The 71,592-nt window shown below is 45.8% G+C and overlaps 1 protein-coding gene across 5 annotated transcripts; it reads left to right on the top strand.

The window, feature by feature from the left end:
* The first annotated feature begins 16,732 nt into the window (after positions 1-16,732).
* DIRAS2 (DIRAS family GTPase 2) lies at positions 16,733-45,192 on the top strand. 5 transcript variants are annotated; one of them, XM_064482435.1, is made up of 3 exons: positions 16,733-16,771; positions 40,879-41,498; positions 41,819-45,192. In XM_064482435.1, the coding sequence occupies exons 2-3, from the start codon at positions 40,915-40,917 to the stop codon at positions 41,901-41,903; spliced, it is 669 nt and encodes a 222-aa protein (XP_064338505.1). In that variant the 5' UTR covers positions 16,733-16,771; positions 40,879-40,914; the 3' UTR covers positions 41,904-45,192. The 5 variants fall into 5 exon arrangements, with proteins under 5 accessions (XP_064338505.1, XP_064338503.1, XP_031298149.2 ...); XM_064482433.1 differs by lacking the exon at positions 16,733-16,771 and adding an exon at positions 16,935-17,027; XM_064482434.1 differs by lacking the exon at positions 16,733-16,771 and adding an exon at positions 34,258-35,258.
* Positions 45,193-71,592: the final 26,400 nt, after the last annotated feature.

Genomic DNA, 71,592 nt, shown 5'->3' with positions numbered 1-71,592 from the left:
CCAGGTACTTTGAATATTTGAACCAGGCTGTTTTGCCTGCCTGTGGTCCCAGCCGCAGCTGGCCTGGGGTCACTGTCAACACGACTGCCTTTATCCCTCCCCCGCAAGCATCACTCCCCACCATTTTATTTTCCTTTTAAAATTTTGTCAATGCTTTTGCATAAATAAGAAGTCACTGTCTCAGTAATGGCCCAGACGGAACACTTTTATCCAACAATGCTTTTGCAGAACAGGCATTTTTTTTTTTTAAAGCTGATTAACATTCAAAATCCACATGGGTGGAAATGACCTGAATGACAGAACCCAACAGCCATTTGCATGCTGTTCAGTAACACAGTGTGACAGTTGGTGGCTTCAGCGGAAGGAATGCGGCTGGTTCACAGTACCAGCCAGCAGTCCGGGGACCTGAATAATGGCCCCAAACTGGGTTTCTTTCATATTTTAATTTTTTATGTGGTTCACTTATAAGCATTTGGCAGTTCTCTACAGTTAACTTTTTATATTCTGAAGCTTTTTATGTCCCCATATGTCTCCCCCTTACAGGTGGCTTTGAGAGCCTTAGTTGACATATATGAGTGCACAAATCAGGACATGGGATGGATGCCTTCAGCAAGCATTCATCTGAGAGAGGGGACGAGGGCTCGGGAGGGAGGGAGCGGGCACCCCCACAGCCTCCCTCCTCCCCTGAACTCATCTGGCTGCCGTGTTTTTGGTCTGTCTGGTACATTGTCCTGGTCAGTAAACGAGGCACCCAGAAGGAAGACTCACACCAATTGTTTCTGCTTTAGGGAATTCTTCTTGGCAGTCATCAGGCAGAATAGAAAGAGAGACAGCCATCCTTACCAGCTCCTTCTCTGCACAGGCATTGCGAAGCATTTCTGTCACTTCATTTGAACTTCACCACAGCTCTATGAGGACACTACCATAAACAGAGAGGTTAAGGAACCTGCCCAAAGCTACCCAGCTTGTCAGATGCAGAGCTTAATCACTTCACGGTAACATCCTCAAAGCCCATTTGATCTTCCAACCAGCATTCAAAACCGTCAATTTCTCTAATCCCCTCTGTCACCTGTGAGCTTCATACCAGGTGAGCAGACCTGGGAGACGTGTGCAGTTAAAAAGATCCAGGAGCAGAATCAAGAATCTTATGGAGGCTTGAGAAGATTAGCACGAGGATCTAGAGGTATCCAGAAGACGTTTGGAATACAAGGATATAGAACCTATTTCTCTATATTGGGACCACTGTTTTATTAGGACCATGCCCCCTAGGTGTGGGGTTAAAAGGAAAGGAACTCAAAATATTATAGACCATCCACCTGTGAGCTGGTTTTATTTACGTATTGGTCTCTTTCTTTTCTCTTTACAAGAAACAGTCTCCTAGACGCACCATAAATAAAGTTAAAATGTTCACAACATTGTAAAGCCCAGACCACACTTCCCTGGTTTGTTTCCCTCTCTTTGCAGAGCAAATCAATCAGCTGGGAAACAGGACAATTTATAGTTTTGAAAATGAAAGTGTCACTTCTTGTTAAAAGCCACAGTGTGCCTTCAGCCCAAGATGGAGAGGCAACAGCGCCCTTTCCATGTCCGCACCAGCATTTCTGTGAAGCAGCTGGAACTCAGGACTGGGGACAAAAACAATCCTCTACACTGAATAGAAGTGCAAACCAAGAAGGAATGCGGAACACTTCATGGCTTTCCTGTTTTCCTAATGGCTGGAAAAGGCAAAATATATTTTTAAAAAGATAGTCATAAAAGCTTTTGACGAAGCATGAAAGACCAGTCTCACGTGTAAAACCGTTGTTAGAACAGAAATAGTTTATCCAAATCCACTGAGCTATGCATCACAACCCAGGGGCTGCTTAGACACGCCAACGGTGCCTTTCAAAGAACCTGTTCAGAGAGCCCACAGCCACGAGTCTCTAATTTTTCCAACAGAAAGAGAGCAAACCAAGGCATCAAATAAACCCTTTTTTCAAAATTTTCAGTCTTGGAAAGCTGCTCAACTTGGCCTTGTGTGAAGGTCAGGCTATGGCCCCTTCACCAGGGTCCCAGCCAGCTCCCGTGGGTCATGGGGAGTGAACCACGCAGGAGGCTCCAGGGGTCCGGGGCCGAGTCCCCGAAGAGGCTGTCCAGGTTGCACTTCTGTCGGCTCCCGGGTTGGCGGGCCGCCATCCAGGGCCGCCACGCAGCTTCAGCGCCCACGTTCTTACTTCATAGCTGCATCCCGAGCCAGGTAATGCGAAATGCGGGGCCACGAACTAATGAAAAAGGGACAAAGGGTGCCTTGGCACCGCGATCTCATGCTCACATGCAGTCAAAGCCATTCTGTGTTCAGGCAGCTCTCCGGAGAGGCTTCTCTGTGATCACAGGGCAGACACGGGGAGGAAGCTAAGCCATCAGGGGCTCCCACTGCCAGGAAGATGCCAAATCTTAACGTGTCCCCCCGCTGAGAGCAGTGGTCGGGGTTTTTTGGCTCCTGGATGGAGCGCCGCCCTGAGAGAGAGCAGAGAGGAAGGGACTGGGGCGGGGGGGGGGGGGACCCTGCCGAGGAAGTCGCCAGGCTGGGTGTCAGGGTGGGGGCTCTGTGAGGGTTTCCGGGCGTCGTGTCACCTCAAAAGCACTTACCTTCCTCTTGGTTGTCGCTGTCCCCGAAGCTGTTGCTTAAGGTGGAAAATCACCCCAATTGCCATCCCCTGTCTTAATCGCTTGCCACATTTCCCTAATCACCTGAACCTCAGAATCAGAACGCACCACACCAGGACGCTGCCCTATTCATTTATCAACCAACAAAGAGTTACTGAGGTTTTTTCCGAGCCAAGCACGCCGACGGATGCAGGAGGGACAGGTTTGAAGGATGCGGGCCCCACTCCCGAGGGGTTGGCAGCTGTGGAACCAGCTCTACTGGACCCCAACCCCCAACTTTGTTCTGGGGTCTTCAGCCTCAGGAGCCTCTGCTTTATACCCGATGACTGTCTGCTCACGGGTTTGTAAAAAGAGCAGAGAAATTTTGCCAAACATACCTTTGTCACAGAAATGAGCCCCAAGTGTAAAAGTTTCTCATCATAGAGTTGGTGGCTCATTTTCATCTGTGACAGCAGCCTTTACACCTTCTACCCAAGTCTGACATCAGATCAGTGCAATCAAAAAAAATGTATTCCATATTTAGTTGCAGAAAAGACTTAAGCTGGGTCACGTAAAAATATACAACGCAATAAAATGAAATAAAATCAAGGGAAGGAGGGAAACAGGAAAAGACGAAATGAGGGTCCTGGAGAAAGAATGAAGCCAGAGATTTCTTTTTAAAATTGGGATGAAATTTGCACAAAATGAAATTTACCGTCTTGACAGTAGTTCAGTGTACAGTTCGCGGACAGTTAAGTCCTTTCACACTATCGGGCAATGGCCACAAGGAAACATTCTGTGACGACGGATAGAGATGGATGCTAACTAGACACTGTGATTATCTCCCAAGGCGTACAAATGTGGGATTATTATGTTGCACCCCTGAGATAACGATGTCGTACGTCAATTATACCTCCATTTAAAAAATGTTCCCATAGTCATTGTTTGAAATATTATACTGTAAAAAGTAATAATAAATAGAAACAATCTAAATAGTAAGAGAGGAACATTATTCAAAAGAAAAACTGAATTATCTGAAGATAATGGTCATTATTCTTCACTTTGAATGAATCTCACAAGCACAACGGTAAGTGAAAAAAGGGGTTTGTAAAAGAAAATAAACAGTAAGAAACTGAGTCAATGTTGAAAATGGTGAGAGAATTCTATCATTTTGGAGGACTAACAGAATTCAAGCATAAAGGGAAGCAGGAGAATTTTATTATTTTTGTTATTTTTAAAATTTAAATTTTTTATTTGTTTTTTGGTTGTTTCTCAATGTATCTTTTTTTCTGATCTGCTTTCTATTGCATGGTATAAGATGGCACGCACACATATCCAGACATTTTCCCTGTCGACACCTAGTTTCATTAAATAAAACATCTCTTTCGCTCCCAAGGCCAAAAATATCACAGAATCAGACAGACTTCATTAAAAAGTAACAAGGGGGTCCGATTTTACGAGGGCACAATTATAATCTCTGTCGCTGGGTGTCAGTGAACAGAGCGATTGACTTCTATGGGATTCCGTTTCTCCCTCTCGCCTCTGAGCTAAGCCCCAAAGTGTTTTTCCATTTAATCTTCAAAAGCTGGAAAAATAGTCGTTAGTCCCTGAATGTTTCTTTTGTCATTCCCTTAAGGAAATGTAACATTCATTCTTGCCAGAAACGACCTCAGCTCTACTTAAAATGTTAGCAGCGTGAAAGCAGTTCCAAAGGCAACAATTATTTAAGCAAATTAATGAGCCCGTCAATTCTATCCCGGAAACTTTTCTAGATCACGCTCTAGTCCCTTTGATAGTTATTTCTGCTTAGTTCTATGAAGTGGGAGACTTTTAAACGGCAAACTTAGGAGCGTGGTTACCCCTGAGCACGCAGAGACGTATGAGGGCAGAGAACACGCGGGACCGACCGAGAACTGACCTTGACTGTGACCTGCCCGGTCCTGCTAACACAGAGCGCTCTCCGAGCTCCGAGCTCTGGCCTAGAGCATGGTCTTGCTGAGGGGGATGGTGTGGAAAAGACACAAATTAATCTGAGGGGGGGGGGTGCTTTGCGTGACGGAAGAAATGACACCTGAGACAGTTCAGTGCGGTGAATGGAGGCAGGGACCGCAGGAAGCCCCGGGCGCACCAGGCCTGTGTGGTCACAAATGACACCCTGGAAGCCGTGCTGTAAGGAGTGAGGACGACGTGGATCCGATGACAAGGTGAAATGGAGCAAAAAGCCTTCGGGGCAGGAGGAAATACGCTCTGCGGCAACGGGGAGGCTGGAAAGGTGGTTAAACGGAAGCAAGAACAAAAGGCGATGGCGGGTCCTGGGCCGGGTTCTCTGCTCTCCTCTCACAGCAAGTGGCAAAATGAGCAGAATGTCGCTGAAATGTAGTGGGAACCCAGCGAGTGTTTCTCTTCTCTTTGTAGCAGCGCCTGAAGCCCCCCCCCACCCCGACCCCCGGAGCCAACGAGCTGTTACAGATCCTGTCCCGGGCGGCGGTGAAGGTGTCCGCAGCCAACGCTCACCTCGCGCAGAGGCTGACGCGGCTGCACCTCACCTCGTTGGGGGATAAACAACGCAGCACCGCACCTGCCGCGTCTGGTGCCCCTGGGTTGACCGCTAGCCTTTTTCCTATGGAGACATCATTTTTATTCATGGACTCTGTGGTTTTCCTCTGCCTTCCTCAGCTTCCCCCATGGACAAGGGTGCTGAGCGTGGGCAGGGCGAGCTCACCGCCAGGCTGCGCTACACTGGGCGTCGGTGGGGACCGCAGACGCGGGCTGGGCTCCCCCCAGGTGGCGAGTCCTGGAGATGGCTCCTCTGGGGCACAGACTCTTTGATTCCGATCTTGTTTCCATCCCATCTCTTCAGTGATCACTTCTTTGCTTTCATCCTGGGGTTTCGCTCACGGTTCCACCTCAACGTGGAGGAAGCTATCCTTTTGACTCTTGTAAAGAGAGTCTTTCTTTCTTTTTAATTCATTGTTTTGGTTTAGGCTTCTCTTCTCCCTACCCCGTCTTCATGCCACCTGACCCTGGGGGTCACCGGAGAAAAAAAACTCCTTGTGCTCCAGGCTTCTCCTGTGATGTTCCACTGGCCCTAGGTCACCTGCCTCCCCATCCTGCACCCAACACTCTGTGATTGTCTGATTCTCCCCACTCTCCCTGTGTCCTTTCTTACAATCTCTTGTTCCCTTTGGTCAATGTGGAAGTTATTTTTAATTTTTACCTTGACTGGGCCCAGATACTTGGTCAAACATTAGTCCATCTGTTTCTGGGAGATTACTTTTAAATGAGATTAACATTTAAATTGGTAGACTGAGTAAAGCAGTTTGCTCTCCTCAGTGTAGGTGGGCCTCATCCAATCAGTTGAAGGCCTGAATAAAACAAAAGTGCTGGCCATCCCCTGAGTAAAAGAGAAGTCTTCCTGCTTGACCACCTTTGAACTGGGACATTGACTTTTTCCTGCCTTTAGATTCAAGCAAAAGCATTGGCTCCTCCTGGGTCTTGAGCCTTGCAAGCTTCAGACTGGATGTGTGCCACTGAGTCTCCAGCTTGCTGAATGCATGCCTTGGGACTTGCCAGCCTCCAGAGGAGCCAATTTCTTATAATAAATACACACACACACATTCTATTGGTTCAACCCCAATATGGTAAGGTTTTTGTAGGAAAAAAATGTGTAGATGTATGTATCCTATTCTGTCATGTTGAACTGAAAGAAAGCTCTGTATTTTACATCATCCTCAAATCCTAAATTTAGAACTAAAAGAGAACACAGAAATCACCGTATAACTCTTCGGGACGTTAAGACCTAGAGGAGGTAAATGGCGGGTCCAGCTGGCAGAGTAAAGTATGCTTGACATCATTTGCTTCTTAAAGTTTGACAGTGTCCTCCCTGCACCACAGGGCTTCTCCAAATCCTTAAGACGCCTTCCCCTCTGCTCCCAGCACACTCAGGAGGGTGCTCCAAGGGCGAGGATGCATCATTACCCAGTTTAATTCCAAGACCTCTCCCACCCAGCAACATTTTCCTAAGGGGAATATTCGAAAGCAAACTCGTCATCCCTCTGGAGGGATGCTTCCCTTTGCTGAATCTGTGGGGTCCACCTCTGTTTGTCTGTCCCCCAGACCTTGCTGGAACCACAGACCATCCAGCCATCAACATCCTAACAGTGGGAGAGCAGGGACCCTGCCTTGCCTGGATGCAGACTTGAGCTTAGCAGAATTCGTGGAGAATCACAGACACTCAGAGTTCCTGAATTAGCTACAGCGGGTTTCTTATTTAAGCAGGTACTTATAAATGTAGTGTGCAGCCTTCTTATTTAAACAGCTAAGGGTAAATGTGGTCTGTGAAAATGAAGCTGAAGGGGAAGCCGTCACCCTTGAATAGTTAATTATTTCATCTTCTCTTGCAAAAATTGGTTTATCATCTCAGATGGAACTCTTTCAATTCTCATTACCCGGTGCACAAGTGACATTTAAATAAATGTCTGCTGGCGTCCTGTGCCGCCTCTTTCTTCTTTGGAAGCCTCTCCTGCATGCAGGACTGAGAAACGTGTGGGGACCGTCCTTGTGAAAGAGAACAGCTCGGCAGTAACGGTCATTTATCATTCCTTTGTCCTGTGATTATGGTGTTAACGGCAGCCCCGACTTAGTTATTTCAGCAGAAATGATGGGTGAACTGAACATTTCTTCCCCTATTTTTTTGATATGTCAAGTCAGGTTAGAATTTTTCAGCTAAGTGAGAGAGTAAAACCGTAATAAACAAAGACAGAGCATCAATTCTGCACGTGCCTCTCCTGATGTGTTCCTGATGCACAGTACTTTTAATATAGCTGTGTTTTTTGTAAGCCATCTATTATATGGCATTAAAGCTCACCTGATATTATCATCAATACATATTTTCAAAGTTATGTAGAATGTTAGAATTGGAAATATACCCCCCTATAAAGTGCAGGTCTTGGGGCTAAAACATGCACAATGAACCTTAAAAAGAAAAAGGATGCTTCTGAGAAAGGACCGAAATAAAATGGGTTTACAAATAGGTCTATTTTGGAAAAAATAGAAATGAAGAAACACATTTTATATCTGATGGACAGTCACGCTGGAGAAAATAGGTGGCAATTGCCAAGGTGTGCAAAAATATACAGAGAAACCTTAACATCTCTATATTTAAGGTATTTTCTGGAAATTCTTCACCTTTCCTGCCCTCAAGACAATCCCTGCGGGTTGCCTTTTGGAATGACTTTCTGCTAAGGTGCTCTTTTAGACTGATTTGCATAAGCTTGCAGGAGTGAGATTTGTGTGCAGAACTCTCTGACTTTGGGAAATTATAATGCAAGGACACTAAGTGAGTGTCCTTCAAGTAAAGGCACCGAAACACCTCAGCTCCGGCAGGTGCCGCGGCTGATTCCTGAGACATCGGGAAAGCGGGGCTCTCCCCCCGCGGGCCCTTCTGGGGACGTACAGCGGGGGTGCCTACGCCGAGATCCAGGGGTCTGTGAGGGACTGAGGTTCCACAAACAATCACAAAGCAATAAAAGGGAGAAACTGTCACATCAGAGCCCATGAAAACTATACTCAAGGAAAAATGTGGGATCTTATATGCTTTCCTTCCTAGAAAAGAAAGGCTGAAAAATGAAGTACCTCAGTACTTGGCTAAAGAATATAAAAATGTAGAAATAAAGAATCAGAGAAAAATAAGGCAAGAGAGAGAGATTTCATACAGACAAAAGCTGAGATGAATAAATTTGAAATTTCAAATGGTACCAAAAAATCTGAAAATTAGGGTCTTTTTTTTTCCCTCCCATACAACATGCTGGTGACATTCCTTTGATTTTGGGGGGTTTTTATTGAAAGTTAGTTTTTTTTTTTAAAGATCAACAAAATAGATAAAATTCTTATAAGCCTGATGAGTGAACAAAGGGTGAGGGTATAAATGTTGCACAAGCCTAGAAAACGGAGCATTGTCATAGATGCAGGTGATCAAAGCAATTATAAGAGAATGTTACTTACAAATCCAGGGTGATGCAACTTACCATTTCCTATTAAGATGTAAATTAGGAGACAATACAATAATTTTCATAGAAAGATTGAAAATATGATTAAAGCCCAATGCTTTTTAAAAAACACACTATGGACATATAGTTTCACAACCAAATTCTACCTAACCTTTAAATAATCCATTATTTCAGTTATATTTAAAGTATTGCAAACCTTAGAAGAAAAAAGAAGTTGTAAAGTCACTCAACTTATTTGAGAAGCTACTATTATAAGTTATTTTGCAATAATATAATTAAAATAAGAAATATGTCAACCTCCATTATGAATAAAGTGTCCAAAAAGTAGAATCCAGCAGTGTCTTTAAAAGCAGCTCAAAGGAATGTCAAGAATCAATTATATAAGGATGTAGCAATAAGAGTAAGCGTGTGACGTCCAATTAGGAGAGAAAAATCATGTGATTAGATGCTAAAAGGTAAAACTGAGCGATCATTCATAATAAAAGTCATAGGTAAAACAAGAATAACAATCCAGTGGCAAATGCCAGATCTGATGAAATGTTTACCGTTTCCATTGAAAACACGGCGCTCGTCCCAGCCACCCTCACTTTCACAAGCGCTAACCCCCACGCCTGAGCAAGGGATGCGCTCTTTCTGCTTTGCCTTGACAGTCCTTTTCACATCAGCCAGGGTGATCTCCTAAAGCCGTAGGCGAGATCTCACACCTCCTCTGTTTAAAGCCCTCCAAACGATGCTCACTGGGGCTGAAGCTTAGTGATGGGGGGGGGGGGCGGGGGCGGGGGAGGTTAGAGAGACAAGCCAGCAGGACCAGGGGGCACAGAACAAACCTGGGTGACCTACTGACCCTGGAAGGGCGCTCAGCTCCACCACAGTCAGAAAGTAGCTGGAAGTGTCCACAGTGTCTAGAGACACAGTTGCAGAAAAGTACATTTCTTCCAGTTTATATAATTTAATTTAAAATTATCCAAAAAATTACATATGTATTATATATGTGTGTATATATCTGTATCTACTTGTTTGCCTATAATCACATGAGTAAAGAGAAAATCATGAAAGGATGTGGGAATTCCATACACCATCCTAAAGGTACAACAATCTACATCAAATTTATAGCAACCAAGCTTCACATACGAAACTCTGCTTCCTTGCAGCTCTGTCCCATAACATAAAGGCATGTTGATGTCATAAACTCTCTCTATATGTTGCACCCGTTAACATAGATTTGTATGTATTTTTTTGTGCTTTTGTCCTTTAATTCCTGTAAAAGAATAAAAAGTGAAGCTGAGCACCAATATTATAATAATGCTGGGTTTTATGTTTGTCCACGCCTTTATCTTTGCCTGAGAACGTCATGCTTTCCCATGGCTTTGAGTTAGTATTAAGCATCCTTTTATTTCAACTTAAGAGTCTGCCTTTAGAGTTTCTTGCAGGCTGGTCAAATGGCAGTAAACTCACTCAGCTTTTGTTCATCTGGGGATGTCTTAATTTCTCTGTCATTCCTGAACAACAGTTTTGATGGATACGGCATTTCTTTGTTGACAGTTGCCTTTCGGTTGGCGCTTTCCTACTGCCTTCTAGCCTACACGACTCCTGCTGAGAAATCTGCTGATAATCCTATTAAGGATCCCTCGTATTGACAAGTTGCTTTTCTTTTACCATTTTCAAGAGTTTCTTTCTTTGACATTTGACAGCTTGATTATAATTTGTTTTGGTGTGGATTTCTTTGAATTGATACTACTTAGCATTTTTATGCTTCTTGTATTTGTATATACATGCAGTTCCTCTAATTTGGGAGTTTTTGGTCATTATCACTTCAAATAATCTCTCTGATACTCCCCCCTCCCCCTTCTACTTCTTGGGTTCCTTTAATACGTATATTGATCTGCTTAATTGTCCCCCGTAAGTCACTCGGGCTCTTTTCAGTTTTCTTTATTCTTTTCTTTTTTTCTTTTTATTCTTCAGATATGGTAACTTAAAATGACTTCTCTTCAAGCTTGCTAATTTTTTTCTCTTGCCTGTTTGAGTCAGCTATTGAAGCTCTAATAAATTTTCTAACTCTTCAATTGTGTTTTTAAGCTTCAGAATTTGCTTTTGTAATTTTGACCCCTTTGTTGATACTCTTATTCTGTTCATATATTGTTTTTCTGATTTCCTTTGGCTCTTTGTCCATATTCTACTTTGGCTCATTTTAAGGTAGCAGTTTTAAAGTCTTTGTTTAGTAAGTCCAAAGCCTGAATTTCTTTAGGGTTCCTTTCTGGAGGTGTATTTTATTGCTCTGAATGGGCTGCGTATCCCCATTTCCTTGTATGCTCTGTGAACTTTTTTTGGAAATTGGACATTTGAAAAAACAGCCAACTTCCCCAGTCTTTGCAGACTGGCTCTGTGCAGGGCAGGACCTGCACTCATCAGCCTGGCATGAAGGTTTAAAGTCTTGTTACACCTGTTCTGGGCATGCAGCTTCTCTGAGACTATACATGTGCTTTTTATCTTGATTCTCCCATATACATGAGTGCTTTTATATATTTTAACATCCCTAAGCGTCCTATCCCTGCCTCTTCCCTCCCATGGCATTAGATGTTCTACTGGGTTCCTGTGTCTGTAATCTCTTCCTCCCAGGCACCCATGCATCTATGGTCTCCCTGCAGTTTAACTGTGTTGTGGCACCTGGTATACAAACACTGCCACTGGAGAGGAAGAAAAAACTTTCTTTCTACCCTTCTAGGCTCTGTGTCCAAGAATTAAATTAACATAGGACAGTATAACAGGAGAAAAAACAATTTTGATTATGTATGAACAGAAGTCTCATAAAAATATGAGACTCAAAGAGTCATCCACGTGACTGAAGCTTATATACTATCCTGACATAAGAGAAGAGGAGAGGTTTGGGACTTCTAGGTGTTGGGGGAGGCAAATTACGGGACGATAAGGAAAGAAAACATATGTTAAATCAGTGTTGCTTTATTGTGAAGCTAAGTGTCTCTCAGGGAAAACGTTATCTGTGGGAGTACTTCTCTTCCTGGTATCGACCTTTTCTAATAGAAATTTTCCTTATAAATGTAGATTTCCCTTACAAACAGAGGAAATTTAGACTTTATCTTAGACTAGGAAGGGGGAGATAAAGAGATTTACCTGAGTCTGCTGGTTCTCTATTCCCTTCAGCTCAAAATAATTCATATTCCAAAGTGGTACTTTGGGGGTGGCAGCCTCGGAACTCCTTCACCCCCATTCCTAGAGGACTTCTGAGTGCCCTCCTCTGGACCACACTGTGCAGGGGGAGAGAAGGGGTCAGAGTGAGCAAAAATACCACTGAATTTCCTACTGCTCTGAGCGTGCTTTTGCTTGCTTGGGCATTCACTCGGTTGCTGGAGATCCTTGGCCGGTTTCTAGAGCTCCCACAGAGCTACCTCACTCAGTCTGTTGTCACTTACTTGATGTTTCCGTGGGGGAAAGAGGGTCGGGAGCCCCTCAGCTTGCCGCTTTGCTCAAAGTTTTTGACTCTTGTATACCCATGATGGGTTTAGAACTTGGGTGGGGAGGTATGGCGTTTGTGGTGCTTCTCCCTCACATTTTTTTCGGCGCAACGTACTGGGACAATGATGAACGAGGAATGTGTGGCACCCACACTTGGCTTACAGGCAAAAAGGGAAGACATAACAAACAAATAGATAAACAACTCATAAAGAAGCAAGTATAAATGTAGACTCATTGTGACCCAGACTCTAAAGGAAGCAGAATCCAGGGACTGGAGGATGGGAGGTATACTATTTTGCTGGGATTTCCACAACAAAGTAACACATGCTGAGCGGCTTACAGAAACAGATACTTGTTGTCTCATTGTTCTGGAGGCTGGAGGACTGGAAGCAACACAGCTATGGGGCTACAAGTAGTTGTCAGGGCCAGATTCCTTCTGGAACCTTGGGAAGAATCTTGCCTCTTCTTGTTCTGGTCTCTCCTGGTGATCCTCGGCACTCCTTGACCTGCAGGTGCGTCAGTCCAATCTCTGCCTCCATCATCCCGTGGGTGCCTTCTCCTTGTGGCTCTTTGCTCTTTTCAGGAGGATACCAACCATATTAAAGTAAAGGCCCCCTCGACTCTAGGATGACCTCATTTTGACTTAACCAATTATTCCCGCAACAAATCTGTGTCCAAATAAAGTCACATTTTGAGTTACTAGTAGTCAGTACTCCACGTATTTTGGGGAAGACACAATTCGCCCACAGCAGGAAGTGATGCAAGTTTAAACAGTGTGGTCAAGGAAGACTTCTCTCTGGACGATGCATTCAGGAGGAGATTTGAGGCAAAGAATGTCGTGGAACACCCATAGGCAAAGAAGCTCCCAGAGCTGATGAAAAAGGCATGTGCAGCGGCCTCGATGGGAGGAAAACCTTGGTGCATTTGGGGAATGGAAAGAAGGCCAGTTTGGCTGGCACGTGAGAGCAGTGGGAAGAGGGCATGAGATGAAACTGGAGACGCTGCAAGCCACTGGACCGCAACAGCCTTGGGAGCCAACATAAATGCTCGGCTTGATTCTAAAATCTCTGGGATGCCACTCCAGGATGTCTCTGCTCCACTCCCCCTGACTGCTCGGGGAACAGACTGGAGACTGCAAGCATGATGAGGGGAGGCAGCTTAGAGGCTCAGACTCATCCGATGGTGTCTTCAGTCTTCTCGATCTTTCAAAGGGGACAAGAGTGAGAGGAACAGAACACTTGTTCCTGCTGCATATTATGCAGATACTAAAAGGAGAAATGGTGATGTGGAAGGTGATTCTGAGCACAGTGGAGAAACTGGCCTGCGAAAGAGGAGAAGTGGCTGTGTGAGCGACTGGAAACGCAGATGCTTGAAACCAATATCCCACGGTCCTGAAATTTGCCATAATGCCAGGGAGCAGGATGTGGCCACCAGTGGGGATGGCTGGGATGGGATGTGGTGGAGGAAAAAGTCACTGGAAATGAGGAGACCATGAAAAGAAGAGAACATTTTTAGGTGGCACTGGATCCAGCTAAAGAGAAAGACCACCAGACCCAAAGCATGGCAAGACCAATGGAAGAGAGTGGTGCAGTCTAAGAGGAGGCAGGGTTTTACAGCAAGATGGGAAGATACAGCTCAGAAGGTACAATGCATTGAGATAAAGAGAGAAAGGAGCAGAGAGGAACAGGGTAAGTGTGGACTGGAGAAGAGCCAGCTTTTAATTAGGGCAAAAGTGTGGTAGACTCTTCCACAGAGCAGTGTAGGATTTAGAAGAACTTGAATAAGGTTCCCTCGGCTAGAATGGGAGTTTAAGGGAGGCTGGAAAAGGCAAGGGGTTTGACGGGCTGGATCCAGGGATGCGCAGAGCAGTATGAGTGCCGAGTTGCATTTGATGGATGGAATCCACTGTATGCGTTCACAAATATTTTGGTAGACCAAAGAGAACTAGGTCAACCTTAGATAAGGCAGGGATGAGAAACTCTCTGAGATTACAGAAAACAGATGTCAGCTTTAGTAACTGTGGGGCCCGGGTAAGCTGAAAAGATTAATAACAGACAGTAAGCGTGGTGCCTCGTCCTTACTGGGTTGCACGGGGTATGGGGGGTGGGGAGAAGAGAGGCAAAACCTCCTTAGACTTAAAAGCATCTGGTACCGTTGTACAGAGCCTGAAGGGGTGAGTGAAAATACAGAAGCAGAATTACAGCCAGCGGAAGAACATAGCAGCTTTACTCTCTGCGAGAAGACCTACCTTTGAGATTCTTCATCCAGGACAAATTGGTGACGTTTTCTGCAAATCAGTCCTTGGCTTCTGACGCGGCTGCTGCAGTGGCTGCCGGGACCACCACTTGGGACTGAAGCCGCATTGCCCCGGTGGCCGGTGTGTTCTGGGGACTGCCCTCAATAGGACCTGGCGGGGAGGACAGCACCCACGTACGATGACTCACCCAGGGGTGGCTCTCCATTGGGACATCTTTGAAGGGTCAGCCCAGCTTTAGAGGTCTTATTCTGGGGCTGGAGAACTCCTGGACAAAAGCCAAAGGAAAATTCCATTGTCTTCCTCCCTTTTGTGGGGAGCCTTGGGGTGCCTGCGTCTTTCTCCAAGTGGACGTGGAAAGCTTTTTGCATTTCAGGGCTGTGATCTTAGTTTGGAGGGTCTGGCCTATTCAGAGATTAGGCTGGACTGACTCCCTGGAGGAGGAGACAGAGGCAGGGGTTTGAGTTGAAGAGAGCCAGCCCCGGAGGTGGACACCCTGACTGCTGACAAGATTGCTGGGAAATAGGATGTCTTCTGGGCAGTGCTTTTCTGCATTCCACCCTCATGTGGTGGAAGCTTAGAAGGGATGCATGACCAGGTACCAAGGTCCTGGGAGAGTCTGAAGGACCTGAAACATCTGGGGAGAAGGGGCACTGCTTCCCTGAGCACATCTGATCAAGATGACACCCTTTCAGCATTATTTAAGGAGAGACACTGACATGGCATTTGTTAAAAATATAATTAAAAAAACAGACTTTAGCTGGTGGGAAGGGATAAATTAGGAGTTGGAAATTTGCAGATACTAACTACTATATATAAAATAGATAAACAGGGACTTCGTTTGGAGTGTGTTGTTCCATTTAAACAATTACATTGCTGCTTCACATTCTCAGAACAAATAAGAATTAGACGTCAAAATGCAGGATTCCGCTGCAGTGTGGCATTTGCAGATTCAAACCGGCTTCCTTTACCACCACTAAAGTTCTCACTCCCCGCGAGCTCAGTGCAAGAACTGACTTTTTCCCTTCAATATTTCGACCTCTTTAAATCTAACGTCCTTCTCTATTCAGCCCTCAACTTCCATTTTGTCATTTAACCCGATAACCTACATTTTGGGTTGTCATGGAAAACACTTCAATTTATTAGCTTGAATGGTCCTTTCAGATTCCAGAAATGGAGGCAGACATGGGGGGTCTGTGTCTCCAGGTCCTCCTCCGGACAGCTTTCCTGATGGCCCTCCGTCCTTGGTAATGAAGAGGAAGCTGGGAACTGAGTGACTGCCCTGCTTTCCGGCATCATTAAAATAGTAGATTTGCCAATGGTAGCCTGAAACGACTGAGAAAAAAATGGTGTTTTTTTTTTCATATTCCAGTGGCCACAGCTTCAAGGTCAGAATTACGATGACCACGTGAGCAAAATAAATTTTCTTGATCACAATTTTCATACTAAAGTAAGAGTTAAAAAAAAAAACAAAAACCAAAGCATATTTTCCGTGAATAACAGGGCAGAAATTTACTTCGGAAATAAACATCAAAAGACAATAGTAGCTGAAATTGTAAATTCAAAATAATTTTCGAACAGATACATGGTATCTCATAAATACAATGCATAAAGCAAATACATCAAATTTATTTATTTAAAGAGCAAGAAATAAATAGAATTTAAAGAGCAAGAAAATACTGCCCAATTCTCTCGGAAAATTTGGTGTTAAAAAAAGAATGAGTTATAATGGGAAGAAGAAATCTTGCTCGTGCCGTTTAAATTTAATATGGATCAATGCCACAGGCAAGCATTTTTTGAAGTGTCGGCACGGAATCGTTAGCCATACATCTTATTTTTTTGCTGATTCATCTGTTTTTGATCAATGCTTCTTTGACAAAATGGTTTATCAATGTCAGAAGATAAACCTGATTATTTCCTTGAAATGCCAATGTGAAACTGTTCTGTGAAAAGGCAGGTTCACTCCCAGATCGCCAATGGTTTTGTTACAGGAGCCTATTCAATTAGAATATATTAATCTGCACCGTGTGGCTGGCTCTCCATCACGGCCCGGTTTTACCTGCCTTATAAGCGAGGTTTTTTAATTTAGTATCTGGACACCGAAAAGCTTACGAGCTTAGCAGTGATTACAGTCGGTAATGTGAACAAGCTAGAACAAAAGAATCTGGTGCACTTTCAATGAAATTATTTTAATTCATTGGATTCTCGGAGAATTCCCGTCTTGAGCATCCATTCCAGCAACATGCGGTAGGTGGCACCTAAAAGCTCTTCGGAGGCCCGCGGGCGCCATTGAAGCCGGAGAGGCGGCCGCTGCCGCAGCTGGCGGGACTGGGGGGGCCGGGGCTGGGGGGACGAGGAGGTGCGGGGAGGCGCGCGGACCGCGGGGCGGCCGTGGCCGCGGCGGGCGGCGCAGGTGCGCGGGGGGCGCGGGGCGCGGGGGCGCGGGGCGGGGGCGCAGGTGCGCGGGGGGCGCGGGGGGCGCGGGCGGGGGCGCAGGTGCGCGGGGGCGCGGGGCGCGGGGCGGCCGAGCAGCTGACAGCGTCGTCACGGCGGCCCCGCCCGCCCGCCCGCCCGCCGGCGGGAGGAGCCCGCAGCCGCGCAGCCTGCGCCGCCGTCCTGTGCGAGGCGAGCTCCGGGAAGGCTCTGGGCAGAGCTGCGTCCGCCCGCAGGTAACCGATTTCTCCCCCTTGGCCGCGGCCGCGCTGCCTCTGCGCCGGGGCGCCGGAGGCCTCGGCGGCTTTGGCGCTCTCGTTTGCGAGCCCCCGAAAAGGGGCCGCCGCGCTCCGGGAGGGCGAGCGGGCTGTGTAAAGGCTGGAGTTGGCCCGGGGAGGGGGAACTGCATTTCTGTATCCTGGTCAGGGAGGGCGAGCATCTTGATACACTTTCCTAAAACAGGTCCTTAAAAAAAAATCTGTATGTTACACATTGTTTGAGACTCCTTCCAAAGCAGGAGTTCGTGTTTTAGAGAATTCTACGGTGCAGGTGTCTCTGTTAATACAGAAGTGGATTTAATGGATTTACGGAAGTCCTGAAAAGAATGTGGTCCCAAGTGAGAAAAACGCGAGGCACGCTGGAGGCTGCTGTTTTGTTCAGCATGTTCTCCTACTAGATGGGAGCCCTTCGTGGGCTTGGCTGAGACTTGGCTAAATATTTTAATTCTCCTTTGAAAGAATGTGTTTCATGACGTCTGCATGTGTTTTTCCTGTTTCCTTATTGTAAGAACAGAAGATAGCAAAGGCTTTGCAGCCCACCTTTAGTTGTAAGACTGTGGTTCCCACAGGATGACAATGACTGCCGACAGCTCCTAGGCTTGCCTGCAAAGCACTGCTGGCTTCTCGCCATGTGGGAACCTGCCTGGGTCCTACATCTCGAAAAATGCTGTATTTTCCCTTTAAAACTCCAATTCACATTGGTTGGGGGGCGGCTTGAGAGACTTTTCAACGGGAAGCTCCGTGAATCATGTTACATCCACTGAATGGTGAGTTACACCGCTGTGGTGGAATTCAGGTCCTTCTGACTGTACAGTGACACAGCTTGCCTTCCTTAGGGATTTATTCTGCATAGTTGCCCACATTGTCTTTCGAACGACCCCCCTTCCATGTGAGAAGCTAGTCTTAGCACAGGGAACCTTTTCTGCTTTGAACTAAAAACTTAAAACAATATATACATTTTAAAGGAAGATTTTCTAGGTAACAGTAAAAGGCTGGAGCATTTTACATTCCAAATCAGTCCAAATGTGCTTCTTCTCCAGTGGCATTTGGATTCGAAGAGGTGGAGTGGGAGGGAGAGAGAAGGGGAGGATAAAATTAGAATAAATTTAACAAATTTGTAAGAGAATAATACTATTTTTTTTTTTTTTTGGTTGTTGCCTGAAATTGCAAATTGTCAACAATTCTATCTCTGGAAATGCAGGAGGTCCTGTGGGCTGAGGCACAAAAAGATCCGTAGTTCGTTTTGTAGAAACAGAAGACACAAAGCAGGGATGCATTTTCATCCCATTTAACACATGGCATTTAATTTGGTAAAAGGGACGGTGGCGCCCGGTGAACAGAGGAGAGGAGGGGAGAGAGACGGGGTTGTCGCCACCATCACAGAGAACCGCCGCTCACTCAGTTATTTCTGCAGACGGCAAATGTATGTGCACCATTATTGCAGAAACCTCCAGAATCTTTTCTCGCTACAGCTTTCATAGAGTTGTTCCTAAGTAGGACTCAGGAAACACCCAAATTGAATTCCCAAGTTGTGGAAGTCCCCTTTTCCGCTTGTGTCCAGCAGTCAGGCATTCCCGGCAGTCAGCAGTGCCATTTCACCCGAGCAGAACAGAGCACACTTTATTAATTTCCCGTTGTGCACAGCCTAGAGACCGCACGTGCCTTTGCGCTGTCAGAATTGTATTATTTCAGGCGTAATTACTGTCTCTACTTGGATACCTGCGTATCTTGCTGAAAAAAAAAAATTGAAACCTTTGAAAAACAATGGTGTTCTTTTATCAAAAAGAGTGTATCTGTGGTAATAAAAACATGTTCATTTTTCTAATTTTGTGACCATGGCTGATATACCAGTACGTTGGAAATGAACCTATTAATTTAGATAAAATTATTATTTTCCTCCAAGATAAAGGCAGTCAATTTTTGCACTAGAGAATTTCTTTGTTACAAAGAGGAATATTTGGTTTTCTGGGTGAGGAGGCTGCCTGCCAGCTGTTTTAAGTTAAGAAGGGCTCATTGCTGACCTGTAACTTTCAACTCAGATAACCATCATTTCCCATTTCCACTTATATGGTGGATTGAATCTGTCTGTCTGTCTGTCTGTCTGTCTGTCTATCAGTCAATCTACCACCTATTTGTCACCTATTTATCACTCATCTATCTGTTTGGTGTGGGTATTTATAATGGGCAGATGTCTCTTTAAAGTGAGAACTGATTTCTAGGACCTTAATTGGTTTTGCTTATGATTATTCTAGGAAAGTAGCCGCTCTTGATCAAAAGGGGAGGCGATTGTCATGTTGTCGGAATTGCTAACACTCTTTCACAAGTAAAATTTACACATGCACGCACGCTGAAAGGTGAACGTAAAAGTTCTTTGATTTCAAAGTGTGTTTTCGTTTTTATTTTTATTATGTGGCTTGCAAGTCTGGCTTCCTTGACCAGGCAAGGATTTTTTAAAGTACTTGGATCAAATGCCTGCTCGTTCTCTCGTCCTTTGCTCCTGCCACTGGCAAATTCAGGGAAGGAAGATGGCTTGCAGCTCTCCCCTCAGTGCAGTTAAGTGTTTTCCCATAAATCAGTACTGTCCACTAGTAATAAAGCACGTGAGCCACACGCATAATTTAAACTGTCCTAGCAGTCACGTTAGAAAAGTAAAAATAAACGGCTGAAATGAATTTTAAAATATTTTCTTTAACCCAATATATTAAAAATGACCGCTGAAAGATGTAATCAATACAAAATATTAGTAAGATATTTTACTTTTCTTATGCTAAATCTTGCACTTACGGTACATCTCAATTCAGGTTAGCCGTGTTTCAAGAGGGCAGGAGTCCGTGTGGCTAGTGGCTACTGTGTTGGCCAGCGCAGGTATGGCATGTTAACCTTTTGACAAAGCAATTTAGAAGCTGAAATGTTAGATGTTTCAATTAAACTACATAAACACCATCAAAAACAAATATGCAGATGATCTCAAATTGCTACAAGACCTGTGTCCTACCCTCCCCTGCCACTAAGCTAATTGTGCAGCCTTGGACCTATTTTTACTGCTTTGTCAGTAAAACGAGAGGATGGGGTCAGTACTTCCCTTGGCTTTATGAAAAATCACCAGTAGATGTGGATTCAACCCACGTGCAGCCTAGAGATCTAATGTAGCAGAAACAAAGGGCAGAAGCCTGATGGTGGGTGCTGGCGTTTTGCACCAGTACCGAGTTTGCAGTTCCTGGTGATGGATGTCAGCAACTGAGGCCGGTGCCTCATTGGAGATCATTCACTTTTCACATTTAAATTGCTGGGCAGTGGGGGAGGGTATAGCTTAAGTGGTAGAGCGCATGCCTAGCATGTCTGAGGTCCTGGGTTCAATCCCTAGTCCCTCCACTGAAAAATCAAATAAATAAATAAACCTAATTACCAACTCCCAGCAAAAAAAAAAAAAAAAAGAAAAAGAAAAAAAAATTAAATTGCTGGGCAAGTGGCAGCAAACCCATCGCAAAATCAACAAATAGCTGGTGAGCTGGTATTTACATCGTTTTACATCATCCTTCACTGGTATGTGTATCTTCGATGTTCGTGTCTCGATTTCAACACCATTAGATAAGGTTTGGTGAACTGAAATGCTTTACAATTGACTGATGCATGAGTACTGACTTCTGGAAACACAGAATGACCTTAATGGCAAGATGTCCGTTTCTTCACCCAGTCCCGGGGTAGCTTCTGTGATCGATGAGTGCTGAGGGGACGGGCACCGCTTCCATCACGTGGCTCTCTGCCCTGGAAATCGTGATAGGACCTTTAAGGAGCCCTGTGTTTTGTGTGAACGGAGTTTATGCAGTATTTTTCTAGAGCTAATTAATGTCTGGAAAGTGATGTGTTTCTGAGGAAATAAGAGAACAGAGGAACGTCCCATTAGGACTTCCTACAGTAATTAATCTGTCTCTCTGTCTCTCTCTTTCTCTCCCCTACGATCCCTTAACTTCTCACTTGGGCTCCAGGAAGGTCCAGAGACTCACCAGCGTTCAGACAGAGGAACTTTGCAGGTGTAAACTTTCCTTCCTGCATCGTCTTTACACTCAGAGTGTTTAATTGGAACCCCTCTGTGACTTCTGAATCCGGAGTTTATCTTCAGGTGATGCTGAGCAAAGAGGAAAAACGATTAGTATCCAGGTCTCTGCATCCAGAGCAAAGCCAGGAGTTCTCTCGGGCCTCTGTTACCTTAAAAATCCAGCTCAATGACACTTTCCTTCTGGTATAAATTTGAACTCATCTCCCCATCCCCGCTGCCCGGCTCCACCCCCCACCCCACCCTGCACTAAGCACACACCCACAAGAGCAGTGCCTTACCTCACTGCCTGCTTGAAATAGTCTCCTGAGATTTCAAGAAAGACATCCGTGGACTAGTCCCCAACACTTACCTCTTTTTGAGGCCGCTTTGAACTTCATTGGGTTCTTGACCACAGAGTGATGGGAGGGCACCACGAGATGTAAAACTGACCTTTCTGTTTTTGTTAACGTCTTTGTAAGCTCCATGCCAGGAAAAAAAAAAAAAAAGCTGGAAATGTTGAAAGGTAGAAATGATTGGGTGATCTAGATTTTGAAAGGAACCTAAATTTTCCGGGATTTCATGACAACCACGTGCGTATATATTTTTGATTATTTCAGATAGATTTACAGAGGACACACTGTGCACCTTGTCTTTGTTCTTCCCTTCCTTTAAATGTTAAATTCCTCTAAATACACCATCAAAGTCAAGACACAGAAATAAATCAGTTTGTTGGAGCAAATATTGAAACATAAAGAGTGAACGTGTAAGTATAGAGAATTTTTAGTGATCTCAGAGTAGGGAAGAATTTTCTAAGGATGACCCCAAACTGGGATGCTGAAGAGGAACAGTTTGTTAAATTTGGCTTCCCAGAAATGTTAAATTTGTGTCCAGGAAAAATAAACAATAGCAAAGGACAAATGGCAGCTGGGAATAAATATTTGCGACGTATTTCGGAGGCAGTCTAATTTCCGATGAGGTCTAATTTCCTTAATACAGCGGGTCTCAAAGTTTGAGCGTGCAGACCACCTGATGGGGTAGTTAAACGCGAGCTTGCTGGATTCAGCCCCAGTGGCTCTGATTCAGCGGCACCAGCGCAGTCCGAGTGTGGTCAGGTGAGGGAGCTGGTGCTGGTCCACAGAGCACAGCCTGAGAACGACTACCTTGAAACTGGGTAAATACTATCCTTGCAAATAGAAAACTGAGCACAGCACAAGAACATGCCAGTCTCAAAGATGCACGTTACGTTTAACATGTGAAAACGTGCTCAGTCTCACACACGTCAAATAGATGCAATCAACTCAGTAATGAGAAGCAGCCTTCTTGTTACACTGGAGAGGATCAAAGAATTTCATAGGCTGGGCTGTACCCAGGGTGAGGAGCCAGCACCGTCATACGCCGTGGGGGGCGAATTGACGGTGATTTTGGAGGGCACTGGCGATCTGCCCCAACTTTGAAACGCACATACACTTTGATCCGGTAGCTCCACTTGTAGGAGTGTATTCTGCACATAGACTCAAAAATCTGATGGGATAGTTCAGCCTGTTCGTGGAGCCGAAAAAGCAGAAATTACTGGTTGAAGACGGCTGGGCCTGGCAGGCGCGGCGTGGCCCCGGCCTGCGCGGACGCTGTGGGCGCTCCGCTCCCGGCGGCCTCTAATTAGCTGTCAGGTGATCTCGCTCCCTCTTTGCCTGGGGACCGTGTTGTTGACACGATGCCCCTAAACTCGTAACACATACTAAACGTCGCACTGCAAACTGCCCTTCCCCGTCTGATTTGTGCCCCTGACGGTTTCTGGGGATTGAAACAGAAACCATGCTGAGTAAGTAGCCGCTGTGAGTTAATGTGAAAAAATGAGTCCAATCACGTTAATACGTTGGAAATGTATAGGACTTTGTCTTTTTTTTTTTTTTTTTTTTGCATTTTCAGGCATGAAATACTGTTTATTTTTTGCATTGGTGATTGTCTTCTACTCTTTTCATTGTTTACGTGGACATTCTTGTTACTCAGCTCTGTCCTTTAGGACAGTCCCAGATTCCACTGAAACGCTTCTTCATCATGCAAACACAAGCCATGTTTGGGGCACGGGGCTCCTGCTCTGTAAGCCTGAGGCAGCCAGCGAGACCCAAACTTTTCATATAGGACTTGTGCTAATTAGCAACTGTGAGTCTTGAACTCAGCATTGAATGGTGTGCAAGTCCTAAGTGTTTTTGTGTCATCTCGTTGCCTTCTCCTAAGACCTGCAAAACCCAGCAAAATCCGAGGGCCTGCTCTGACTCGAGTCCCCTGTGGCCTGACCTTTTCCTGGTCAGCCTTATCGGGGCACCTTTGCCCGCTGGTATCAGCGCGACGTTAACACACTGGTTCAAATCCCCACGATGGAAGGGTAACTCATGTTCTCCCACAGGCAGGTGTTACGTGGGGCGACTCTGGTTGCTCAGAGCTCACCTTTCGGTGTGTGCCTGTTTTGATGAGTCAGAAAACATGCACAGCCATCCATTATTAGCTGCCCAACTTCGTTACTGCATTTTTGGAATAAACACGAGATGTTCTGGAAGTTGCTTGGCTGGATTATCTGTCAGTGTGAAAAAACTTCCAACGTTTTAGAATCCAGGATCCTTTCTCATTTGGATTGGCCTGGAAGCCTTCCCAGGTTTGCTAACCCTGAGTTGAAATTCAGCTTCTGCTACTTACTAGCTGTGGATCAGTGAGCTGTTACTTTAATCACCTAATGTCTCAGTTTCCTTATCTGTAAAATGGGGCCACTGACACCTAAATCAGAGAGGTTTTGAAGCTCAGGCCTGGCTGGGACCTCTCGCCACTTGCTGGACGGTCAGGATCCCTGGGCTGTGTTGGTGGCTGCTGTCTGATCAGCATCTTAATTGCTCCTTTCTCTCACCATCTCAGATTTATTCTCCTTTGCAACCTGGCATCAAGCCCATTGTCTCCTAGTTGCCCTTTGCCTCTGGATGGAATTCCGGCCTTTAGTGTTAGCCTCTTCTAATTTACCTAGTACATACATTCTCCAAGTCATCTTAAAATACTGATTTTTTTTTCCTCTAACCTCTTTGGCTTTGAGCTGGACCTGCAGAACTCCCTATTTTGTTTCTGGTTAAATCCATGTTCCTTCTTACATATGCATGCTGTTCCTCTGTTCCTCTGTCCCTTAGTCCCTCATCTCCCCACAGCCGGTCCTGACTCTGTAGCTGGATTCATAGTTTGCAGTGTGCGTAAATATCCCTTCCTTGATAACTTTGTCATTTTGGTCCTGAGCTGTCTGTTTGTGTGATGACTCTGAGGCCTTGGCCTTGACTGGAAGTCTGATGAGGGCGGGAGATGCTAAGGCCTGTCTGATGTCATCTGTCATTGGATTCTGGACACATCGGTAGCTATAGCCTTTCACAGCAGATTTTGCTGGCCTGCCTGGTAACCGGAGAGCAGACCCAAGTCAGTATTCTTTGATGAATGGCTCCCAGCTCCTGGCTGTGTGCCCTTGCCATTTCTCATCCCATCAGCTTCTGACCTCCTGGATATTCTGTGCTCACCTAGGGTGCTGGCCCCTGGTTTAGTCTTCTCCCTCACCCTGTGCTCAGAGGTCATCCAGGTGACTTCAGCTTTTTCCCTCCACACCCGCAGTCACAGGGCATCTTGTCCGTGCTGGAGGCTCTCCCACTTCCAGAGGGACAGTGGAGCACCTTCCTCCTGACCACAGCATCCTGGCCCTGCAGCATGCTGGCTCAGCTTCTCCCCGAACCTCTCGCAGAACGCACATTTTATCTCCCGAGTATATTCAGTTATCTTCCCATTAACATTTAAACGTGTCTGTGTCTCTGTACTTGGAAATGAATTTTTTAAAACCCTATTCTTAAAAAAAATCAGAAGTGGGTACCCCTCAGCCACCGATTCACAACCTGTCCTCCAATTCGCAACCACTCTCGAGAGGTATTTCTAAGCTGCCTGTATCCTTTCTGCATCTCAGGCTCTCACCCCTCACCCTGGGGCAACCTGGCTTCCACCCGCGGGGCTCTTGGAGCATCTCTTGCTCAGTTCACCAGTGACTTTCATTGCTTTTCAACCGAACGGGTGCTTGCTAGTTCGCGCTCTACCGCCAGCTCACGTGGTCCAGCCCTCGCTTCTTTTTGGAAGTCCTCCCTTTCCTCGGCTTCCACAATATGCCCTTCCGTGCAGCTGCTTCTGTTTCTACAATTTGGTCACTCCTCTTAGCTCTTTGCAGATCCGCTGCCTTTCAGACATTGCGTTTTGGCCACGTCTAAGTCTTCTGCTCTCACAAGCCGCCTCATCCACAGACGTGGCCTCAATCCCTGCCTCCGCACGGACGGCCCCCGACTGTGCATCCTGATCCCAGCTGCCCCGGGTGCCTCGTCCACCTGCCCGCTTGATGTGAGCCCGCAAATGCCCCAGGGCTGCTTGGAACTCTGAGTGCTGGAAGTCAAGCTCGTGGTTTCCCCCTAAAACCTGACCTTTGATCTCATCCCATCTCTCCAGTTCCCCCAACTGGAAACCTTAGGAGTTTTCCTGGACACTTTTTTACTCTGTGTCTTAACTCTTTCCTCCACCAACTGTCACTGATCACTGCTGGCTTCGCTTTAACTGTTTCCTGTCTTTCCTGCTATCACTCCGGTTTAAGCCCCCTGTTTTTGGCCCGATTTGTTGTAATAGACTTCTTGTCTACTTTCTGTGTCGAAGCTATGCCCCTTCAATGGCTGCGGGTTGCCCTCTGAGAGCCCTGATGGTCTTGGCCGGACCTCCCTTCTAGCCCCATCTCATATCTCCTTCCCCTGGCTGACTCTGGTGGTCATGCCACCCTCCTTCCAGTGTTTAGAGGGCTCTGGATACAGAGCCTCAAATGTGGGGGGGAGGGGACTCTCTTTCCACAGGACCTGCGCGTTGCCTTGGTCTGGCTTTGCTAGAACAGTCCCGTAGCAGAGGGCCATGGACGAGGCGTCTCCAGCAGTGGAACCAGCCTGCCACTGAAGGAGTGGTGTGGGGCAGACTGGTCCTCTGCTGTCGGAGCCTGGGTGCTGATCTGAGAGCCCACTCAGGCTCCCGCCAAAGCGCAGGCACGGCCGCCGGTGCACGGCCACGTGCAGACAGAGCCCGGGGTCTCTGCACATGTCGGGCTCGCCTGAGGCACGTTGCTTAACCTGGCCTCCCAGCCTGTTCTTTGGAAGTGAAATATCAATTCGTTCATGCACTGAGCAGCTTCCTGTGCACTTTTTATGGGTCAGACAGTGATCAAGCACTGGGGAGGCAGCTGTGGATGAAACAAATAAAGCCCCTCATGGAGCTTATAACGTAGTGGCAGTAAACACAAATTCTAAAGAGGCAAATTACATAGCGTGTCAGAAAGGGATACGTGCTCCGGAGAAAAGTAAAGCAGGAAGAGGCTAAAGACTGCCAGGGTGGAGCTGGAGCTGTAAATTCGGACGGGGCAGTCAGGCGAACTCTCACTGAGAAGGTGATGTGTGAACATGGGCCTGTGGGAGGTGATGGGGGAAGAGTGCTCCGGGTAGCGGGAACCGCCAGTGCAAAGGCCCTGAGGCAGGATCATGGTGGGTGTGTCCAAGTAGCAATGAGGGGACAAACAAGGCTGGAATGAAGTGGCCTGGGGGCAAAATAGTAGGAAGTGAGAATGCAGGTGGGGGCTGAGCCCTTTACCTGTTACTCTCAGGGAGACAGAGGGGCCAGCGGAGGCTTTTGAGCACAGGAATGACATGGGATGGTGCCTGAGTGGGGAACTGATTGGAGTGGCTCGAGGCCCCAAGCAAACTGACCAGTTAGAAGGCTGCGGCGGTGATCCAGGGAAGAGGCGACAGTCACGTGGGGAAGGTGACGTGTGGTTAAGTCTGACGTGCTTTGAAGATGTCGCTGACCCACTTTGCTGATGGAACGGACATGCGGTACGGGAGAGCAAGGGGGCTTCAATAGGACTCCGAGGCTTTGGCCTGGACGGCCGGAAGGAGAATGTTGGCATTGGCTGAGATGAAGAAGATTGTCGGGGAGCAGTTTGGGGAGATACAGGTGGTACGGTTTTGCACATACTGTATTTGGGGTGTCTCCAAGTCATCAGAGCAGATGTTGGGGAGGGAGAGGGCACAGGAGTACAGGTGAAGAAACAGACCTGGCCTTGGGGATGGGGTTGGGAGTTGCTGACATGTAGATGATATCAAAGTTGTGAAACCTGATGACACTGATTAAAGGATGATGGGGAGCATAGCAAGGAGGGAGATGTGAGGCTGTCTTACTGGCGAGCTAATTAGGAGTGATGGCACCGACCACCTCCCTTGACATCAGTCTGACCCAAGCTGGACCTCCTGGCTCCTGCTTCCACTCCTGCCCATCAGCAAGGAGGTCCTGGGACAGCGGGAGTCAGATCTGTCACTTCTCTGCTCGAAACTCTCTGTGGACCTCCCATCTTTCCCATAGTAGAAGCTGCCTCTGCACCACCTGCATGTCCCCTGCCCATTACCTTGCTGGCCTCATCTACTTCTCTCCTTCCCTCCCCTCCTACATCCTAGAGTCCTCCCTGGTCCTAGAGCATGTCACACTGCCTCCTGCTCTTCTCTCTGCTGGGAGAATTCTTCCCCCAGGTGTCCAGAATTCACCCTTCACCGCTCTCAAATCTTTGCTCAGATAGCAACTTTCCAGGGAGCCCTTCCCTGGCCTCTGGTCCCCTCTGATGTCCGCTATACGTCCTCGAAATGTAACTGAAACATACTGCACTGACGTGTTGGTATCAAATGCATCCACATCCATGGAAATCCTTCATTTGGAAGACCTTTAAAATGATAAAAAATTATTTTCAGGTTTTTAATTGTGCAGGGAGGAGAGCTTTCAAGGAACACACTTGCATTGCTTTTGACAAACTCAGATGCAAAAATGCTTCCACCATTACATCTCTTTTCAAAATGCTCTCTCCAGAGGACAGTGGTTTTTCCAAAGTAGGCACTGAGTCTCTGCCTCTTGTTTTAAAATGTCACCCTTATGTTACATGGTGATGGAGGAAGTGTGTGTATTTTTGGAAAACACCTGCTATATGGCATATGATGAAAAGCCACCTGCCACACAGAAAACGGCCATGAATGCAGACCAGTTGCTTTTTGTATAATAGAAAAACACACCACTCACCTCTCAGTTCTGCAACACTTAGATGTTCTTTGCCACAAGATAGCTAGTGAACCTCCGTGTGGTCAAAAATATCTTCATGGTCGTTCCTCACGTCCACATAAAATATTGTAAAGAATCAACTTGATCTTAAAGGCCTCGTTTTCATGTATCAAAAATACAACATCCTAATGCATGCTGTCCAGTAACTCTAGCCCGCCTTTGGCTTCAGCTTCTTTGCTGCAGGAACTAGCTGACAAGTGATGTGATAAATTCATTCGCCTCTGGTTCTGCCCCTGTAATGTTACCGTTGCCGCATTCCATTGCCGACCTATGCGTGGTTACCCTTACTTGGATTTGTCCAGACTTGGGATGGATTTCTTTAATAAAGAGTTCATTTGTCTCCTCTGGTCCAATTTTCCTTGGTCAGGACACAAAATGCAAAATACACAAAAATGTATTTCCATAGCAGATTATCAACATATGCTAAGCGTGTCTGACATGACCGGCGTTGGAGCGGATGCAATAATGTGCTGGTGGACGAATCCCACGGGGACCCTGCCTTCGTGGCACTGATACTGCAGGGAGAGGGAAAGAGAAAACACAGGTGAACGCTGAGAGGAAACCGTGTGTGCCCAGATGTCTTCTTATTGAAAGAGGACCAGTCCCACCGAGCATGGACGTGCTGAAGTGTGTTTGAAATATTTGTACTTTGTTTAGTAAATCTCTCCCCTGTGAAACTTCTAACGTTGGTTCTTCATACCTTCAGCATCGTTCCCTAATTATCTCCCTACAGGTTTCTTAGAGAGGAACGCATGGTGGTTTGTCACCATGCATTCTGGTATATTATTTTATTTATTTTTATTATTATTCTACATTGAATTTTTCCCACAGTAGATACACTGTTTTAGATTCCTGCCACAACTGGAAAAGAACTCTAATTTCTCCACATCTTGTGCACTTGTTATTCTCTGTTTTGTTTTGTTTTGAATTTTTGATAGTAGCCATTCCAGTGGGTGTGAGCTGATACCTCATTTGGTTTTCATCTGCATTCCCCTGTTAGCTAATGATATTTCATATCTTTTCATGTGCTTACTGGCCATTTGTATATTTTCTTTGGAGAATGTCTATTTGAGTTCTTTGTCCATTTTTTCGTGGCTTTGTTTTTCTCTTTGTTGGTCAGCTGTAAGTGTCCTCTATCTATGCTGGATATTGGGTTTGTATCACATATATGACACACTTCCTCCCATGGTGTAGCTTCTCTTTTAACACTCCTAATAATGTCCTTTGTTGCACAAAAGTTTCTAATTTTTATGAAGTCCAATTTACCTATTCATGTGAAATTGCACGGGGTCCCCAAAAGCCAGAATCATCTTGAAAGAGAATGAAGCTAGAGGACTCATACTTACAGTTTCAAAACTTATTACAAAGCTACGTTAGATAAAATTGTGTGGCCCTGGCATAAGGGTAGACATATAGACCAATGGAATAAAACTGAGTCTGGAAATAAGCCTCTGTATTTACAGTTAGTTGGTTTTTGATAAGGGGCTCGAGAACATTCATTGGGGGAAGAATTGTCCTTTTCACAGACAGTCCTGGGACACTCGCTATCCACAGATAAAGGAATGAAGTTGGGCGCCCCCCTACCCTACACAAAATGAACACAAAGTGGATCAATGGCCTAAATAGAAAAACTAAGGCCATAAAACTCTTAGAAGAAAGCATAGTGGCACTTCCTCACGACCTTGGATTTAGCAGTGGGTTCTTACATCTAACACCGAAAGCAGGGGTGACAGAACAGTTCATGAGTGTGCGAAGAAAGCTCTTTTTATCCACTTGGCAATTTTGTAAACTTTCATTTGGCTGAAGCTGGAAATCCACCCAACCACGTACACAGGCACAGACCCACGTTCCAGCCTGCTGACCATGAACGAAGGGCTCCAGGCTGCGCGCCGTAGACGTTAAGGCATCACCCGGCATAGAGCACTTTCTTCTTGCCCGTAAAGCTTCTGCCTCCCAGCTGTCTTCATCTTTTGCTATTTATTTCCCCAAAGGGATAGCGCCCTGTGTTGGGCATTCACGGTCAACCCTGGTAACTGATCCTTTGACCAGGACAATGATACTGTCTTTTATTCATGTGACCTGCCTTTTCATTTCTCTTACCCACATAGAAAGGAAGGAAACAAAGCAGAAAATGGTCCAAACCTGGTCAGGCTTTTGGCAGTCTGAAATGCATCACTCAGTGCACCTTGTTTGGCTGTTTGGGATTCCGGGCCATCATACTTTCCCAAAGTGGAATCGTTTTATTTGTTTTAAAAAATTTTTTATTTTATTATTTTTTGTAGGGGGAGGTGATTCAGTTTATTTATTTATTGTTTTTAGAGGAGGTGCTGGGGATTGAACCCAGGGCCTCGGGCGTGCTAAGCATGCACCCTACCACTTGCGCTATACCCTCCCCCCTCCAAACGGAATAGGTTTAGACAAACTTCAGTGAATCTTATTTCCGTGCCTAAGCTGTGGGCTTATTTGCCTCTCAGTAATGAAACTCTTAAAGAAAAATTTATTCGACCCCTTCCATTCCAAGAAATGTCCCAACTTCTCTCCACCTAGCTCATTGTTGCAGACATTGCAAATCTTGCAGTGAGTGCCCGGGGACTCCCCCAGCCCCGGTGTGGGGTGATGGCTCCATTTCCTGGGGGCGGGCGTTCTTCAGCATCTGCACTGACAGTGCCAGGGAGGGTGTCTCCCTACCACCAACAACCAAGATTCCCAGAAAAGGATTCTGCATCTTTGGAGAAAGCTGGGCCCTGGATATTGAAGTCTTTACGATCAGGCAGGCACTTCTCACTAATGGATCTTCCATTTTTTATATTCAGCTGAGAAGTTACGTGAAATGCATCTTTAATTGAGAGTCTAAAAATATATAAAAGTACACGCTCTTACCTAGAGAATTCATGCTCTGCTGAAAGTTGTTCATGTCTTTGTAAGACAGCCTTGTTTGTGTCGTGCTGTCAGCAATAGTCCTTATTTTTACTTGAAATGACCCATTTACCTTTTCTTGACAGTAGTTTTAAATATGGGCTCTCACGTCCCAGCTTTAAAGGTGGAATTTGTTTAAAGGCAATAAAATTTAAATGTTGTCATAAAGACACATCTACTCGAGGAGAAAGCATGGCGGAGAACCAAGGTGAAGCTGAGCCGAGACAAGCTGTGTGAACTGCAGGAAATGCAGGTGCCTTTGATCTCACACTGTTGATGGGGCATTTTTGGCAGGACAGTACACTGAGTTATCTGGCTTTTCCAAATGCTTACAGCTGAATTTGTGTAATCTATTCTTTTTCTCCGGTTTCAACTATTTGTTTTTTGAAGCAGCCTTAATTCAGGGTATGATACAAGTAAAGATGGTGGTTTTCTCTGAGACGCTGCTTCTGTCTCATTCACGTGTATCTAATGTGTCTTCCAAAGGATACTTGAATTCAGGGGCGACTTTCTGTGACTCGGGAAATCCAAGTCCATCTTCCCTATTATGCAGGCCCTGGAGGCCTGGGATGCACCTCTGATAATTCTGCGCCCAGTTACATTGTGGAGGAGGCTTCCCCACACGTCCACCAAGTCTCTGGACACCAGCTGGATGTCCTGCAATTTGACGCAGTTCTGACACTGTCTGCCCAGAGATGGCATCGGACTGCACGGGCTGAGGGCCCACCTGCACGACTGCCGTCTGCTTCAGATGCCAGTCGCAAGTCCAGGTTGTTACCTGTGCTTGTGGCCAACTGGCTATAAATCAGAGGTTCCGAACCACAAGCCCCTCCTAAGATTGGATCAGTCTTCTGGAGAGGCTCACAGAACTCAGAAGAGCATTTTACTCCCCAGATGACTGGTTTATTACACAAGGATACAATTTAGGAACAGCCAGATGGAAGGGATGTGTAGGGAAAGTGTGGGGAAAGCCACGGAGACTCCACGCCCTCCTTGAGTGCTCCGTTCTCCCCGAGTCTCCGCGTGTTCACCAGCCTGGACACTCTCCTAATCCCGTCCTTTCAGGGTTTTTTTTTTTTTGGGGGGGGGGGCTTCATTACACAAGCACAATTGATTGACTCATTGGCCATTGGTGCCTGACTCAACCTCTAGGCTCTCTCCACCCCACTTCCCCTCCCAGGAGGTGGGAGGTGGGGCTGAAAGTTCCACCCCTCTGTTCTTGGCTGGTCAGTTACCCTGGCAACCGAACCCTCATCTTTGGGCACTTTCCAAAAGTCACTTTATTAACATCAACCCAGTTGTGGTGGAAAGGAGCTTGTTATGGGTAACAAGACCCTCATTCCACCTTTATGTCTCTGAAGCATTTTGGGGAACTGAGGGTAAGAGAGCAAATACTGTAACAAAGGATGCTCCTGTTGCTCTTACCTCTGCAGAAGTTCCACGGGGTTTGGGAGCTGTGAGCCCGAAACCGTGGACGAAGACCAAACATATCTGAGAGATGCACTTTGCTCATCTGGATGACCGAATATATATTTCTTATAAAGCAAATACTGCCCCTCTAGTCCGGTCTGCAGGGCGTCAGGTGTCTCACTTCGAGTTGTTACGACGCGTGTTTCTAGTTCGCGCCGCTCTGAGGGGCGCAGCTCGCTGCCTGGCCCCGATTCTGCCCGCGCTCGTCTGTCGGTGCGCGAGCTCCTCCGAAGTGCGAGGCGCCGCTGGGGCAGCTCGGCCCGCGGACGTTCGAGAACAGAAGAGCGGGGGGGGGGGGGGGCGTGCGCACCGGGGGGGGGGGCCGTGCGCAGCGCCGCTGTTCTCGGCCCGGGTGCCGCCGCCGCCGCCGCCGCCGCCGGACGGCCCGTGCGTGGGGAGCGCCCGTGCCCGCGGCCTGGCCCGGCCGGCTCGAGGCCCCTTCCCGGAGCAGCGGGCGGCGGCGGGCCGGGGGGCGCTTGCGGCGCCAGCCGCGTGGGAGGGACGGGCCGCGACGCGGGGCCGCCGCGCGGGTGTCGCGGCTCAGGGCGGGTGTCCCGGCTCAGCGCGGGGCCGAAACGCGGCGCGGGGCTGCTCTCCGCCTTCCCGAGAGGAGAACGTGCTTTTCTGCAGAAGGAAGACTCCAAGTGCAAGAGGTTTATCGGCAATGTAAAGGAAACGGCTTTAGAGAAATACAGAATAGGGACGCTTGGCCCATCATCCAGCAGGAATGTTAGAAAGAGAGAAAAGAGAGAGGGACTGGGGTAGTGTGATAAAAAAATGAACATTTCCCAAGCTGCGGAGTGGGCTAGGTTGTTAACCAGCCCCCTCCCCTGACCAAAAAAAAAAAAACAACCCACAATTAAAAAGCAGTTTTATATATATATATAACATATATAAATATGTATATAAAATATACATTATATATTTTTACAATTTATATATATATACAATATATATTTCTATACATATTTATATTTATAAATAAATAATATATTTAAATATATTATTTAAATAATAAACATGTTATATATAATATAAATGTATATATACATAATATATAAATGTGTACTATATATAAATATATGTAATATTTATATATTATATGTTATATGAAAATTATAAATATATAAAAATATTTAATACAAATATATACTTATATATAATATATAAATATATAAATATATAAGTATATAAATACAAGTATATATTTATATATTATATATACTTTATACTTTATATATTTATATATTATATATACTTTATATGTAAATATATATAATATATAAATAATATATAATATATAAATATATATAATATATAAACATAAATATAATTATATATACTTATATATAATATATACATATATATTATATGTGTATTTATATTTTATATATCTTATATTTTTGTGTATGTTTAGATATATCTCTCTCTCGGTGAAATGTCATAACTCTCAGAATAAAAAGAATATTCTAACCCTACCAAAGACAAGGGGAAAACCTAACACAACGAAAAGTGTCCCCCGACCTTGGATTTCATGTCAGTAACCCTGGATGGTAAAGTTAAAATTAAATAATTTTAAAAATCTGATGAAAGTAGGATTTGAACTTAATTTGGCTGCAGAACTTCATCAGTCGAGACGGCGTTAGCTCAGAAGTTTCAGTGCCTTCTAAAAGAATTCATCAGTAATGTTTATAGCAAAACATAAAATGGATCCAAGGAAGGTGGTAATATTTCAATAAACTGAAGTACAGAAATTGGCACCCGAGAGTTACTTAGGCAAAAAAACAAACAAATATAAAAGCTAGAAGAAGTAAGACCTCAATACCGCTGACACAGAAGATTAAGCCTCCGTCAGCAACGCTGGATGACAACGACCCTTCCCTCCCAGTGGGTCCAGTCTCACTACCTTCTTCTGCAGGGAAGAGTCTGTACAGAGTCCTTTTAACGCTCTTTATTAGTAGGGTTTCGAAACAACCTGCAGAAGAACCACAGAGGACAATTTAAATTTTGGAACAAATTGTAAATATTATATATGGAAAACTGAAATACTGGTATGTGCTTTAAAAGTAGAGTACAACTAAGCAAGTTAGGCAGTGGAGGAAGGTCCTGGTGCTAATTTCATAGATAGATGGGGCCCAAAGTCAGTAAGTCGAGATGTTAATATCTATTATTCAAGCAATGGATGCATTATTTAAAGTTCCATGGCGAACACCAGGAAATGGCTGCTGACTGTCCGGTCTTTTGAACAGCGGTTATTTCTGGAAAGAGACTAGGGCGGCCGAAGGAAGGGATCTGGGTGTGGATAAAAGAGTGCTTTATTATCTTTATTTTATTTTTTAAACCAAGTGCATGTGTTGTATCATTTTTCATTTTTTTGTTTTTAAAGTTTTTAAGCTGAGACAACAGGAGCGGCTGGGGTTGGTCTGGGCCAGTTTCATCGGGGCTCCGTGTGGCGTCACCCACCCCTTCTCCTCTCCTTGAAGTCCAGCCGGCCGTGTGTGCATCCTGAATCCCGGTGGCTCCTGTGTTCACATAGCCATCACCAGACTCGTCCAGATCACATAAACTTGAAAAGCGTTTGGGTTAGCATCTATTATAGTTATGAAATTTAGAAATGCTTAATTTATAAATGCTGGATTTTAAGCCAATTAGAGCTTTTTACAAATTAAATTTGGTAGTTGCATCTGAAGGCAGAAAAATACCGTATCTATAACATGTGTCTTAACCCTTATGATATCTTTTGCCAGTTGTCCCTTCTCGTTTTCTTAATCCCTGAATTTCCTTAAGGAGAAATCTAGTCTTCTTGTCTTTCTAGCCGTCTCATCAATTCCTATTGTGAACGAAAAATATTGCAAATCATATCAGTAAAGAAAGAATGCTGAAGCCATCAAGTCATCAGTGACTGCTGCCAGCCCCCAGTGAAGACCAGCCTGCAGCCTGGCCTCTGCAGCCACTCACAGTGGTGCCCTCTGAGGGGACTCAGAATAAGAAAGGACAGGACACTGGCCCTAGATAGCTAGGTGCTTGTCAAAGGAATGAATTCAGTGAGCCCAAATGTTTGCTTCCTCCCATACATAGAAAAGCGCTAAATTCTTGAACTTGAGATGCCCGGTTTTCTTTAGATAACAAGCAATCTTTTATTGTTCCAACTACCTGGTCTTTGCTGTAAAGCTCCTATATATCCTAGCTCCTCCCCTGTTTCTTCAGAGCAGTCCCTCAGAGCCATCTGAGGGGCTGTCATCCCGGCTCAAGTCCTCCCGCCAAATGAAACATAACTCTCAACTTTTAGGCTGCACATCATTTCAGTCGACACCATCACGCTCCTACCCGCTGCAAAATGACTTTGACTCCCTTCCTACCCCCCGTTATGCCACTTAGCTGAAACTCTGCCAGTCTTCATCTACTTCTGTGTGGCTGAACCACACTGACTCCATTTTTTGTCAGCTCCATCTCCTCCCCTTTCTGCCTGACCAAGGCCTAGCCTACCCACACGGAACGCTCCCACGCCAGATAAGTTCCCTATCAGCTCATACCCTTGCCTTCATTCTGATATGAAGTCTGGAAGAATGCCTTTTGCTGGCATGGATGTTCGATGGTCCTCGAGGAATAATGGTTGTAAGACCCCCCGGGGCGAGAACACACCCCACTTCTTGTTGGCGAGGACATGCGGCTTCTCCCTGAGTGGTCCGATTCTGTGTTTCCCTTTGGCCCCTTTCAATTCCCCTGTACCCCTCCCAGCAGGGTGGGGTGCAGCTGTGAACGCTTCTGGATTGCCGCCTGCCTGACCCAACCCGTATGTAAGTTACCCGCAATAAACCATAATTGTACTTTTTGGAGTTTCCCTGTTTTGTTTTTCAGTCTCAAATTTCCTTCTCAGTTCAGGGCGGTATTATTCAATATCCCTGTCATTGAACAACTTCCCACTACTCTCCAAAATCAAAGCCTTACTTTCTTGATCTGTTACACTTGATCTCTTGTCAATGGTATTCCTTTAACTGGGGTCTGGGAATGAATTCTATTAAGATTTCCCAGTTTTTAATTATAATTTGGGATTTTATTTTCATGATAATTTAGAAAGAATAAAATCATTCAGAATAATCTGTATTTTGTTTTAACATAATTGGGTGCTGAATTTTGTCAAGTTTTTGTATCTATCGAGATATGTTTTTTGCCTTTTATTGATATGGTGTGTTGTATTAATTTTGGGGTGTTAAACCAACCATGCATGCTGGCATAAATCCTACTTGGTTATGATGTATAATCCTTCCTGTATATTGATGGATTTAATTTGCTAGTATTTTGTTGAAGATTTTTATGGATACTGGTCTGTTGTTTTCTCATGACATTTTTGCCTCGTATTGGTCAGGGTAATACTGGCTTCAGAAAGAGTAGGAAGTGATCTCTCTTATTAAATTTTTTCGGAAAACTCTGTGAAGGATTGGTATTAATTCTTCTTTAAATGTTTGCTGGAATTCACCAGTGGAGCCATCTGGACCTGGGCTTTTCTCTGTAGATGGCTTTTTGATTACTATCCTGTTAAAGGTCTATTTATATTTTTTATTTCTTCTGGAGTCAGCTTTGGCAGTTTGTGTCTGCTTCATCTAGGTTATGTAACTTGTTGGCGTACAGTTGGCCATGCCCTTATAATCTTTATTTCTGCAAGGTCAGCAGTTATGTTTCCTCTTTCATTCTTGATTTTAATAATTTAAGGTTTCCCACTTTTTGTTCAGTCTAGCAAAAGATAAATTTTGTTGATATTTTCAAAGAACAAAATTTTGGTTCTATTAATTTTTTTTCTATTGGTTTCTACCCTTTATTACGTTCCATTGTGATCTTTGTTTCATTTTGCTTCCTTTGGGTTCAATTGCTCTTTTAAAGTGGAAGATTAGGTTCCTGATTTGAGATCTTTATTCTTATTTAATGTAGGTGTTTATAACTAATTTCCTTCTAAACACCACTTTACCTGAATCCTCTCAAATTTTTTTTGACATTGTCATTGTCTCTTGAGCTTTTCTGTCCTCACTGCTCTTTTGTGGATCCCCTCCACTTTCTTCCCAGTTCTTACTGAAAATAGAGAGCTTTGCTTGGTCCTGTATAATCTTACTAAATCCAGAACAGCTCAGTGGGGAAAGTGGTGTCAGTCTCCTCACTTCCTAGGTCTGGCAACTCAGGTGCACAAAGTTTATGCAAGGAACTTGCCACGTCTTGCTAGCGCACATCAGATTTGGCAATTGATCTTTTTTTCAGGCTATGTGCCTTCTCTCAGGGAGATGTTTATTTATTATACTATTATTTATGTATGGGTGGTAACCACATGTTTCTCACTCAAGTAGATCTCTCTTCTGAGCTTTCAAACTAAAACCCAGTCACTTCTCTGGTGTTTTCAAACCAAAACCCAGATAGCTCCACCAGTGTGTCCTACAAAACTGACCCAATCACAGCTCCCTGCTCCTCACCATCCATCACTTTTTTTTCCAAACTCATTTCTCTATTCAGCCTTTTATGCTGATGAAAGGCGCCACCACTCACCTGCTGTCCTCGCTCTGCCCCCAGATGCCGACTGACACCAGCTCTGTACCACGGCATGAACGTGGGATCTCTTCCTGCCCTTGTGCCTCTGCAAGAAGGCCTTTCATTGCTTCCCCATCTTCACCCAGCCCCCTGGGACATCTTTCCCGAGGGCCCCAGACAGAACTTGACGCCCCACCAGGGTCTCCTCCTGCCTTGTTTACGACTTTACCCTCAGCGTCTGCTCGGTGGGGTGTACTGTATCCTTTCCTGTGCCCATCTGCCTTCTACTGCTGTGAGCTTCCACTGGGTAAGCACCGAGCTTGAATATTATGTAGAGGGGTTTTTATAGATGCTTGTAAACTGAATGAGTGATGTGTATAGTTTGCAGGCTGGGGAAGACCTGTTGAGGGTCAGTACGGAGTTCTTGCCCCAGACTTGCCTCGTACATCACACTGAGCTTTACTGCTTTCACCTGGCTGTCTCCTCTGTGGCTTCCGGGGTCCCGCTCCCATGCCACCTCCTCAGGGAAGCCACTCTTGGTACCTCAGGTTTGGTTAGGTCCCTTCATGCCTCTAATATTCGGCACTGCCGTGATGCAATTTGCTAACTATTTAAAGTATCCTTCCATGCCTGCCTGGTCCACCCGATCCTCATGAGCTGCACAAGGAGAGAGCCCCTGCCTGAGGTCTGTCCTCTGCGCGTGGGTTTGCTGGCTGCTTGCCCGGAGCCTGGCCTTCGGAGGAAGCTCCGTAGACGGTTCTTGGGCAAGTGAGTAACAGTAGCTTGTGAAGTCTTTTCACGTTTAGTGTTTGCTTTCTGTCTTGTCGGTTGCCCTGTTAACAATGGAGATGCCTTAGCGTGGCCGACAACATAGTCACCAAACGCGGAACGAGTGTGAGCTGAAGACTCAGAGCTCCCATTGAGATCTGGGGATGGAGAGCCTTTTAGGACGTGTCCCCTTCTGGCTAGAAACTTACAGTCGAGCCTGGAACGAAATACCCACAACACAAGGCGAGGCTGAGCCAGGATGCTGCTTTCCAAGCGCAAAGAGCAGCTCATGCTGAGGCTGCAGAGAGACGTTCTCAAGCCCGATTCTGCAGACAATTGCATTTTTTAAAATACAGAACAATCTGTCACAGTACTGTACTCGTGAATGTATCATAATGATCTCATGAACATTTAATAGGCTGATTAAAACTCCTAATCGGTCTTTCTCTCAGCCTTTTGCTGTTAATGCATTCCCGGGTATCTTTCTAGATTTTCTCTTAGCATGGATATTTCTTTAATTCCTTGATAGATTAGGGATTCCAAAGGGCACACAAGGACAGCTGAGTGCTTAACTGAGCAAGTGTGTGGAGGCAAATGTCCGTGGCAAACTCAGAAAGAAACCAGGAGATGGGGTGTCACAGTCTGGGGCTTTGAGCCGATGCTCTGTCAGTAGTTACCCACCTCACACCCCCATTTCCGTCCACAGCTAATTATGTTTAATTTTTACTGGCATCTGAAAATGACTTGGAGCAATGCCTTTTATGGCCCTCAGTTACTCTACGATTAGAAAAATAAAAGTCAGCCCAGTGGGTGCCCGGAGGAAACGGGCTCTCTCCTTCCCGTCACCATCTTATTTGTCCACTTTGGTTACAAAGAAATTTGGACGCTGCTGGAGTCCCGTTTTTGCATGTTCTGTGTCCTTGCTCACCAAAGGAGCGGCAGGATGAAAGCTACTGGATGACCTGTGTGTGAGGACAATCCACTTACCCCTTGGACAAGGGGTCATGTTTGTGAGGAAGGGAAACTCTCATTCTGCTTCATCTCAATGGCCATGAGTAGTGGTTTATCCTGCTGTCTTAGTAATACTTCTTATAATTCTTAAGAATAAAGCACCTACAAGCACGTTAATTTTGATGGATGCAAGGACCCTCCGATCTTCTCGCTCAGCCGTCAGCTCTGGCTGGGTCACGAGACGGTCCGCACCGCGGCCTGCGCGGCGCCCGGGCCCCCGCGGCCAGCGCCCTGTCCGGCCCGCCGTGGGACCGCCGTGGGCGGCAGGGGCCCTGCCGCCCGCACCCCCCCCCCCGCCTCCCCCTCACGGGCTGGGTGACGCCGGGGGACCTGACGCCCCCCGATTCCTCCTGCGTCTCCAGGGTCTTCGTTGTGCAGGAGGGACAGGGACCCCAGGTCTGCAAGGCGGTGAGGATTTCATGAGTTAATAGAAACACTGCATATTGATCACATCCTCCTTCTCTTTAATTCCCTCCCCAGAATTGTGAAAAATGACACACCGTGACCAGTACACGGGGTGTTCCAGGTTAAGCAGCAAAGATACGCTGGCTACACGTGTGTGTTGGCTGGGTTGGGGGGGTGATTCCCGCCCCCCACCCCGCTTCCCGGACGCCGCCTCCTTTCGGGGCGCGGGGTCATGTGCGAGCGCAGCTGCTCAGAACCGCGGTCCCACCAGGGGAAGCGGACGGGCTCCCCTTAGCCGCTCAGCAACTCGACAGTCCTGTTGCAAACTGAGGATTGACTGCAATGGCTGGAGTTAGAATCACAGAATTTTTAAATGAAATTGGGAAAGTGAAAGCAGACTTTATCATGTCCAGCTTTTCTTTGTAAGCTATTAAGGGGCTAAAACGGAATCTTTTTTCTAAATTTTTTTTTTAACTAATTCTCTCGAACGTCTGGTTCCTTTGCTAGGTGCTTCCTAGTTGATAGTTGGAGCCCTCGAGCAACATGCCGGAACAAAGCAACGATTACCGGGTGGCCGTGTTCGGGGCAGGTGGTGTCGGCAAGAGCTCCCTGGTCTTGCGGTTCGTGAAAGGCACGTTCCGGGAGAGCTACATCCCCACCGTGGAAGACACCTACCGGCAGGTCATCAGCTGTGACAAGAGCATCTGCACCCTGCAGATCACGGACACCACGGGCAGCCACCAGTTCCCCGCCATGCAGCGGCTGTCCATCTCCAAGGGGCACGCCTTCATCCTGGTCTACTCCATCACCAGCCGGCAGTCCTTGGAGGAGCTCAAACCCATCTACGAACAGATCTGCGAGATCAAAGGGGACGTGGAAAGCATCCCCATCATGCTGGTGGGGAACAAGTGTGACGAGAGCCCCAGCCGCGAGGTGGAGAGCGGCGAGGCCGAGGCGCTGGCCCGCAAGTGGAAGTGCGCCTTCATGGAGACGTCGGCCAAGCTCAACCACAACGTGAAGGAGCTCTTCCAGGAGCTGCTCAACCTGGAGAAGCGCAGGACCGTGAGCCTACAGATCGACGGGAAAAAGAGCAAGCAGCAGAAAAGGAAAGAGAAACTCAAGGGCAAGTGCGTGGTCATGTGAACGCCCCCCCCCCCCCGTGGGAGCAGCCCGTGTGTGTCCCCCTCGCCTCCCCTCCCCCTCCCCCGTGAAGCCCACCGTCGTCAGGGTAGCATGTCCGACGCCCACGTGTTAAATATTGCATTTTGACCGAGACGTGCACTGCTGTCCTAAGAGGGCACTTCACTCCCACCACCAGTAAGCAACCCACTCCCCCCATCCGGAATCAGGGAATCTGCCAGATGCTTAAAATGAAAAGCACCGTGTGGGGCTTGGCAGGGAGCTGAGAGGGGTGCCAGCCATTGCTGAAGGCATCCTTCGCCCTCAGGAGGCCGCCGGGCTGGTGCCCACGGAGGCAGCAACGTGTGCTGAGAGGAGGAACTACCATCCACGTGCATGTGAGAGCATGTTAACCCAGAGCTGCAGGCGCCACCCCCAGACCAGGCATTCCCCCAGCTCCGAAGCCAGTGACATCCTCGGGGGAGGGGAGGGGAGGGGCGCGGAGGGCAGGGAAGAGGTGAGAAGACCAGGTCCCGGCTGTTCCCTCCCGTGGTCCTTTGACTGTATTACAGGTAACACGGCTTCTCTCCCCCAAAAGGGTGTTTGCTGTCAATTCCCAGCTGACCTGTGAGCCTGGCTGCTCTGAGGGGGTGCCCTCACCTCACCAAGCCTAGTTAGCAGGTACCCTTGTAACCTTTTAGAGTATTTATTTTCACGTACGACGAGGAGTGCACTCAGAGTGCGCTTTCTGTCTGAATTGTTGGAAGATGCCGTGACAACACTGAAACATCGCAGTGACACTCCGGTGTGTTACAACTTTGAGAGTTTCAGAAATGTGAATGTTTCCTTCTTTTGACCCATGAGGACTGTGACTTCTTCTAGCCCTCAGATTTTAAATAAAAACAATGAAAGTGGCTATTTTTAGACAATTTTTTTTCCCTCCAGCATGATTTTCTTCTTTTAAATAACTCAATCTGTATCCAGCTGGGTAACGGCCGATAATGGCCAGTATCCGAACACCAGAAGCACATCCGTGTTCTAACAGACACGGACCTGTCTACGCCATACTTTGAACCTTAATGAAATACTTTGAGACAGAAGTTGTTCACTGTGTTTTTGATGATCTGTCCGTAACCAGTGTCTTCCCAGAAAATGAAGACGCGTTCAAGTAAGAGATGATCTCGCCCGTTTCATTAGACGCGTCTTCTCAGAGCGGCTCAGCGCGGTGTTCACTCTGGAAACAGTTCTTTAACCCTTCAAGCCGAGTTCCGGCTGCTGCAGGTGCCGGCGTGCCGGGTGGCGGCGGGGTGGACGGGGCACAGCCCGGTCGGCTTACTGCTCTGCCATCAGTGAGTCTGGGTGGCTCTGCTTCCCTTCCCCCCGAACTCCCCCTGACAGAGCCTGTACGTTCTCCTGTTTGTTCCGCTCCACACGCCAGGCTGGCCTGGCCTCTGCAGTGTTCCTTTCCTCGATCCTTCCTGTCCCTGCCTGGCAGGCAGAGGAAGTGAAGGCGGCCCTTAAGTTTGTGCCCGGGAGCCTCCTGGCTGGTGGGGAGCAGTGCCAGCTCAGGCAGAGCGGTGACGGTCAAGTCCAGGGCGCTCGCACACGGCCCCCTCTCCTGCACCTGCTGCGTCTTCCCTGCCCCTCCAGAGCAGGGCTGTCGCAGTGACTGCTGGACGGCTCAGGACGGATCCTCCAGGAACCCTTTCTGGTTATGTAACCGAGTCCAAACTCGTTCTGCTCGCCGCATGACAGGCCAATAAATCGGGAGACGAGGTGTTGGGGCAAAGAACAGCGACTTTATTCGGAAAGCCGGCAGACCCAGAGGACGGCAGACTAACGTCTTGGAGAACCATCCCCCTCAAGTCAGAATTCAGGCTCCTTTTATACAAAAAACAGGGAAGGGGCTGTGGTTGGTTGTTGCAAACTTCTTGCTGCAGGAGTCCTTTGTTCCTGCAGCCGTCCACGTGGGCCAGGCCATGGTGCCCCTGCAAACCTCCAACAAAACAAAGGTTATTCTCTGCCACAGCTGGATGTTCTTGCCTTCGTCTCATCCCGTCTGCTCTACCTGTAACTCACCCTTGTGATGTGTTTGGTGTGTGGGAGGTGCTCTGAGAACCCCTGGCCCCACCGTCTCCCCACTGCCTTGGCCTCCTAGAGGGAACCCGGCAGGGAGGGTGCGGAAGTGGCCTGGGTGCCAGCGGGGGTCCAGGGAGCCCAGAACACCGCATCCAGAACCGAGTCCATTGTCAGGTCCTAAGACGCACCCTCTGACCGGCTCCTTCTCTTCCAAGTGGCTGTTTCACAGCCTTCGCAGTGAGGGCTCAGTGGTAGGTTTTCTTGAATACATGTTTTTCAACTTGCCCCTATTTCTTTTTCTTTCCCCTCTTTCTATTTGTATCCTCAGAACAATGTCATCAGTTTGTCATTTGGATCTGGGTTAAGTGGAAGCAGAAACAGGCCTTTGTGGCCAAGATGGATTCGACTGGTCTCAGGTGGGTCCTTTGCTAACCGTAAAATGTGGCCTCTGCCATGGGCCGCAGTGTCCAAAAGGCCCCCCGCGTGAGGTCCCCCTGCCCTGTTCCTTTCCTCCCGACGCGAGTCAGAAATTCCCAGAGCCCTCCCAAGTCGGCGCCTACGTTTTTAAGTGTTTACAGCCTCATCAGTGCGAGAAGCTTGTAATGATTGAAAATCTGATCTCATTCAGGACACGATTTGTTCCTCTGGCTGTTGCCTGTGAGTTTATAGGAAGGTTATTGATGCCTGAATCAATGGTCTTTGTTCTGAGATCTCCTTTTGATGAACTGCACTTAAGGGTAGAGATGATCTCAAAATTATCTTCTAGGAGCGCCCCCCCCCCAGTGGACTGAGGGCTTGTGGTGTTAGTTCCACTAAACCAGATGGTTTTAGCACTTAGGTGGCCCCATCCCCGAGCGAGTGGTCGTGGTTCTTGAGAACACGTCCTGGGTTGCGTATGATGACGGAAGATTTTGACCTGGCTGCAGCGAGTCACAAAACTCCAAATACTGCTTTGAGGGTGGCACTCTGGGAATAAGCTTGGGGCCCCGTGAGTCCCCTACTGTCCCTGCCAGTCCCCCTTCCACCTGGTGACAAGCCATGGGCGTGCCCTGGGCATGCATGCAATACAGCAAGACCAACACAAGAGCAATATTGAATTGTTCACTAGATCTTAAATTGTATATATTATAACATTATATATATATATAATTTATCCTCCTGCATTTTGGAAGTTTAAACTAGTACACTGTACAGATCTGTAAGCTAGTGTATTTGTTTTGCCGTTTGTAATACTTAAGAAATGCTCATTCTTTATAGAACAGAAGTATTAAAATAAATGCTCTGTGATATATCTTTTTGTTTGTTTGTTTTCCCTCAAAATTTGTAATGTGTGGCTCCTTTGTAAGCTCTCTGGAAATATCCATAACTCAACGGGACACATGTAAACCCTCGAAACTGCATCCTGGAACTCAGTGCCCCACAAGGGCAACGTGCGGACGGAGCACTTAGAGAGCATGACTTTTATACGTGCGGGACAGCGATGTGTACATTTATACTGAAGGTGTGTTTCCTGTTACAATCCCATGGTCTATTTTCTTTACAGTTACAAAGTTCACTCTTGCCTACAAGTTTCTAGTTGCCAGCGCTATTCCGAAAAGAATAGCATATTGAAATAAAGCTTCCGTTCTGACACGTGGCTGCAAGGCGGTGATATTTCTTGCTCTTTGGGGCAGAGCAGGTGGGGGAGGGTCCTGACCCAGGTTTCCCACAGTGGCTTCCATAGGCCTGTGGACCAGGTAGGAGGCCGTGAGGCTCTGCGGGTCCAGGGCTGGCAGCAGCAGCTGTCCTGCCGGCTTCTGAGCAAATGAGGACGTTTTCCCGCTGGTTCCTGCCCCTGGGCTGACAGGATGCTCCAGGGAGGGGAAGGGGAGAGGCAAGGAATGGGGGCAGGGTCTTCCTTGGCTTAGAATAGGAGTGAAATGAAAAAAAAAAACACAAATAAAAAACCCCAAGAATTCCTTTTTCCCCCCGTTTTCCCCCAATCCCCTGGCCCCCTCACAAAGACCAGGCTATTAGGTGGTGTTGATATAAAAGCCCCAGCGCTGATCCTGGGCCCCAGTTCTGCTTGGCACCCTCGGTCCTTACTCCTTCTCAACACTGACTGTAAAATAAAGCTGACTTTTGATTTCGAAAGACAAATCAACGGTCAACAAAACCAGACCATCATTCAGCCACCGACTAGCTGGGTGATGGCTGGGGCTGCGGGCTCTTAACCTCGCTGTGTTTCTGCCAAACAGAGATTATTTCCATGTGCAGCCCGAGGGGCCCTGAGAATTGCACGGATGGTTAGCACAAAACACTGGGTGCTGTCTGGTCACAAACAAAACCTCTTGGACTATGTAAGACTGTTTGGAAGACCTGTGTGAAAATTAATCTGTGCAGATACAGCAGTCAACCAGAAATTTTAGGTTTCTTTAAGCCTCTTCAACAGCTTTCTCTAGTCTTGCTCTCAGCTTACTCCGCACACACGCCCCCCACCCCCCACCCTGCAAGGTCATTACTGCTACATTATTCAAGGGTTTCTCCATCTACGGAGCTAGTTACAGCCGGCAGGCCCCATTAGGACCCATTAAAGGCCATCCCACCCCGTACTCAGCCAGCTTTAATGTGCACACAGAGCCCTGGAGTCCTGTGTGTCAGCAGTCTGAGTCCGCAGTGGGGGGCGGGACCTGAGAACCTGCATTTCTAACAGGCTCCCTGGTGACATGGACGCTCCTGGCCCGCTGACCACAGTCTGAGTAGCGGACTGTAATCTCCTTATGCTCCAGGTTTTCTGCATGTTGGAACCTCCTGGAGAAGTTCTGAAACGCACTGATACCGTTGGGGATGGATCATTGTCCTCGACCCTTCTAGGTTCTTCTGGCTGCCTAACAATTAGACTGAAATAAAATTAACGGGGGAAAAATCAAAATGAATTATATCCATCTGGGGATTCCCTAAGACTATGAGGCCCAGAGAAGTGACCAAAGCACACAGCTTTTAGACCTTCTAGACAAAGAGACCGCATCTTTGAAGAACTGACCTTGAGACAGGATGGGGGGCAGAGGCACTCAAGGAAGGCCACACAATTAACATCAAGATGGTGGAAGATTCAACCCCTAGTAGACCTTGAGGCTCAGGATGAGAGACTTAACTTCTAGTAGACCTTGAGCTTCGTTGCACGCCCATTGTGATATATTAACATGGGGAGCAACACGCCCACAGGCGCCAGGGCGGTCCCGAGGCTGGCCACGAAAGGTCACAGTGGGAAATGGCCAACTTCCTGGGAGTCCCAGCCCCTTCCCCTTAGGCTGGTCCTTCCACTTATTAGCATATGAAGCCACCAAGCCCATAAAAACCAGCAACACGGCGCCTCACGGCTGCCCCTCTCTCTCCCTCTTCAGAGAGGCCCACACTCTGTCTGTGGAGTGTGTACCTGCTTTTGATCTGAGCACCCAACCCCCACGCCTCGTGGCCTTGCTCTTGCTTTCCAATGTACCTCTCTGAATAAATCTACCTTCACTCAACTGTGGCTCGCTCCTGAATTCTTTCCTGCATGAAGCCAGGGACCCACGCTTGGTGGGGCACGTCCCAGGGGCTCCACCGAAGCCTGGGACACGGCCCTCCTCGCAACCCACATCTGTTTTCCTGCATCAACGTGACAAAGAAACCTAGGCTTGGGTGCTAATTAGGGAAGACCGAGCAGAGTGTGGCTACACAGCCTTCTGGGCCCCGAATTCCCTGTCTCTGGTGATAAACATCGCTCCCCTTCCCGGTGCAGGGAAGGGGCGCTTTCTTATGGGAGACTTCTTTCCTGCTTTCGGAAGACAGAGGATGGTCAGAGCATCTTTCCTGCACGGGCCGTTTGTCAAAGAACTTTAAGTCAAAGTAATCAATCTTGCGCTTTGGCACATCTGTCCTGGCCTGTCGGGAACTCCATCCATCCTCTACCCCGAAACTTCCCCGGAAGTTTCATATATTAAAAGACGAACTGGTAGAGTGTTTCATGATTTCACTGAATGAATCTGTTAGTCTTGAAAATAGGTCGGCTCAGCTGTGCAGCCGTGTCTTATCGCAGGAGACGGTGCTGCGGGTGGGCTCCGAAGCTAGGCCTACGGTGCAGGCAGCCCGGCGTTTATCCGGGGCGTTTCTGTGGAAACAAAGGAGAACAATGCTTAGTGATTGGGGCGAATTATAAGGCAGTTTTTGAGTTTTGAAGGCAGGCAGTCGAGAAGATCTCTGGGTGTCAGATGCAGAGCATCTGCAGGGAGAGTGGGGGCAGGTAGTGGCAATCCGACAGTCGTCCTGGTTTACAGGAACTGTCGCTGGTGGCCTTTCGGAGGGGCCACGTGACGACAGGCACGAAGACTGTCTGTCTGTGAGCTGTGGTGGCGATCACTCTGAAGTCTGTTTCAACTCGTCCGCATCCAGCTTGCAGGGCTTAGGGGGGAAATGGCAGCTTTTGTTCTTAATGATTTGCAGGCAAAAGGGTGGGGGAAAAATTGAAAATGTTAATTTGGAGAGTTGTAGCAACACATGAGGAAGCTAGAAGAACTCGAGATCCAGTCAACCTTACACGTTAGAAAACAGAACACATTCCAAAGGCAATAAGCAGCCCTGGGGACCCCATATCCACTAGAGTCTCACTGAAACGTAATTTTTCTCTTTACGAATCACCTCATTTTTTTTTAAAACCAGAGATAGACAGATTAAGGCCAACTTATTTGAAAAGAAAGTTTAGTTTCATTAAATTTGGCCTGGTTATTGACATAAGTGCGGCAAGCATAGTGATTCACCACATACAATCGTTTAATCGGCTTAGCTGGAATTTTTCATAAGGAATCTCAGACTGAACTTTCAAATGCTTCTCAAGGCTGCGAGGCCAAGCCAAGGACTTGTTTGCCATCAGACTGACCCTGCAATACCTAAAGATTTGGGTTAATTCCTCAGATTTTGAGGTTTCCCCAAGTATTCTGAGGTTCCAGCACCTGCCAGGGAAGCGACCTGCATTACCTGTTCAGGCTGTTGGGAACCCTGTAAGCAAAGTGCCAGACAAGGCAGTTTATTGGCTCCACAAAGTCAGCCTTAGTTCCTTACGCCTGCTTGGCCATATCTGAGTTTATGCATGCTTTTCTCAAACATGGCATTCCAGCAAAGCCTTGGTAATGCAGCCAGTGTTTCAATCTTGTCCTATTATAAGGAGAACAGAGTCTTCGCGGACTTGTACAAACAACTATATTGCCATAAAGAATACTCACTGAGTTTTCAAATTCTGGAGGGATCGGGTAGGGAGAAACAGGTAACAAGCTTCAACTCTGCTTGCAGAAGGGTAATTTTTATTACCAAATTGCTGAAAGTCACAGTTTGTTTAAGAGGAAAGCTTTCCTTCTATCTGGGAAACCAAACATGAACAAAAAAATCAGCAATGCTTCAAACAAAGAAGTCATACAAGTTATGCTCATCATATTCATTTCAGTCCCAGGTAACTAATTCTTGTTGATCTTTAGTTAGCAATTTTATCAAGCCATGCGCATCTCTTTTAGTGTTCTGCAGCCTCTAACTTAGTTCATTGGTATGGTCTGGAAAATATCAGAGATGGTATTTTGGAAGACTTTAGAGAGTCCTTTCTATGAATTTCTCTGAAGATGAAACATATTTGCAAAAGCACCAGGGTGAAACAATAATTGTGTGTAAAAAACCTTAAAAATGACCATGATTAAGGACCACATGAGAATTCATTATGATGTAATTGACAAGTAAATTTGGTTATTTCTGACATACGTTTAAAAATAGCAATTAGAATTACAAGTGACAACGTTATACTAGGACATACCAGATTTTTAGGAATCGCATACAATGTCTAGAACACATTTTAATAACATTCACCCGTAAATATAACCTAAGAAGTTTTCTTACCACTTATCTGATAACGCTTCTTTTATGATTGAACATATCAAATGCCCCTCATTAGTTTATTTTCTCTCTTTTTACAAGGCGAGCGAATAAATCCTTTGAGATATTCTAAGGGCCCTCTAGAAATTCTCAGAGTTAGTTTTAGGTCAAAAAGACTTCATTTAGCATTTTATTTTGGGGGGAAACTGCCAAAAATATCAAAGAGATTTTAGAATGCTTGTTCAAATAGGATCATAGCTTACTGTGAAACAATACTTGGTTATTCTTTTGACCATAATGGCAATGGAAGATTTCACAGGCAAATATGGGAAGTTAAATAGTTATAAAAAGCTTTAACCGTTTTAATATTGAAAAGGCTCAATTTTCTTAATAATCAAAAACCTGACGAAGACAAAACCTAGAGTCTTTGTTTTTCTAGGCAGATTATGGTAAAGATAAAGAAAGCCTTTCCCAAGAGCAGACTCACAGCCCAATAAAACTTTAGCTTTTTTAGCAAATGAAGGAACATTGGTTCAATTTTACATAAATACACTATTGATATTAAAGCTTATTTTTGAAACGTTTGTAACAAATTCATGGATCACACATAAGATTTCTTTCCTAAGATTCCTTTTTAATAAACCTTCTACAACTTTCTATGTCCATTTTAGTTTGTCCTTTGTTGTCTTTCCCATTCAGCTTTATTTTAGGACAAAATTATTTTATCTTCCCTCAGCCAAAATGCATCTTCATGCCTCGCATCTTTTCTAACCGAAACTCATCCTACTTGCCTTTGCATATAGATTCGTTTTCCTTATTATTTCTAGTAGCTTTAATCATCTGTATTAATTAGAATTTTTAACCCTTAGAAACCCTAATCTCTAGTGAAAACTACAAAGCAAGCAATTGTGAACTATTATCCTGGCAGACTTTAGACAGGGAAACTTATGAATGCATTTCATAACTTCTAGAAACATATGTTTCATCATAGCACACGTTTTCAGTGCAGCATATGCCATGTTTATTAATAGACCCAAATACCTTTAGTGTCTATAATAAGAAGTCAAAAGTAGATAGCAACTGTTAAGCAGTTAATGTCGCATCATCTTATCTGGAGATTATCTACACAGTTAATAAATTCCCATCATTTAAATTAGCAAAATTCTAAGGGTGGAAGTTAAAGACTGAAGAGCTCTGGGAAACTGTTGAAGTGAACATATCATAAAATAACCGTTACGGAAATGACAGGCCAGCAAGAAACAAGCACCACTTGGGGGGTTGGAGTACTCAGGTGTATTACGCTGGCGGGCTCAGAGGGGCTTCTGCTCCAAAGCTCTGAGCACCTCCAAGACGTGTGTATGGGGTTTTATAGGGTTAAGTACAAGCTTGGGGCTATTAGCCAATAAGGCTCGAACAGCAAACCCAAGGAATCGGTACCCTGGAACTTATCTATTGGGAACAGATCACGTTACTGACACTTGCTGAGCTTGGATTTACAAGTCAGCTTGTTAGCCCAGCCCGGCTTTTCCTTCTCATAACTATTGTTAAAAAGTTTAACTAAAAACTCTTATCTCATTTACATCTGTTTAATTCATTTTCTAAACAGTCATACTCAGATTACTCCTGAAGATTGAAGATTTAATGATGTTAAAGCAATTAACTATCATCTTAGTTTTCTTGTTGACAAGTTTTGTAACAGAGATAAGTAAGGTAAGCTTATTTGAGTCTTAGTAAACCGAAGTAGAATAAAAGTATTATATTTAACGTTAACAACTCTGAAGACACACCTGTATTAGTTCAACCAGCAAACTTACACTAGCTTTTATTTACCGACAATTATCCTAGATCACAGAAACTGGAAAAACGTTCAGGTTAGTGTCTATTATATTAATGGGATTTAGGAATACTTTATTTATAAATGCTTAATTTGAAGCCAATTAAATAGAGCTCTTTTGCAAATTAAATTTGACAACTGAATCTGAAGATGGAAAACACCGTATCTGTAACACACATCTGCAGACACACACACAGACAAGCATCAACAGAAATCTTAGAGGTTTCATCTTTAAATTTTCAATCATGAATTAGATACAACGATATAAAATTTACTGGTTTATAACTAAGAGTCAGAATAAGTTAAGATGACATGTTTAGTTGTCTAAAGCTTTGTATTCTCTATGGAGAAGACTTTTAAGATTTGTATTTGTCTTTGAAAAATAATCTCAAGAAAGCTGTGAACTAGATTTGGGGCAAGAGAGCCTTTCCAGTAGTATGTATGTATTTTTAAAAGGCAGTTCCCCACCCCCTTACTTTTTTTTGGCTTGTTTGTTTCTTCAGCCTGAGCAGAGTTTTAATTACATCTTCCAGAATGTTTACATTCGAAACACATCGTAAAACTTACAACTTCAAAAGACAGAAAAAGAACACAAGTTTTCTCCTGGAGCTTGGGGTATATTTGACTATTATCAGAAGTCTACGGTAATTACCATTTCAACTTTTTTCGTCTTTTTGCTAAATACAAATCAATTGTACTTCCAATGGCCTGATTTTTTTTAAATAAAATCTGAAAATGTCCGAGGGTAAATAGGAAAATGAGTGGATTCTGAGATATTTCAGTTATGCTTTTGTTTTTCTCAAGACTCAAGCAGTAAATTATTGTTGATTTTACTTTTTATTTGTTTCCTTGCATTTCTGTCAGCTGTCTTCAGACAATTAGGTAGGTTTTTCATGGTCATGTTTAGACGTTGCTTCGGTCACTCAATCTCACTATTTTGAATTTGCCTTTTTATATCAGGGAGAAAATTTCCAACTAAGATGGAAATCAAAATATTTTTATGTTCTGCGATCGAGAAGACATTAATTGTTTGGGTGGGAGTTTAGGATGTGTCTGCAAAGGACATTGAGTACAAAAGCCTGAAGCTGGCAAAGTTTGATTATAGGGTCTAGCAAAATAGACTGACTGCCCGTCTTACGTGCTGTTGTTAAATTTATTTCCTGGTTATGTTAGAGCAGGGAGATAGCTAGATATGAGCAGAGAAAGGGGGACACAGACCAAATGGCAGGAATTGGGCAGAAAGTTGGGGCACCAGCCGAATGCAGGAAACCACACATCATGTGAGCACCAGGGGTCCCTGGGCAGAGAAAAAAAAGCAGGAACCTTTGGGCTGATAAGAGATCACACCTTTTGGGGTGATGAGAGGCCTAGAGACCAACAAATAAAGGTGGGAAAAGGCAGGAATCTCCAGTGTCCGAATGTAACGTTTTGCTCATTACGCCCTCATTTCAATAAAATTAGCCTTGCACATCAGAAGTCCCCATCATGCACCGATGCCGTGGCACTTCTGATCCAGACTAAATGAGGACCAAAACCCTCCTCTCTTTGGGAAGGTGGAGTTGGGATGATAATCAGGGAGTTCGACCCCAAACCCTTCCCTCCCCAGTGAAAATTCTGGCCATACATTTTTACACCCTATGTAACTAACTTGCCAAAGAAACTCAGGGCAGCTGCTCACCTGAGCCTGCCTGCTCTCCCCTGAGAGTGTGCTATCCATCCTTCAATAAATCCTCACTTTACTTTTCTTAACCTCTACGTCTTGTCTCTGAATTCTTTCCGGGACGGGACAAGAACCTGGAGCACCGGTTGCCTCCACCGGCAAAGGTTAGAGCAGTAATGTTAGTGGCCTGTAGACCCTGAGCCTAGAGATTGGGCTGGAGGGCTCTCTTTAAACCTTGTAGGGAAAGGAAGTCAAAATAAACAGCTGGGTATTTAAAGCTTTTCTGGGGAAGGTGAAGGAGTTTTGGGAGTTACGGGAATTTGCTGAGAAGATGTGATGCAGGAAAAACGGATGTGGGGCGCGAGGAGGGCCGTGTCCCAGGCTTCGGCTGAGTCCCTGGGACGTGCCCCGCCACGTGTGGGTCCTTGGCTTCGAGCAGGAAAGAGTTCAAGAGCGAGTCACAGTTGAGTGAAGGCAGATTTATTTAGAGAGATGCATGGAAAGGCAAGAGAAAGGACACGAGGTGTGGGGGTTGGGTGCTCAGATTAAAAGTAGGTACACGCTCCGTAGACAGAGTGCAGGTCGTCTCCAACGGGGGAGAGGGAGTGGGCTGTGGCCTTGAGGCACCGGGTGGCCAGTTTTTGAGGGCTTGGTGACTTCATATGCTAATAAGTGGAAGGACCAATCTAAGGGGAAGGGCTGGGATTCCCAGGAAGTTGGCCATTTCCCACTCTGTGACCTTTTGTGGCCAGCCTCGGGACTGCCATGGCGCTTGTGGGCGTGTTATTCACCATGTTAATATATTACAGTGGGCGTGTAATGAAGCTCAAGTTCTACTAGACGTCAGCTCTCCCACCATCCTGAGCCTCAAGGCCTCCTGGGGGTTGACTCTTCTGCCATCCTGGTGTTGACTGTTGTGTTGTTCCTTGAGTGGCTGTGCCCTGCCCGCTTCCTGTCTCAGATGGGGCCATATTTTAAGGAGGGGAATTTATGTTTGATGTGAACTTTAATTTTGTTCTGAGTTTAATTTCTGTTTTCATCTTGTTAGGGCGCCCCTAAGGTTAGCTGTTATATTTCTTTGTATCCACTTTTTAATTTTTATCTGTCCATAGGCACCAATAAGATGATTGTAAAAAAAAAAAAATCAATTTAGATTTTCTGCTTAAAGGATTCTTCACCTGGCTGTCGGGAAGCTGGATCTTAATAGCCAAACCAGTCAGCCTTTCTATGGTTTAACCGTGGATGGAAGAGGCATCTCACAAGAGCGCAGCCCTCAGAAGATTAGCAAAGTTCATTTTCAAAGACGACCTAAGGGAGCGAAGACTCTACTTGCACGGGCGGTAAGGAAGGATGGTGTGGTAAAAATGCTGCCTCTGGTCCCACACGGAAACCATGAGATGTCTCCAGTCACAAACCTGATCATCGATGGCATGAAGCAGCCGCTAATGGACTGGGATTTCCAGCACTAACAGAGAAACAGAGGTTGAGAGGACGAAGCCCCGAGGGACTGGGACCCTCTGTGGCAAACTCCCCTGAGAGCTGGCACAGCCAGACAAGGAGAGTGATGCTGTGGCTTTGTGTCCTGGGACCCCGGTCTGTTCATTCAACGGGCCATCAGAGGCGCCCCAGTAAGTGCACCTTCCAAATGGCAGAGACCGAAAAAAACCAAAAAAAACCAACAAACAAAAAAACACAACTCACTGTTCACAAAGCCAAGCTCTCAGAACAAGAGGCAAAATAAAAGGGAAAAACCTCACCTAGTGTTTACATGGGGACTCACAGCGACAGTTGTGTAAACAGATGGGGGTCCGATGAGCTCCATGGACTCGCCCGTCTGAGCTTGGCTTGAGTAGCAGCCTTACGGGGCTCTGCTGGCACTCTGCCCTGTTTTCTTGTTTTGTTTTGTTTTTTGTTTTCTCCTTATGCAAACAACACAGCAGAGACAAAGGGAACCAGGGAGCATCTCTGGGGGGACAGAAGGATCAATAAAGCCCAGGGAGCTCAGCGCCAGTTTTACCGTGGCTGTTACGCCCAGGGAACACTTTCCACACGTAGTTTCTACTAATCTAAATTTAGAAAAACAGGAAAAGGACTCTCACCATTTTCCCTTCCACTGCACTTTGCAAACAGAGGTTTGGGAGGCTGACGGGATGAGAACGCTTTACCTTCTGTGGCTTTTCACCAGAGTTCCCAGAATCTCTCTTTATCTGAAGCAGTCCTGATGTTGCCAAGTCCAAACTCGTTCTGCTCGCCACACGACAGGCCGATAAACCGGGAGACGAGGTGCTGGGGCAAGGCATAGCGACTTTACTCGGAAAGCCGGCAGACCGAGAGGCTGGCAGACGAATGTCTTGGAGAACCATCCTGCTCCAGTCAGAACACAGGCTCCTTTTATACAAAAAACACAGGGGGAGGGGGTGTGGTTGGTGGTTGCAAACCTCTGGCTGCAGGAATCCTTTGTTCCTGCAGCCGTCTGCGTGGGCCGGGCCATGGTGCCCCTGCAAACCTCCCACAGAACAAGGGTTTATTCTCTGTTACACTGAGAGAAAGCATTTTCCAGACAGTAAAGACCCTGCCCACTAAGCCGATTGTGGGGAGGGAGACACTTGCCTCCACCTTTCTAGGTTCTTCTGGCTGGCCTGATAACTGAATTGACATGAAATTAAAAGGAGGAAAACCAAATATAATTCTGGACCTGTGGGGGTTCCTTAAGGCAATGAGGCCCAGTGCATGCAGCTTTTATACCTTTTAGACAAAGACGCCACGTTTTTGAAGAGCTGACATGACAAAAAAACTTTGGGTACAAATTAGGATAGCCTTTCAACAGAGTGTGTTTGCATAGCCTTCTGGGCCCCGGATCCCCTCTCTGATGACAAGGCTCTCTGTCTACTTCCTGCTGCCGAGAAGGTTACCTTTCACATGTGAGGTTTATTTCCTGCCTTCAGGGGGAAAAAGGAGGCTCCTTTTTGTGCTGGCTGTTTGTTAAGGAAATGTAGTCAAAAATAATCAATGTCCCCCAAAAGACAAGCAGAAGGTAAATGTCAGGAACTCTGTGGAGGGTGAGGAAATGAGTTTTGCTTAAGAGATCATTGTCACCGTAAAACCAGCAACGTGCAATTATAAAGTAGGTGTGTCCAACTGCATTGCTTCAGCTGCGCTGTTTTCTCTGCTCAGAAATCCCTTCCTTCTGTCTCCTGGTCCCATCCCTGTGTCATAAAATCTTTTTCCTACATTAAGGCTGCTATCCAATGAACTCCTGGATGAAGACTTCCCTGGTCATTTAAATTAAAAAAATTAGCCCTCTTTAGAAGTCCTCTTGTTTCCTGTTTTCCTGTCCTGTATGACTCTGATGACCTGTTTTGTTCTTCTGAAATGAGTTTTATGTGTTTCCTGATTTGCTCCATGCTATTCAACCTGTTTTGTGCCACTGAGATTTTGGGGGCTGTGTGTTACACTAGCGCAGCCCCCTCTGCCTTGACAGGGCGCATTCGTCCTGGTTTACAATCTCAGAGATTAGTATTTTCTTCTTGTCAGATTTTCCTCTTAAAATAACAAGTGAATAAAATCTATATGATAGAAATAAGTACAGTACCATTGAGGTGGGAAGCCACATAAAAAAGACCACAGGACCCCCAGGCAGGGCCACTGCTCTCCTGCCAGCGCCATCCAGTTCCCTGGCCCAGCCGCTCTGTCTCACTTTTTGCCTCTGGACCGGCTAGCTTCTAGGAAAGTGGAACTTATCCCTAAAATTCTATTGGTTCCCTGAGCTCACTCCTGATTGGTCCATTTCCCTCACTCCTGATTGGTTATTTCTTTCCCTCCTGATTGGTCTATTTCTACAAAGCTTGTTCCTAATTAGTCAACTTTTGTTATACTTTATTTGCATATGACGTCGCAAAGTGTAAAAGCCTGTGTGAACACACAGACGGGGTCCAGAGCTTGGAGTGCTAACTCCTCTGGCCCTGCTGGCGTAATAAACTTGAGTTCTCCAACCCTCCGAGTGCTGCTTGGTCTCTAGCCCAGATCCAGGTTGCTGTCACAACCGAGCTGTAACACGTTTTTCCACAACACTATAAAGGACAAAATTCTTAGGACATGCCAGATTCACATTAGTAAAGGGTCTTTTTTTGTCCTCCTTGGTAGATTATTTTTAAAAATTCTCGAATTCAGGCTGACTAGTGTCAACTAAGAATGAATTAGTTTGCAGAAATTATGCAACAAAATCAGTCAATCAGACTTTTCAGGCATTCCAGAGTGTCTTGCTTTTGCCCTGTAAGTCATTATGATTCAAGATGTGGTTAACTGAGTGGCATGTAGACAGTTTCATAGTTTTCAAGGAAAAGACAGTGAAACAGGTTTTTTTTTTTCCTCAACTCTATACATTTTACAAATGTGAAATACAAAACTAATTCACTTTCGCAGAAATCCCATTGAGTTCCTAACAGCTGTGTTCTCAGCGGGTGTTCCAGAGCCCCGGGGACGCCCCACGTCCTCTGGTCTGGTACTCCGCTAACAGCGTTTGTTTCATCTTGGGTAATGTATTTTCATACATGTTGCATGGACTTTCCTGGTTTGTTAAATTGCATTTTTTAATATCTAACTTATGATTGAATGACCCATAATGGTAAGATAAAATAGTAGCACGATACTAAATTTATAATGTCAAATGATAGTTACTTAAATAATATAGATTTTTATTCTTTGTCACATGAAAGGAGTCCAGTGGCTTCATGAAATCATGAGGGATCCAGATTTATTTGATGATTCAGCTCCCCCTTTCTCTAGGGTGTGGGACACACACTAATGGCCCATAATGGCTGCTGGAGCTCCAGCCATCAAATTCTCTGCAGGCTGACTGCAAGAGGATGGACACAAGGCAAAGTATGCATAATCCACAGCACTTCTGTGGACTCTTATGGAGCAAAACTATTCACATAGCCACTGCTAGTGGCCAGGAAGGCTCAGGAAAGACTGTCACTTTATCTGGGAGGCTGTGTGCTTATCTAGATGTTGGGGATCTGTTATTAAGAAAGGGGAAGTGGGTATTGAGAGGCAACTTGCTGTCTTAGCATACAGGCTTTATTATTTTTCAGGTATGTTTAGACCAACAGATCAGGAAACAACGGTCATTGAAAAGATAGTTGGTTACACTCATAGGTCCTAAGAAGAGGGGCATGTCATGCCGTGGGGTGGGGGAGCACGCAGGGAAGGGCCAGGAGGCAGAGGGAGAGGGGAACTTGCGGACACGAGACTTTACTGTGGTTTCTGTGGGAAGGAATGAGCAAGACAGGGTAAGCGAATTTAGGATCGGCTAGTTTGAATCATTTCAGCGGTTCTGGGGCAAAGGGGCTGTCTTTGCTTGTGTGGTACCCGGCTTTGGGGTGACTAGGGAAGGGCCTGTGTGCGAGAGTCCCAGAAAGGAGGTGATTGGGTTGCAGGCTCTGCGTGGTTGGCTTGTGCAGGAAAGGCGTGCTCCTTCATGAGTTTACTCTCTCTAGAACTGCCGAGCCCTGGGAGGGACAGTCCTCCCGGTGTCCTCAAGGCCCCGGATGGCAAAGCAGCAGAAATACAGAAAATCAAAGACGTGCTACGCACACCGGCAATCCTGGTCATGTGCAGGATATCGAGATTTCGTGAGATGGCTCAGTCATCAACCTTTGCCCTGTAAGTTATATTTTTCTAAGTTTCTTAAAGATACAAAGCGTTGCCATGGTATGCATAATTTAAAACCATATCCAAATTGCCGAAAAAAGCAACAAGAAGAAGGACTCTCTAAAGCCAAATGAAGTAAGTGACTAGATTAAGAATCCATTTGCTGTGATCTCTCTGTTGAAACGCTTCACCTCTGGCTTCTGAGCGTTCTGTGCTTCTTAGCCAAGATCAGATAAAGCACTGAAAATAGGGTCCACTGAGAAATATCGCCTCATTTCTGGGTCCATTTTTAACCCGAGTCCTTAGTACTTACAACTGTCTGCCAGAATAATCAGCCATTTAGTGTCATTCATAATGAGCTATTTTTGCATTGTTAGGTTTTTCTAATCTGGTAGAAATAGATGACCAATAAGAGATTCTGACTATGCAATGACATCTGATGCATGGCTCCAGGCATCCGTCGTCCGGCTAGACTGACTAAGACCTCGTGAAAGGATGAGGGGACGCCCCTCCAACGCATAGGAAATGTTCCCGTGGGGTTCGGCTGTCCTGCGGTCAAGGGGTGTGTGTTTCCTGGACCACACAAGGTGTCCCAGCTCCCGGCCCTTTGTTTAGAGGTCCCTGTGAGTGTCCAAAACTGCGGGAAGTCTCACATGGCCCAGTGAGAGGGATGTGGTGGCACCAGGACCCTCATCCTCACTGCCCCTTCCAGTTGGCCCCCTGGTGTCTTGTGGTCAGTGCTGTGCTGGCTCCAGCTCCTGCGGGGTCCCGGGGTCAACTGGGTCCAGGTGTTTCTAACTCCAAGTTAAGTGAGTTGAGATGAGCCATGGCAGGAACACGTACACCTTAACAAATGTTGCAAATCAGGGCTCTCCTTCCCTTCCCTCCCCTCCTCTCCCCTTCCCTCCCCTCTCCCCATCTCTTCCACCCCCTCCCTTCCCTTCCCTTCCTGAAGAGCATTTACCAGCGCACTGTTGTTTGCAATGTATGAGAGTGTTTTACCTCTTCCCCCCCCCGCCCCGAGACCTTGTTTTCTGAGCATCATCTTTGTCTCCTGGTTGCCCATCCCATTTTCACCAAAATCTTCTTCGCTGGCCTCCCTGCTCACTGGTCACTAGTTTATGGTTAAATTCATCGCAAGCAATTGAATGCTAAGATTTTTAAAAACTATAATACTGACTGCCAGCAACAGTGTGGTGAAAACTGCTGTAGCATTTTGGAAACAGTTTTGGAAGCATTAAAAAAAAACAAAACAAACCTGTAAAATTTGTTATAACCCATTGGCCTAACATTCCACTTCAAGCATATCTGAGACTAATTTGAAATATAAAGGAAATAATCTTCTGTCCAAATCTTTCAGTCTTAATTAGTAGAAGATTGGGGGATAAAAAAATGAAAAGAGCTTAATACAACACCAAGCAGCCTGTGTGCTGTCGGATGGTGAGAAGTGAGTTTCCGAACAGTCGGCCTGAGGCGCAGTCAGTGACTTAATTATCGAAGAAAATTTAAATCGAGTTCACGAAGTCAAGAAAGTGCATCTTATATACTTTGGAAAAACGTTTGGAGAAGTTTTTCTGGTTAGTGCTCAATTAAGCTAGGAAATTAAATTACCCAGAACACTCGATTAATTGCAGACTCTCTTAATTGAGATTTTTTTACAATCACATTTAAAGCAAGAGGCTTTGCAGTCTTTCAAGTCAGGCTGTTTCTGCTGCTGTGGTGGAGACAGAAAATGACACCGTCAAAGCCCGGCTCTGGGAGGGCCGGTACTCTCTGCTCCGCACTGTGACTGGGGGCAAGTGGACACCCTCGTGTGCTCGGCTGCGACCGGGAGCAGTGCCTTGTAGGAATGAACGAGCCCTCAGAGGTAGTAGCCTTGGCACATCGTGAACACTCAGCTGCTCAGCGATGACCCTCTCCGGCAGCGAGCCGCTCCCGGGCGGCGTGCCCGAGCTAGCACCGCGCTCCTCACCCAGCGTCAGCCTTGAGTGTTGCCGTCCTCTCTCTTCCTCTTTCTTTTTCTAATTGGAAGACCCTGCTTTCCACTGAGCAACTGGAATTGAACCAAAGCGCGCGGCGCTCCGAATTCCTTTGCTGTCATTCTTCTCTTCTAGGTTAAATTTATACTGCTTCCTTCCACACGCTCCCTCTCGCTCCTCTTTTAAAAACCCTCTGTAGCTTCCTTCACACACAGTTCAGAATAGCTGCTTTCAGGAAGTGCTAAAGATGGGTGATCTGAAAAAGCCAGTTTCATCCTTCCTTCAAGATCCCTTTCCTTCTGAGTTCTTTGAGAAGAGGGTCTGCGGGGACAGGAGTCGGGGGCTCCTGCTTCTTTTCCCGATGTAAATCCTCGGTGCCCCTCCCGATGTCTTGGGGCCCCCTCCTCCCACTGCCGGGCCAGCTGGGGCCGGTGGCCCCGGCACTGCAGGTCAGGGTCTCTGTGACAGCTGGCTGCCCTCCCCGCACAGCATCAGCAGAGGGCTGCCATGGGCGGGGGGGTCCTTCTGCTGAAGGCCAGTGCTCAGCTGCATGTAAGGGGATCCCCAGTGACAGCAGCTTGAACAAGGTCTTCCTCTTGGTAATCAGGACTCCTGAAGGGATGCGTCACAGGGGCCCTTGGGTTCCCCCAGGCGCCTCCATCTTGGTTACTCGCAAGATGGCGGCTGCAGCACCAGCATCCATGAGACATTTCACTCTGCAAGCAAGAGGAGAGGCAAGAGGGGAGCGTGCTGAGTCAGCGCCCCCTCCTTTCAGAGGAGCCTCCTGGAGTCCCTACCTCACAGCCTGCACTTGTGTTTCATTGCCAGCACTGTCTCACCTGGCCACTGTCCACAGAGGAAGTGACGGTGTTACCGGTAGAATCAGCACATTCCGTGCACAATGAAGTTGGTATTCTGGTCGGAAAGGAGACAGGGTTCACCTGCCTTGTGCCTTTATTATTTACATTGTCACCAACTGTATTTGTCTGTCAGATATCATGACCAGTTGGGGTAACTAAAGGCGACTGAATCATAGAAAATGACCCTCATTCCTAGCCTGGCTTTGTTACTGTCCTTGTCTGAATGTTTCTACCAACAAATGCAGGACACACTTCCACCCCTGCCCAACAAACATACACACACACACACACACTCACACACACACACTCTCACACTCAGAAGGGAGCTGGTCTCTGAACATCACCCCATTATGCTCTTATCCTCAGCAGTCATTCAAAATCTCAGTTATTCACTCCAAACACAGCACTTCTCTAGCTTGAATAATGAGTGGATAACTTTGTAAAGGAAGAGGTCAATGAATCCCTAGGTGCTGATCTACGCTGTTTGTGTTTTCATGTTACTTAACATGTAAAGATACAGAACGTGGTTGAACTGCTTAAGCCCTTGGCTTTTCTGCATCTTTAAAACAAAAATCAAAATTTCAGGGCAATTTCAAGCCAGTGATCAATTTTTGCAATCAATTAAAATCAAATTAGCATAATTGATTTAATGGGAAACGGGATTTTTCCTTAGTGGCTGCTCTCAGATGCACATAGCACCGATGGCTCTGATTTTGCAAATGGTTGCTGGTGGCAGAGATGCAAAAGGTGCTGGCTTAGGTCTTCCATCACAGTTTTTCTTCAAATCATTGCAAAAATTATTTCATAGTGCCCCAGAGGACATTTGGCCTCCGTTTCTTTCTCACCAGTGATAAATAGAATGAATTTTCCTTGATGCTGAGGGTATCATAGATACAAGTGCGGTTTCCAGGCAGCATGTCATCTCAGGTGGTCCTCCAATCATTGTCGGCCAAGGCAACAGCGAACTCCTACACCGCTCTCCACTCTCCCATCAAATCTTGCCTCCAGGTACTTCCTGAAATAAGAAACTTCCTAAGAACATGAAAGCCTGAAAAAGCAAAACTTCAGCTTGTCAGAGTTTGATCAGAATCTCAGACAAGTCTCACTATCTACCAGGAACGGGGAAGAAGTGGGTGAAGGGGAAGGTTGGGTTTTTTCGTTGGCATGTAGAGGTCTGTCATATTTTTAAGAGACGAGAACAGCTTAATGAGGTGTCCCCATGCTCTCGGCCTTGGGCACTAGTCTGCCACTATGACTGAGTATGAAGTCTGTTCAGAGCTTCGCAGTAACTGGGGTGGGGAAACGAAAAGTCAGCTCTCTCATCAGCCGCAAAGACTAGGGGGGCTTCGGCACATTGAAAAACCTGGAGCTGGATAATGCGGAGAGGAGTTTACACATCTCCTGATGGAAGTACATTTTTATGACCTTGCTATGTAATTTAGCATCAGAATTTCTTGATGCCATTTCTTAAGAAATTAATGCCCACATGCTATCCCAGCATTCTGTCTTAGTTGGGAGTCTCCATTAAAGAGCAGTGGAGAAAGGCAGGGGAAATGTGGTGGGCAGTATTTCGGAATCACTTGCATTTTTTTCCTTTTCTGTTCTATTTTTTGTCAAGTTGCATCCTTCCTGCTCTGATTCTAGTGCGACATTCCTTCTTATTCCCCAGGGAGGGCCTTTAGCTGAGAGTTACCAGATCCATGAGTGCCCCCAGGCCCCAAGACATTGTTATTCTAGGTCCTGTCTAGTCCACCTCCTTAACGTAAACTTTGGACTTGCTCTCATCATTGAATGTGATGTGGATGAATTTCCTCCTCTGGCTGATGAATTTAATCAACTCATTGCCTAGTGTTCACAAATAGTTCCAGAAATAAGTCTGAAATCAGTTGTGAAAAACTGAACTTCCCAACTATACTAGTCAGGATAGGCTATGTTGCATGGTGGTAACAAATAGCCCCAGAATCTCAGTGTCTTAAAGCAACAAAGGTTTATTTCTTATCCTGTTGCGTGTCTTCTGTCCCTCAGCTTGGGCATTTCTTCTGTCAGGATCTAGAATGTTAATGCAGCCATAAATTAAATACTGTGACTTCTGCGATAGAGAAAAAGAGAGCTCTGGAGGGTTTGAGCTAGGCAATTGGGAGCTCTGGAATAAAAGTGTTGCATATTATTTCTGCTCACAACTCATTGGCCAGAGTTACTCATCTATTTCTACCTAGCCTTCAGGGAGCCAGGAAACACAGTTTTTCCATGTTCTTAGAGGAAAGAAGACAGTGATGAAGGAAGTCCCTGCAAACAGCACTAATGATTGCCCATCAGTCCAGCATTCTGGCTGGGCCGAAGGTCTCCTCTAAAAAGTAATGAAACTACAGTGGGAAGCTGGCATTGCTCCTTCTGTTGGTAGATTTACAGTTTTTACTGAGAATATGCACTTGCCAAAGAGGATGCAAAATCTTCTATACTGACAGTGAGAGATGAGACAATGTACCATGTGGGGAGGATGGTTCCTGCCCAGCCAATCTCATCTACCATTTTAGTCTATATTGACCAGGTATTTTGTTCAAGTTATTTTCCATTTTGTGCACCATCCACCTGGCCATGGATTTAGACAAGGTCATAGTCTCATCAGAGAAGCTTGCTGAAGGCGGTCCTGGTGAGCAAGATTTTTGGAGGCAGTGAGGAAAGGGATCTTAATTCCCTGTAAATAAAAGCATCGGCTAAGATGGGGACCATAAGGCAGGTGGTTTTAACGAGGCTCAAGGGAGGAGCCAATGCTGGAGCAGCATGCCTAGATTATTACTACCAACTGAGAGTAAATTCTAGCTGTTGGAAGCTGTTTCCATGACAATTAGTTGGAGGAAGGTGGGATCATTTTTTTGAAAGAGGGATTCCAGCTCATTGGAAGGAAAAGAGATGTAGCCTCGAAGTTGTCTTAATTCTGCAAGGAAACGTAATTTTAGATGGCATTTGAAATTATTTACATAATATCCGCTTTATTACGCACTACCAAGAAGAAAACATGAATGGCGCTGGCAGCCATGGAGACCAGCGCAAACTCTGACTTGTACTTCTGCCTCTCCTTCTCCCCACAACAAAAGGAAGTGAAAAATGGAAGCTGGAAAGCGGTCAGATATAAACTACAGAGAAATGGAAATTTTTATTTGAAAAAAGAGAATTGTGCTCATGATGCATTCCATTTGCATATAATATTTTTCTCAACAAGCCCCCGAAGCACAATGAACCATGGAAATCGTGCTCCCACGCTTCATATACCCAAGTTCCACCTACACTCAAAGGACAAATAAATAGACGCACCAAAGTACAGAAATAATCTGCCTGCTTTGGGAAATGACAGGATGAACCGATAATCATCAACTTCTGCCTAAAAATTCTGTATGCATTGTAATTCCGATGGAATACAGTTGACAATTGCGTGTGATAGAAATTGATTAGTTCCTTGAGAAATGTGGAAACCATGGGCAATTAGTCAAATCCATTTCACCTGCCTTCACTAATCAAGGTCACATTAAGACTTGTGTGTCCTCTAAGCTGCGCGTAGCCCAAGCAAGAGGTCATTCGCCTTGAATCATTTTCAGCTACGTCTAGTTCAAGTTGGGCTGGTTGAGAATGGCTAGGACCACCGACCCTTCAACTGGGCTGGGCTAGCATCCGCGCACTCAGCGACCTCTTTGATGTGCAGAGGCCTGTAGCTTAGCTACACCTCCACAAAACGATGATTATTGCACTTTTTTCCAGTCATCTTTCCCCATGCTCCCCATGCTTCAGACCTCCCTCCTTCTTTATTCATTCTCACATAAATACCCCAAGCCCTTTGCCTTTGCGGAGGCAGATCTGAGACATGTTCTCCTGTCTCCTTGCTTGGCTGCCTTGTGAGTAAGCCCTCTCTTTGCTGCAAAATTTGGTGTCTCAGCATTTTAGCTTGCTTTGCATCGGGCAAAACAAACCTGGTTCAGTAACAGTGTGATATGTGCAATAAAGACACATAGTTATAAATTTGTATTAAAATCTGTAGCATATGGCTGCAAAGGTGAAAAACAAGCTTAAGTATAGTTAGGAAATTTCAATGGCAAGTGAAAATCACCTTTCAGCTTTATAGGAAATAGACTTTTATGTTGCTCAGAATGAATATCTATGCTTTCTATGTCTGAAAAGTTAGTAGTAAATAAAAAAAATAATGCAGGAACATGCTGGAAAGATAGGAACCTCATGAAAATGGAAAGGGGTTGTCTGTGAGCTCTGAATAGTCATCAAATCTGTGCCTCTAACAAACAGCCAGCCAATGGCTTCTCTCCTGGTCTACGCCCTGTTTGGTTGGAGAAGCCCAATAGCTAGTCACAAAGGGAAAAAAGAGAAGTGTCAGTCTGGGCTCCTGAGATCAGAGGACAACCTGAGGTTGTACTGGGGGAGGTGACTGTGGCCCTAAGGCCTAACCAGGGACAGAAGACTTAGAAGTGCCTTGCAGGGCTGGACAGCAGCACCTGCAAACACAGTTCCCCCATGAGCACTAATGAGGACCCGCTTACAAAGAGGATACCAGGTAAGCTGTTTTCTTTTCTTTTATGTTTCACATCCTTGTTGTTTATCTATTTTATATATAGTAGTGTGTATCTGTTAATCTCATACTCCTCATTCAGTCCTTCCTCCTGACCCCAATTTCCCTTTGGTAACCATAAATTTGTTTTCTATGTCTGTGAGTCTATTTCTGTTTTGTAAATAAATTCATTTGTATTATTTTTTAGATTCCACATATAAGTGATATAATATTTGTCCTTCTCTATTTGAATTCAAATAATATGATATTCTGTAGGTCCATCCATGTTGTTGCAAATGTCATTATTTCATTCCTTTTTATGGCCGAGTAATATTCCATTGTGTGTGTGTATGTGTGTGTGTGTGTGTGTGTGTGTATCTATATCTTCTTAAAACAGCCATCTGTTGATGGACATTTGAGTTGTTTCCATGTCTTGGCTACTGTAAATAGCGTTACTATGAACACTGGGGTGCATGTATCTTTTCCAGTTAGAATTTTCTCCAGATATAAGCTTAAGAGTGAGATGCTGGTTCATAAGGTAACTCTATTTTTAGTTCTTTTAAGGAAACTCCATATCGTTCACCATAATGGGTGCACCAATTTACATTCCCAGCAGCAGGATAGGAGGGTCCCCTTTTCTCCACAGCCTCTCCAGCATTTGTCATTTGTGGATTTTTGAATGATGGCCATCCTGACTGGTGTGAGGTGATAGCTCATTGTAGTTTTGATTTGCATTTCTCTGATAATTAGTGATGCTGAGCATTTTTTCATGTGCCTGTTGGCCATTTCTATGTCTTCTTTGGAGAAATATCTATTTAGGTCTATGGCTCAGTTTTTGATTGGGATGTAAGCTTTTTTAAATTGGGGAAAAAAAAAAAAAAACATTGATTCTCTTTCATTTCCCAAGGGTAAGCCCTCCTACACCACCATGAGGTTGGTCCTGTTTTTGGAGCCAGGGCGCACTTGGGTGGCAGGCCCTCTGCAGAATTACGGTCACCTGCGGGAGGAAAGGCCGGCCAGGCACACAGACTCCAAGGGGGTTTTATTCATGCCGAGCTGCCCAGGGCTGATGGGCTTTTCCGCCTTGTTTCTGAAAGGGTATTCACAATATTCCTTATTTCAGAAGGAGGGAAGTCTCTTCCCTCTTTGCATTTTTTTCTTATCTCCCCTCCCATGAGAGGTCTCGTTAGAAGGGATGCAGGAACCCCCCTCGGAGAGACTGGGCACAGGTGACACCCTCCACGAGGCAAGCACAGGTTCCGACTGGCACGGAAAACGAGGCCACCTCTGTTCCCGTCTCTTTGGCTTTACGCGGCTACACAGAAGTGACTTGGTGTGAAGCGATGGTTCCAGCGCTTTATAAAGAGCACTTTTTTTTTTAACATAGAAAAGAATATGAAATGAACTTGCCCAATGAACCAGCAATTCCACTCTTAGGCATTTTTCCCAGAGAGATAAAAATTTACTTTTATGCAGAAATTTGTACCTGAAGGTTCATAGCCACCTTATTTGTAATAGCTCAGAACAGGAAATTGCCCGCATGTCCTTCAGTGTGGGGATGGCTGAGGAAGTGCTGGTCCATTTATGGCAAAGCCTGCTTCTCATCGATCAAGCTAGATAGGCTACTGATGTCCTCAGCAGCTTGGGCCGATCTCAAGGAAATTACACCGAACGAAGACAGCCAGTCTCAAAAGATGTACACTGGATGAATCCTTTTATATAGCATGTATGAAACAACACGATTACAGCGATGGAGAACGGATTCGTGGTTGCCAGGTGTTAGGAATGGGGAGGGGGGAGGGGGTCGCAACAAAAGGGTAGCATGAGGGAGTCCCGTGCTGCTGGTTCAGTTGAGCGTCTTGATTGTGGCGGTGGCCACGTGAATCTACACGTGTGATGACGCTGCGCAGAGCTCGCACACACACGTGAGCACACATGTAACTGGTGAGATCTGAATAAGTGATGTGGTTTGTGCCAATGTAAGTCTCCTGGTTTCGATATTGTACTATGGCTGTGAGAGAGGGGACAGGGCTCGTGGGACGTGTGCAGGATGTCCCAAGAATTTCAACTGTCTACGAGTTTAGAATTACTTCAAAATGAACAAAGTTGAAGCAAAAGCAATATGTAACTAAATAACTCAATTACTGGCACTAACTTGGTGTTGTAGCCAACAGTCTTTTAAACGGCAGAAGGAATATTTTGGAATGTGCCCTTTGGATGCATAAGTCGTTTGCGTATAACATTAAAAAGGTATGAGAGAAAGTTTAACAGGCATCTAACGCCAACCAATCACTGTTCGTGAAACCTGGGGATTCACTCACTCTCTTCCAATAGACTTGGGTTTAAAATGGAGTGAAAATGGGTCCTGCCAGTGCCAAGTGTGCATTGAAGTAAGAACATCTGTGAGTCAGACAATTACAGATGTTCAGGATGTGAAGCGATGTGTTGTTGACCCGTTTTACTTCTAACATAAGTGTTTAATGATGTAAGTTTTCTTCTGAGCACTGCTCTGGCCACACGTTTGGTATGTTATATTGTGATTTTTTTTTTACTTTGTTCAAAATATCTTGTTTTAAATTCTTTTTCCTGCAAGGATTGGAAACTCATTTGCCAACTGTGGTAGGTTGAATAATGTTCCCCCCTCAATGTCTCCATCCTCGTCCCCAGAACCTTCGAATATGACACTTAACATTATAAAAGAGACTGTGCAGATGTGCGTAAGTGAGAGATCCTGAGGCAGGAGAGGATCCTGGATTATCCACGTGAGCACAATGAAATTACAAGCTTCTTTTTAGTAAGAGAGAGACCTGAGGACCACAAGCAGAATGGGGATGTGGCGATGGTAGCAGACGCTGGAGTGATGCACTTTGAAGATTGAAGAAAGGGCCAAAAGCCAAGAAATGCAGGAGGTTGTGGAACGCATGGAACAGACTCTTCCCTGCAGCCTCCAGAAGGAATTAATCTTGCCAATACCTTGACTTTGGCCCTTAATTCCCATCTCAAACTTCTGACCTCCATATAGTAAATGGGTGTTATTTTAAGCCACTAAGTTTGTGGGAATTTGGGAATTAATACACCAATTTTTATTTTGAAAACATTTTAAACTTCGGATGAGTTGCAAGAACAGGATGAAGCACACCCATATGTCCTTGGCCTGGATTGACGTTCTGCCGTGTTTCGTTCCTTCCTCCACACGCATGCGTCGTCTGACCCATTTGAATGTAGGCGAGGACATCGCGTCACCTTGCCCCTAAAGGTTTCAGCATGAATTGGAGAGTAGGGACGTTCTCCCATGTAGATGATGGAATTATCACAGCCAGCTACTTCTGCATTGATGCAGTGTTTTTATCTAAATGCTTCCACACACACATTTCCCCAGTTACCCCAATTATGTCACTTACTCTTGTGCTTTTTTCCTCCTCATGGAAGACCCAGGGAAGGGTCATCCAGTTGTCATGTCTGCATTTAGTCTTTTAAATCTGAGACGTTTCTAGCCTTTTTGTTTTTCCCTCTTGTTATTTTGATAATCTTGCAGAATCTGGAGCAGTTGTTTTGTAGAAAGTCTCTCAGTTTGGGACAGTGGATTGTTTTCTCATGGCCAGATTCAGGATAAACGTTTCAGAAGGAGTATTACATAGTGAGGTTATGAATGCATTTTTCAGGTCCTCACATCAGGAGGTATTGAGATATATATATATATAAATGACTTTAAATTTTATTTTTTAAAAGTATCATGAAGTAAAAGGACTCATTTTTTGGCATACAGTTCTATGAATTTGAAGCCATGTATAGATTCATGTGATTCCCATAATAATTAAGTTATACAAAATAGTCCCTTTCACACAATTAATAAAAAACTTCTGGGCCCCACACAAGTCCTACTGAATCAAAATCAGCACTTTACAAGGTCTTCAGAGACATTAAAATTTGAGAAGCGCTGGTTTAGAGAACTTAAATAATATTTTGAAATTTCTTGGCACATAGAGGACCATCAGTAAATGATGCCGTCTTAAGTCTGTCTCTGCTTCATTATTAGAAAATCTTCCAAGTGTGTCTGTTTCTGCTGAATTATGTGAGAAAGATCAACAGATTTATAGTTTCAAAAAAGCAAATTATACGCTGGTCAAAGGAAGACACGTTCTTGTTGTAATCACTGTTACTGCATCGTGTCAGTCATCAGTAAACCATCACCTCTCTGCTTTTGGTAACTTCAGGAGACGTTCATGAACTGAGATTACTGACACCTGCCCATGTGCGCGTGGGTTTGCACGAACACTCACACCTTAAGTACTACTGCTAGAAACGGCTTCTTGTTTTTCCTTATTGAAGATGCTGCTATAAAAACTATCTCCCTGAGGGAGGCTTCTGAGAAGGAGAGCGTTCTGCTGATGCTGAGGAGGCTGGGCAGAGCTTTCTGGGTCTCCCGCCCACCACCACTCATCCTGTAGCTGATGCGAGGAAGACGGCGCAAAGTGGCCTGCAAAGGGCAAGCCGGGCTGGGGCAGGCAGTTCGTGTTGTCCTCAAATGTCCGTCTAGACCCCAGTGTCACTGAAAGTCTCAACCCTTTCCAAATCTTGCTCAGTTAGAGGCCAGCACCTCCACGTCTTGGGAGGACCTCAAGAATCCTAGAGAATGAGGGACATGAAGTCACTCATGTCATGTTAATGGCCAACGTCAACACCATTTTAATACATCAACCCGTTAAATCAAAGTGTGTATTCACATGTTTGTGTGATGTTGCATTAAGGGTAGGGATCTCTTAGAGATTCATTGGCCCCAGACGTTAGCTGTCAATTCCCCCAAAAGGTTGCTCCCCCAAATCCTGTTAATCAAGCAGAGCTAATTGTTTTAGGTTTACTGGGTCTGGGAGAACGCTACCTCGACAGTTGCAGTGTCTCAGAGCGGGAAGTCGGGAAGAGATTCATGGGGTTTAAGGATGTGGACGGCTGATTCTGCAGCAGACTTTCAAAGAGGAACCTGCTTGGGTTGGGCAGAGTTAATGCCTGGGGTTTGGGGCGCACACAGAGGCAAGGCAGAGAGGAAAGTGCAGATGATATGTCAGCTTTGATAACAGGCTATTTTCATAGTTGGTTCACAGTCTTATCTTGTAAGCAAGTATTTCCTGGAGCAACTAGCTACGTCATTGTCCCCTGATCTCACTAATATTTAGTACAGAAGTGGGAAACTCCTTTGAAAAGTATTTAGCAGAAAAACAAGAAAGTAGTTGACTTCATTATTAGCCACCAATTTCTTAGATCATGGATCGGTGCAGGGCAGTCCGGGGCCTTTGTACGCATCTGAGACCTGAGAGTGACGGGGGCTACTGATGAGGCCGTCCCACAGGTGCACGTCTGCACCTGTCAGGGATGCGCGGGTGCTGGACCAGGCAGGGGCAGCAATCTCAAGGGCTTCCTCTGTCCTTCCCCATCTGTGCTTTGGTTTTGCTGTTGCTTGGGGCTGTTTCCATGCCTTTACAAAACCCCTAGGGGAGCAGCGCCTCACAGTGGATACTTACCACCTAGACTAGGAAAAGTAAAAAAAAAAAGAAAAACCTATGAATATGAAAAGTATAAGTTAAGGCAATCTTTTGCATAAATCACCATGAGTGTTGAGTACA

This window comes from Camelus dromedarius, chromosome 36, assembly GCF_036321535.1.
Source record: "Camelus dromedarius isolate mCamDro1 chromosome 36, mCamDro1.pat, whole genome shotgun sequence".
Lineage (NCBI taxonomy): Eukaryota > Metazoa > Chordata > Mammalia > Artiodactyla > Camelidae > Camelus > Camelus dromedarius.
The sequence above is the reverse complement of the archived record's forward strand: the minus strand, read 5'-3'. Positions and strand labels throughout refer to the sequence as shown.

What these genes read in the sequence shown, in the direction of transcription:
- DIRAS2 (XM_064482435.1), top strand. Translation starts at nt 40,915, where the DNA reads ATGCCGGAACAAAGCAACGATTACCGGGTGGCCGTGTTCGGGGCAGGT. An exon ending in AAAGAGAAACTCAAGGGCAA is followed by an intron (nt 41,499 to 41,818) that starts GTGCGTGGTCAT and finishes CTTCGCCCTCAG; the next exon opens with GAGGCCGCCGGGCTGGTGCC.